Genomic DNA, 54,389 nt, shown 5'->3' on the forward strand with positions numbered 1-54,389 from the left:
TGGAAAGGGCTTTTAGTCTCTGAGTCTCCTGGGGAGAGGGTGTGCTGCTAGCACTCTCTGGTTGGAGACAGAGAATGGAATTAAGACCTTAATAGCCTCACTCATTATTAATAACTTGGATAGATAGTGGTTATATGATTAGATAGTGAGAGTAGGAGAGTAGACAAGGGCTTTGGCCTAGCAGAAGATACTGCCCTCTGAGGCAGATAGATATAGGGTTTTTTAGAGAAATTTATTTGGGATTGGGATCTGGGGTATAGTTACAAGCTATTGTAAGATTGCTTTCACTTTCCTCCTTCCTATTTCCTATCCATATTTTCCTAATAATAAACTATTTTGTGTTTAAGAAACTGCTCTCCTGACTTTTGTTCAAATTCCTATCCCCAAAATTTAAACCTTCACAATTGAAAAGACAACACAAAAACAGCTAGGTATAAACAAGATGTAATATAATATAGAGGATAAGTTAGGGATAGTCTCAAAGGGAAGACATTAAGATTAAGAAGGACTCAGAAAGGCTTCTTACAAAAAATTGGAATTTATCTGAGAAGTGAAGAAAGCCAGGGAATCTAGGAAGTAGAGATGAGGGAGAATATTCCAAGCATGATGGATAGTCAGTGAAAAATGCTTAGACTAATGAAATACAGCAAGGAAACCAATGTTGCTTGAATGTGGAGTAGAGGAGTAAATTGTTAGAAGGCTGGAAAAGCAGAAAAGATCTAGCTTGTAAAGGACTTCATAAAGCCAAATGGAGGACTTTGTATTTGTTCCCATAGGAAGAAGGAAGGAAATAAGCATTTACTGAGTGCCTGCTATTTCTTAGGCATTGTACTAAGTGCTTTAGAAATATCCCATTTGGTACTTAAAACAACCCTGTGTGTTGGTACTTTCATTATCCTCATTTTGTAGGTAAGGAAACTGAGACTCAGAATCATACTAGTAAACTAGAGTGTTTTTGAACTAGGTCTTCTGCAGACTCAGAGCTCTAACCACTACTACCTAGCTGCCTGTAATAAGGAGCTCTTGGAGTTTATTGAATATCACAGTAATGTGGTCAGATCTCAAGATGACAGCTGAGTGAAGAAGGATGACCTGCAATGTGGAGAAACTTGAGGCAGGAAGACAGCCAGTTGGCTACTTCAGTAGTCCAGGTCTGAAGTAATGATGACCTGGCAGTATCAGAAGACTGAAAGGGATATATTTGAGAAATGTTATGAAGGTAAACATGTCAGCACTTGACAACTGATTGGATATGGGGAAGGGGGTGTTGAGAGAGAGAGGAATAGAAGGTGGCACCTAGATATGAGCTTGTGTATCCTCCACAGTAAAAGAGAACTTAAAAAAGAAGATGTAGGTGGGGAAAGATAAATTACATTTTGGAAATATTTATTTTAAGATGTCTACCAGGTCAAAGTGTCCAATAGGATGTTGGAAATGGAAAACTGGAGTCTACTCAGCCTTTCAAAATGCATTTATTAAGCTTTAGTTTACTATTTGCCAGGCTAGGTATTAAGCCTTGGGAATATAAATAGCAGCAACATGTGGCATTTAAAAGAGTGGGAGCCATAAACTGTAATAATTAAAATGGTTGAGGGTCATAAATTGTGATAGATATAAGAGTGGGTGAGTAAATTGTGACCGCAGGAAATATGTTTTTCACCACAGTGTCTTGTTTAAAATCAATATATTTAAGGTGGTCTCCAGGGAAATATCCCAATTATGAATATACCCAAGTCAACTGGGTTTTATAGAGAATTTAATTAATAATACAATGAGGAATCAAAGAAAGAGAGAGAGAGAGAGAGAGAGAGAGAGAGAGAGAGAGAGAGAGAGAGAGAGAGAGAGAGAAAGGAAATAAATGAGAAAAGAATAGGTCAGCCCAGGCAGTCCTGGCCAATCCAGGCCTAAGCCCTAAAAGAAAAAGATCAGTCAGTCCTAATCACTCACCATAAGATCTGTTCAAGCGAGGATTCAGGGGGACAGAGTCTCCCCAGAGGGAGTTCCAGCCAGAGTCAGCCTCCCTTGAGAAACCTCCTTAGAGATTGTCCTTCTCTCAACAACCTCCTTAGAGACTGTCTTTTGAGAGCTCCAGAAATCCTGTTTTTCAGCTTTTCCTTTCCTTATAAAGGGAAATTTTCCTTTGTCACCTCCCCTAAATTCTTATATCTACCAATCACAGTAGACGTTTTCCAAAGGACAGCCCATTCTGAATTCACACCTGAGTAGATTAATCCTTTTAGTAATCCACACCAGAGTAGGTTAGAATCTCTGTGTAAATTTTTTTTTCCTTTTTGCTCCTTTTAAGTTCACAAGTTGCCTGACCTTTATAGGTACTTAGCACCCCTTTGTAATAATTCTAAAAATAGGCATGGCTTAAGTATGGGTTTAAGTACTTTTCATTGTTCTGCAAGGAGTTTTCTTCCCTAAAGCAGTCTTAAGTACAGTGGAGTAGAGGTCTTCCCATTTCTGATCTAAGTTGAGTTCTCACATTTTAGATCTAAGTAGCTTCATTGTTTAAAATGGGGAATGGTCTTAACCAAATGTTCTAAGGTAGAGTCTGAGAATCTTTTAACATTCACAAGTCTGAGAAATTTCAAGATTCACAAACGAAAGACTATTGCTGCCCTCAAAGAATGAAATGGGCTTCAGTAGAGAATAGTACATACAGCCTAGAGAAGAATGAGACCTGGCTTGCCTGAGTACCCTCCTTAAATGGGAGTTCTGGGAGGATCCAGCGAACTCAGAGGAAGAGAGGCTCAGAATACTTCTAGTGTGAGAATTCTAAGGCTGGATTGGGCTACCATGATGAAGAGATTTCTGAGACAAGGTAGAAGTCCAGAGTACAGCAATGATTTTACATCATGTACCAAGACAGAGGTTGTCTATTATTCACTTAATCAGAATTTCATTATGTACTCCTTACAATAAGGCTGAAATCTAGCAGTATGGTATTCAATCGCTTTGGATTTGGGATTAGGTTCTTTAAACACAAATCATCTGTCCTTCAGAGGGAAAAGTTCAGGGGAAAGGTTAGATCTGGACAAATAGTAGCATCATCTGCATGGAGATTGTAATTGAAATCCATTTCAGACAGCTAGGTGGCTCAGTTGAGAACCAGGCCTAGAGATGGGAGGTCCTAGATTCAAATATCACCTTACACACTTCCTGCCTGTGTGACCCTGGGCAAGTCACTTAACCCTCATTGCTGAGCCCTTACCACTCTTCTACATTGGAACCAATACACAGTATTCTTTCTAAGATGGAAGGTAAGAGTTTAAATAATAATAATAATAATAATAAATAATTGAAACCATGGAAACATATGAAATCACTAAGTGAAACAGTATTAGAGAAAAGAGAAAAGAACCCAGGACAGAGTCAGGGGAGACATCTATAGCTAGCATGTGTGCAATGGATGAAGATCCAGCAGCTGAGACTAAGGTGGAGTCAGGCTGGTAGGAGAAACCAGGGAGGAAGTATCATGAAAACCCAGAAAAAAGGGAATATCAAAAATGGAGTTTTTGACAGTATCAGAGGCTCCAGAAAGATCAAGAAACTTAAAACTGAAGCAAAAGAGTGTCTTTGGTCACTGTTTACTTCCTCCCAACACACATCAGTCAGTACTTCACCTTAATAGTTTTTCTTTCCCCTACCACTGGAACTTAAATATGAGTTTTGATATATCTCAAACTTAAGTCCTGGGAAGGGCGGGGGAGGAGGGGACAAAGCATATTTACCTGGTAGAAGTCACAAGCAGAACAGAAATATTGGCACTTTTTTGAGAAGACCTAAACATATAACAGATCACCTCTGGAATATTGTAGCATGTTTCAAGAAGGACACTGATAAACTGGGGAGCATCCAAAGGAGAGCAACCAAGATGAAGGCCTATGAAAATTGGCTGAATAAAAATGAAAACGTTTAATATAGAGAAGAAAAGACTTAGGGTGGGGGAAGGAAGAATTTAAGAATTTGAAAGCTGTGATGTGGAAGAGGGTTTAGATTCTTCTGTTTAGATGCAGAAGGTAGAGTTATAGTAATGAGTGGGCGCTGCAAAGTAGGGAATTTAGGCTAAAGATTAGGACAAATTTCCTAAAAATTAGAATTACCCCAAAATGGAGTGAGTAATGGCAGTCTTTAAATGATGAGTGAATGATTACTTGTCTGGTATGTTGTAGAGGCAATTCTTTTAAAGTTATACTTTTGGACAAGGTAATATTCCTTCCAACTCTGAAATCTACCATAATCACTCCTTTGAAGGAGTTAAAATGAAGAGATGGATTGTTTTCCAAAGTCTTAAAAGCTGGTCCAGGCAAGGGAAGAATACCTTTTGAAAGAAGGCTTATCCGGGATGTTTTATCTTATCCATAGCCTTTTATATATCATCCACTTTTATCTCTTTACATAGCTCCCCTCAAGTGGTGAAGAAAAGCACTGAGTGTCCAGTGAGTTTATTAAGGTTTGGCCAACACTATAAAACTCTGTGGAAGGGAGGAAATCATTTAGAGTTAACAAAGTAACCTGATTTCTGGGCTTTTAAGTAGGTAGAGAAAACCCAAACATGAACTATAGAAAAATTTCATGGAATTAAAATATTTTACAAATCCTTTCAAGAATACTGAACAAGTCATGGTTTTCTGGAGACGTATCTTGTTTTTTGGACTCTCTCTGGCCAGCAAAAAGTCTTTAGAATTCACAAAATGTGAAGTGAAGATGTCCCAATATATTTTACCCCACTTCCACCAGGGCACAAATGTCATATTCTTAAATTGTCTTGAATTTTCTATTAATGGAAAAAGGTAGATTTATGCCGAACCAATAACTTTGTATCTGAAGTGACAAATTCCCTGCAGCTAATCTCAAAAGCAAACTGTGGAAGTATCGATGATCCCAGAGTCCAAAGATTGTTTTGGAGTTCTTCATTTGACTGCCTAACAACCCACTCCCACCTCCATTTGCACACACTTTTAACAAGGAAGTAGTATAGTCTCTTTTCACTCCAGCAGGTCCTAAATTTCTTTGCCTTGAACCAAATGCCTCCACTTCCTCTCTGCTCAGTGGGTGATAGATGGGAAGCAAAGATATAGAAATGTAAACACACATCACTATCTGCCATAGAGGAAAAGAGCTCTGGATTTCAAATAGAACTTGCATTCAAATCCTGCCTCTGTCACTGCCTTGTGTACACTATCTTGGGTAAGTCACCGAATCTCTGTCTCCTGTTATTGCATTCATAAAATGAGGGCTTTGCAGCAGATGATATCTTTAGTCCCTTCCCAACTTTACATGTGGGATCCTGTGATCCTAGGGAAGGAATGACAACCTCAGGGAAGGAAAAACAAGATTGTTCTTCATAACAAGCAAGACAGTCTAGAGTATTAGAATATTTACTGATTTGGCTACTCTTCAACACTATCCATTCAAATGATCTGGCAGTTTCCCAATGTTAAAAATGATCACTCCTAAAAGAACAAGTCTCCATATTCAATATGAGCTGTCTCTCCCGAAATCCAAAATGTTGACTTAGTCTACCAGCTTAATGGATGATGGCACAGCATAGCATTTATTTTTATTTTTAAAATATGCACATAGCAAAAAGCACACTGTAAGAGATGGCTAGAGAGTTGGCCTTGGAGTCATGAATATTTAGAATTTGGGGCCCCCTCTGGCATAGACTCCTTGTGTGACCTGAGATGAATTTTTCAAGTCATCAATGCCTCACCCATCTCTCTAAGAATAGAAATTGCATAACAGCTGTTGAAATACTTGGGTAGAGGAAATATCTTCAAGGGGAGTTTCCTATACAGTGAAATCACAGGCTCTGTCCAAAAAAAAAAAAAGTGAATAAATTAGTAAACTATTCCCAGTAATGTCTTGGCAATTCTGACTCTGACTCACTGTACACTCCTTGACAACTCTGTTTCTCAGTTTCTTTGACTACAAGGGAATAAAAAGACACCTTTTTTCCATGACTTATGAACAGCCAATTTATAGATCATCATCATTATAGCATTTCTTTAGTGGTAACTATGTGCCAGGCACTGCATAAAGTGTTTATATTATATCATTTAATTCTTATAACAACTCTGGCATATAGGAGCTGCAATGACTCTATTTTATATTTGGGGAAACTAAAGCAAACAGAGATTAAGGGAACTTGCCCAAGGTCAAAATAGTAAGTATCTGAGGCAAGATTTGAAGTCACTGGCCCAGTGCTCTATTCACTGTGCCATCTGGCTCCCCCTCTTGTATAAAGGCATTACATCTTAGATAAATGTCTAGTTGGTATCATGCTGTGGTCTGTGATAGTCCTAGAGGATATCATACACATATGAAATAGGCATTAAAGTATCAATAGAGATGCATGATGGTATTGAGTGTTGGACACAGGACCCTATTATTTGTAATCACATGTTTGAGTTCAACTATCATTCCAGAAACTTATAACTGTTCGACCCCAAGCAAGTCACCATCTCTCAGCCTCCGTTTCCTCATCTATAAAATGAGGGACCTAGATTTAATTGCCTCTAATTGCTTCTAGTGCTGAATTTAAGGTCATGTGGTTTCTTTTAGGTTCTCAATCCAATTCACAAAATCATGATTATCTCATAGTTCATGATGATTAGAGTTGATTCATTTTGGCTTTTTTAAATAACATCTGCCCCTTCCCTCCTTACAACATCCATTGACAACAAAGAATGCAACTAATAGGAAAGTAAAAAACTGATCCTCTGTCCTGTACCCAATTGATGCATGCTTCCCTCATCAAGTCTTATTCCATGGTCAGAAATGTTCTGGACCTTCCTGAATGCAGGGCCCAGGTACTTCACAACCTCCCCTCCTCATGGTTTTATCTTATCCTTTTCCAGGTCTACATCTATGATGCAAGCTCTCATTGCAGTGCAAATCTTCCAAGATTCTAATGTCCTAGATTATCTTTATTTTTTTATTATATAATTAATTTCTACCATCAACATCAACAAAAAAAATTTTAACTAAACAAATGCATAAAAAGATTAAGTACAAAACCACAAACTCCACATTGTTTACAATTAACTTTAAAATATATAAATGATATATCAATGCTTAGGTAAATATCCTCTGAGTTCCCTTTAGATTTGTTTTACTTGAATACCTTTTTCTCTTGATTTTGCAGCTGTTATTTTTTAATGTAGTCATGGAATGCATTTTTTCTCTTTTCTTCTCTTCATGTTTTCTTTATTTTTTTTACATTTCAAATATTTTTTAATTTCAATGACATAATACAATCCATTACATTCAGATATCATAATCTATTCAGCCATTTCTCCTCTTCATTGCATTTGTGTTGTTTCCAGTGATTTAGTCATAGTAAACAAAGCTTCCATGGATGTTTTCATACATAAATAGCTTTTTATCTTCTCAATAATGTTCTTACAGCCTAACCCTAGAGGTGGGATCTCTAGGTCGAGGAGCATAAATACCTTTACAGCTCTTAATATATAATTCCATCTTCTTTTCTTAAAAAAAAAAAATCACAGCTGCTCTAGTAATGTATTATTAGACCTGTTTCTCCACCCTCCTATCAACATTTGATTTCATCACTTTAGCCTGTCTAGTTATCAGAACCATATTTTGCTAGATTGGTTCTTAGGCAGCAGATACAATCTGTTCCAGAACCATACTCTTTCCAAAACATGTCTTTCCAATTTAGTCATACGCAATGGAATTTTGGTTCCAGTGCCACAACCTTTCAGAAATGCAGGATTACTTACATAGGATAAGAGTATTAAGATAAAATGTTCACAGAATATTTTTATACTGTGTCTATTTGTGACTGCTCTCTAAGTCATTGTGGTCCCACCAGAAGCTATGTTTGAATTATGTGTGTGCTCAGGCTTAGACTACTGCTAACTTTATGCAAGTGTGTGGGAGCTCTCCAGATATCTATCTTGTTCTTTATCTTTCTTAATAAGCAGTAGATCCCCAGTGTCTCATAATTTGGGACAAATAAAAACTGCACTAGAAAACTTCTAGGTAAAGACCTAATCCCTATCTATATTACACTGGGTCCCATTTTTTTTTCTTGAAGTTGTGAATACTCAGAGATAGACTTATATATGGATACTTTCAGTTCCACTCTACTGTACAGGCCTAAGACCTGGCAAAATGGTGATTCTGAAGGAGGTCCAAAATCATAATATATAATCTACGAAGAAAACCTCAGTTTTTCACTGAAATCTACATACACTCACAAAAATCCCAAAATATTTCTTATTTCAGTGAAGGCTCTGTGGACTCTAGCTTTTAAAATGGAAATAGAGTAAAAAAGAAAAAAATAGTGCCTTAATTAACTTGTATGCCAACCATTCCTTTCATTCTGGAAGGATCAAAGAAAAATTCCACCCATATTGGTGATTAGAATAGTAATCACTTTTATATGTGACTGCAAGAGGGGAATTTATCAGATTGATCCTAATTTTATTTATCAAAAGTAATAGGGGGAAAAGATGGAAAATAGGAGAGAGAGATGCATAGGATACTTTCCTTATTGCTCCATTTAGCTTGCTATTCTGCAGCCGCCATTAGGGTCCCCGCCACGCTACACAAGGAAGTCCAGCCAGCAACTGAGGGAGATCTAGCCTCAGTGGGCAGGCACTCCCTCTGCCCCCCTAAGAAAAAAAGAAGTTGGAAATGAGGGAGATCAAAATTGAAAGTTGCCCTGAGAAATTCAGCCAGGGAAAATGCCAAGGCCCCACAGAAAGAGATAAGCTCCGGGCTTGTGCTGGGGCCATCCAAGGTCCCTGATAAACTCCAGCACTGAGACCCCAGGTGCAAAAAGCAACTTTCCAACAAAGGTTATTCATGAAAAAGTATTTAAACCCCAGCCTGTCAGAAGCAATTTGGGACTCTAGCGACAGAGTTCCCACTGATGCCATCAGTTTTTTTAATAAAGGGCCTGTTCCGTGTCTAGTTGCATTGCCCAAAACTCTTCCTTGGTGGGGGGTGAATTCCCGGACCCTAACACAACAAACACACAAGAGAAGAGAGCAAAATCCACTCTTGCCTCAGTTTGTCAAAACTCTTCTCTGCCCACTAACTCTCACACATCACATCTCAGGAACAAACTGTGGCTTTCTATTTTGCCTGCATCACCAGAGGGGGCGGTCCAAGGGGCAGTGCAGGGGATGTCGCCCTGCCCCCATCTCCTGATCTCTTGACTCCTTTGCTGCCTTTTTCAGGTTGCCAGTCTATCTAATTCCCTCAAACACAATCTTCGCTTCTGGGTCAGATAGTCAACAGGGGATGAGAATATCAGTGTGACCCCAAAAAAGGGGGGGGGGGCTAAATTCCCTTCCCATATAACTTCTTTGCAAAGATTTACTTTAATTTATTAGTGATAAATCAAACTCCTAATGACAATTGGTAATTGTCAATCTGTTACCCTAAAAACTACATTTTCCAGGAGCCCGCTGACTTCCTGACATTACATACTTCCTGTAGACAGAGGGATAAATTCAGTTGGGGTTCCTGGTCAAGCCCTCTTTGCTTCCTGTTGGCAACTGTGGTGGTAAGTGAGGCTTTTGAAAAGCTTGAATAGCCATGTGCACATGGTTTTCATTTTGTAACCTTTTTATTCTTTGTTTCTAATGATCATTAATAAAATCTCTTAAAATATAATATTTTTATTATTGCATATTAATTTTAATTTTTACACTATCCTCTCAGGGTTCTGATATATAACCAGAGGAGTCAATGATAATAATAATAGCTCACATTTTTAAGGATTGCGAAGCACTTGATGTACATGATTTCATTTGATCCTCATATACTATAAGTATTACATCTGTTTTAATAGAAAGATAATAAAGGGGGGCAGCTGGGGTAGCTCAGTGGATTGAGAGCCAGGCCTAGAGATGAGGGGTCCTGGTTAAAATCTGGCCTCAGACACTTCCCAACTGTGTGACCCTGGGCAAGTCACTTGACCCCCATTGCCTAGCCATTACCACTCTTCTGCCTTGGAGCCAATACACAGTATTGGTTCCAAGACAGAAGGTAAGGGTTTAAATTTAAAAAATAATAATAATTTAAAAATAAACATCAGAGAGATGATGTGCCTCTTCAGTGGTCAACTAGTATCCGAGTAGGATTTAAATCTAGGTCTTCCTTAATCCAAACCAAGCCTTTTGACCACTATACTATATTATTTCTCTGCTGACACCATGCTGTCTATGTCATATTTTTGCATCTGTTCACACTTACCTTTTAAAATTCTTTCCCTGTTCTATCAACAACACTATCTTATCTTTTCACTTCTCTCACTTATAATGCTCAGATTTCAGTAAGAATTGACAGTGCCATTCTGTAGTGTAGCAGTCCAGCCCATAGGTATTATAAAGAGGCAAGGTTTGTGAATGGGCACATGGCCATTCTGCGCATGGTACTCACCTGAGGATAAAAACCCCACCTTCACCTTGTCATAATTGGCAATTATCCAATGGCAATACACTATGTAACTCATCTATATGTATTGAGGCATTGTGTAACTTATCAATATGTATTGAGTTCATTTGCGTAGACAATAAATTGGAAAGCTGTGGCCAGCTCCTCCTCTTCCTGTCTCTCTCTCTTCCTCCTTCTTCTCTTTGGAGGACCTACAGGTTTGCTATCACCACCTTTCTCTCTTCTCTCTATCTTTACCTGAGGCCTGGCCTTCGGCCAAGTGTCTCTCTCTTTCTTTTCCAATGCTAATACCTAGCATTCTCTAATTCTATTAGTCTCTGTTCATTCTCCCAGCTGAGCTATATCATCCTTTGACCAGTGTAGTGTTAAACGGGATCTCTGGGCAGAAAATAGCCTTTCAGTGACGTCCATTGATTGGAGTATGGCTGCAGCTCCCAAATATTAATAATAATCGATTACTGACTCATTATTGACATCTCAAAAGCTTGGCTCCTTCACGCCCTTCGCAGGATCCAAAACTTCTATCCCTTTTCTATTTTCCTACCATAAAGCTTCTCGCTGGCGGGAGGCTTTATGTAGCAACTTGAGACAAACAAAAGTTCAACACATTTCACGATGTTACGCACCAAGGAAGTTTTAGAGTGGATACATTGCTGAAATGGCCTCAAGAGAGTCAAATAATATTTTTGCAGAGAAGACACGACTATTTGACTTTAGATCTATTTGCCTTTTACAAGTTTAAGAGGAATAGGAGGCTTGATTTCCCCCAAATCAGTTAATGTTCGTCAAAGGATATACCCATGGGTGATGAGGCTCTGATGTTCTGATAAGGTGTTAAAACCCTGCTATCCCATTTCAAAGTATGAATGAATACCTCTCCGAGTCCAAAAGCAGCAACGTTATTAAATGTGTAGGAAAATGAGCATTACTCCAATAGGACTATAGCTAGCTGGGCCCTAAAGTTCAAGAGTTCCATCAGCTGAAAGAGAATCAAAAAGAAAACCAGCTGTTGGAAAGAATGCTGCTCTTGATCTCCCCTTCCTCCTCCCCTCTCCCACCCTTGCATAAGCCATGGCATCTAAGAGCAGAGCTGTCCTCCCCAAGGGAGACACCCCATCCAGCAACTGGAGAGCCAGGTTGAGAGATTCCAAGGGTACAGCCGAGGAAACACATTCCCTTCAGGCCTGTTTCTCAAGGCCAGAAAGAGCTTCCAGAAGCATGTCTTCTGGAGCCAGAAGCCAGTTAGCAAGGGAGAACAAGCTCTGGCCATTGAGTTGGGCTGCAGAGAGTAATTCTTGGAAGTGAGGGAGCACAGCTTTCCAGGCCTGGACTCGAACCAGGGCAGGCTGTAGTGCTCAGGGAAAGGCAGATAGATCACTAGAGCCTGTAGAGGGAAGTGTGAGCCTGGATGACTAGGAAGGTATTGGAAAAAGACTTTAAATGCCAGAGGCTAAAAAAAGACTTTAGATGCGGTTTCCAAGAGGAACATCCTCCTTTTGGACTTGGCTCTTTTTCCCCCCAAGGCTAGGTGAAATTTTCTTCTTCTGATTTCTCTCTTTTTCATTAAGCAGACTGGAGGAGGAGAGGAGGGAATGCAAAAGAAAAATGTACTTCGAAGGGAGGAGCTCTTAACCTGGAGACTGTGAACTTACAGTATTTAATCATTGCATTTTTTTAAACTCTAACCTTCCATCTTTGAACATTCTTGATTCAAACTATTGATTCCAAGGCAGAAGAGTGATGAGGGCTAGACAATGGGGGGGGTTAAGTGACTTGCCCAGGCTCACACAGGTAAGAAGTGTCTGAGGTCAAATTTGAACCCAGGACCTCCCACTCTTAATGTCTTCTGTCTCTTAATTTAATTCTGTGGCTCTTAATCCACTGAGCCACCCAGCTGCCTCCCTGATAACTGCATTTTAATATAATTTGCTTCCTTTGTCATTCTATGCATTTTATTTTGTGCCTTTAAAGCCATCTGAGAAGTAGGCCATACAAAATAGATAAAGAAATCCTAAGATGATGACTTTGGAGAGGATGATACATTTCATAGAACCAGTCTATCCGAGTGGGAAGGAATCCTGCAGGTCAATATTGTCCAACTCCTTCATTTACAGATTTCTTTATTTCCTCAGATGAGGAAAGTGCGACCCAGAAAAGTCATAAATGAAAGCCCAGAAATATAAATACACAAAGTCACCCGATTAGTTCATGGCAAAGGTGAAACTAAAGCCTAGTTGTTAGTCTCATCCTCCTTTCTAGGAGTCTGGAGTAAACAATTCACTTTTTACTATCTGAAGAGTAGGGAAGGGTGAGTAACAATAAATTAAACTAATTCCTTCTCACTGGGATGTGAATAGAGGAATAATCTACTTTAGGAAATATATACCTCATATGTTTATTTAAAATTAACCTAATCACTCAATATAATTATAACTCAAAATGAAACTTGTATTCTACTGTTTTTCACCTTTCAAGTCTAAACCTTTTGTCTGCCAACATTGTGAAGTCATTAGCAAGGCATTTCCCCCAACTTACCTGATGAAATCCTACCTTTAGCAACATCCTATCTGAACGAGTGTCTCAAATTAGTGCCATTTTACATCAAGTTTACCTCCTCACTTGGTTTTTCTTGTTAATCTGTGTCATTTTGACGTTTTCATGTTTTCCTTCCAATCATCTGACATTCCTCTGTAATGGATTTTGCTTGGAGACTTTACAACCTGGTACCATCCCTCCCATGATTGCCTTTTATTGCTTCTCCTTATCTAATGTGGTGTCAGAGAAGTATGCTGCTTTCAGTCTTTCACATTCCAATTCCTGCAGTCCTGGGGATGAAGATACCCACAACCCAAAGCTTCATAAAAACTAAAAGGGAAGTTAGATTTAACTTTCTGGAGAAGAACGACAAATAGCCCTACTTGTCCCTAGTCTAGTATAGCAGAGCACTTTAGTCAGACAACCTGAATGAAGAAAGGTATAGAGAATATTCCCACAGTGCACAGGGTCATTCTCCTAATGGTATATTTTTGCCTTGTGGTCTATGTACGTTCTCCTCTTTGCTCTTTTTTTGAAAAAAAGAAAAAAGATAATCAACACCGTTGCTGACTGATCAACAAAATTTGTTAGGTTTGTTTCCTGATGCAATCAAGGAAAATGGAAAGAAAAGTATATGTTCAAAAATATTTATAGCAGCTTTTTTTTTGTGGTGGCAAAGAACTAGAAACTGAATGGATGTCCATCAATTAGGGAATGGCTGAACAAGTTGTGGTAGATGCTTGTAACGGAATACCATTTTATTTTATTTTAATTGTCATGTAAAACACAGTATCATATTGGCCATTGTTGTAAGAGCAAGCTCATACATAAACAAAAACCCAAAATAAAACCATAAACACGCCAATATGGAAGACAACTTTAACAGTTCTTTCTCTGGAGATTGGAATACCATTTTGCCATTTTAAAAAATGACAAAATGATAAAGACATACGAAGTGATGCAAAGTAAAGTGGGCAGAACTAGGAGAATGTTGTTATACAGTTAACAACAATAACATATGATGGTCAACTGTGAATGGCTTAACTATTATCAACAAGGCAAGGATACAAGACAATTCCAAGAGACATGATCAAAAAGGATATCCACTAATGCCAAAGGATCTGATGGAGTCTGAATGCAAATTGAATTATAATATTGTTCACTTTATGAATTTTTCTCTAGTGTAAGCAACATGTATCTTGTTTCACAACATGACAAATGCAGAAATAAGCATTGTATGATAATATATTTACAACTTCTATTACCTGCCTTCTTGGGGAAGGGAGAGTGGTGAGAGGGGAGGAGAGAACCTGTAATCTGGAAAATTTTAAAATAAAAAATAAAATAAATCAACAAAATATATTCCCATAATGACTATTCAAAATGTATATAGCTCAATTGATTGATTTCCTGAGTCCATTACTTCTCTGTCAGAAGGTCAGTAGAATGCTTCATCACTGCGTGCTTTCCTGAATCATGACTGGTCATTCCATGGATCAGTATTCTTTATTTTTTATTTTTATTTATTTATTTTTTTAAAACCCTTACCTTCCGTCTTGGAGTCAATACTGTGTATTGGCTCCAAGGCAGAAGAGTGGTAAGGGCTAGGCAATGGGGGTCAAGTGACTTGCCCAGGGTCACACAGCTAGAAAGTGTCTGAGGCCAGATTTGAACCTAGGACCTCCCGTCTCTAGGCCTGGTTCTCAATCCACTGAGCTACCCAGCTGCCCCCTCATGGATCAGTATTCTTAAGTCTTTCAAAATTGTTTGTTTTTATATTGCTGTCATTCCATATATCCTTGATTCTGTTCACTTCATTCTGTATCTTTTTTTTTTTGCAAGTTTTCCCAGGTTTCTTGGGAACCATCTCTGTTATTTCTTAAAGCAACATAGTATTCTCTTACATTAATATATTATAATTTGTTCATCTATTCCTTAATTAATAGGGGAAATTTTTTGCAACCAAGAACAAAGCTACTATAAGTAAGTCAATAAATCGTTTTCCTCTTTTTTTTTTAACCTTTTGGGCTACAAGATGAATAGTAATATTTCTGGGTCAAAAGGAATGCCCAGTTTAGTTATTTTGGGAGCAGTTTCAAATTGCTTTGCAAAATGGATGGTATAATTCATGTGAAGATTTATTTCTATTTTCCTGTAGCCCCTGCATCATTTGTTATTTCCTTTCTTGTTAACTACACCAATCTTTTTAGATGTGAAGTAGAACCTCAGTGATGCTTTAATTTGCATTTCTCTATTTATTCCTCTGATCAGTTGAGTAATGGCTCTTATTATACATTTGAATTGATTCCTTATATATCTGTGCAATAAGATCCTTATCAGAAAAGATTTACCCTTACCACAAAGATTTTTACTAATGAACCATTTCCCTTTAAGTTACAGTTGAATAGCTTTTGTTTGTGCAAAAACTTTTTTTATTGTATGTTATCAAAATCCCTCTTTGCTCTGTTCATAAGTTGTAAGAAGAGGTAGAGAAAGGAAATAACAGGGGTCTGGCACAGTGAACATGTCTGCTTTTGGAGCTGTCCCACATTGCTGAGAACAGGACTGAAGTGATTGGTCATTATGGCTACATTAGGGCAAAACAACTGATTTGTGGAGATAAAAACAGCCATTCTTTGGAATAGGATGGTTAACTTTTCTAGCTCCTTTTCACTGGCAACTGATAGACTATAACCCAGAAATGATACAAGTTCTCAGGCATAGTCCTAAGATGTAAATGCTAGTGGGGCAATTGTGACTAGATGAAAATGCACATAATGTGATTTTTTTTTTCTCATGGGCAACGGTTTTTACTAATACTTGACCTAAGGTAGTATTCAAAGTAACTTCTTCCAAGTAAAATAATGGAATTTCTTTACAAATAGTCAACTTTATAATTTTTTTTAAACCTTTGAACAATATATATCCTTATTTTGCTACAATCACTTGTTTTACATGATTTGGGATTGAGTTCTTGACACTTGAAGTCGTTATCATGATATCACTTTTTTTTAAACTCTTACCTTCCAGCTTAGAATCAATATTGTGTGTTGCTTTCAAGGCAGAAGAGTGGTAAGGGCTAGGCAATGGGGGTTAAGTGACTTGCCCAGGGTCACACATCTAGGAAGTGTCTGAGGTCAGTTTGAACCCAGGGCCTCTCATCTCTGGGCCTGGCTCTCAATCCACTGAGCCACCCAGCTGCCCTTATGATATCACATTTTTATGGGAAGCTAGGATCGAAGTTTTGGAGATTTAAAATCTCCAGGACACAGATTCTGATTCACACCGTAAGGTTGTTGGAGGCTTTGGAGAAGATGGCAGAAGAGTCACTGGCAAGCATCCATCTAGCTTTGCTAGAAAATCTCTATAGAAGGACACCTACCACTCACTGAAACAACATATCTACTTTAGGGTCTTTTGTTTTATTAGAAAGTGTTACCTTATATCAATACTATATTCTATTACATCTATGCTGTATTTATGTTTATAAGGCATCTTGAATGCATTATCTTGTGATGTTTTCCCAGTGATGTTATGAGATAAATACTAAATGTGCATGCATACAGACATATGTCCATATTTATATGCACATACATTGAACAGTATATTTATTTTACAGATTAAGAAAAGAAGATCCAAATCATCCAGAAATTACCAAACTAGCCTCACATGCTACTCTTCCGACACCACATCCATTGGTCTTTTCATTTCCCCACACCACCTCTTTCTTCTAAATCCGTATTTCCCCTGAGTTCCTAACTTTGACGCTCAGTGTGAGTCCTCATAATAGATTCTGTCTGATCCTAGCTTGTGCAATCAATGGCTGGTTCCTATTTCCCCTGTAAATCAGGGACTCCGGCTCTGGACTAGATTGCCTAGTAACTGCACCTATGCTTTGAACTGAAGGAGGCCTGTTACTTTAATTCATGGCTTTGTTGCCTGGACCCAGTTAATGGCAGAATCAGAATACCCCCAAATCAAATCCTTTTGACAGGTTGGAATATATCTTTGGGTTCACAAGAATAATTTTTTTTGGAGCTTGCATTTTGACTGAAAGTACATTTTTTAAATTTTAGAGTGAGGAAAAAGATTATACCCCTTTAAGATAAATGCTATGGCTTTCCTGGACAATCTGGTGTTTTTCAACACCACCTAGATAAGGAATGACAGGAAGAGAGATAAGTTTTGGTCTGATCTCAAAAATCTGTTGCAATCTTCTATGATTAACCCTTTCTCACCTTCTACCCCTAGACTCTCAAGTTCCAGTGAAATTGGAGAAAGAAAAAGTCTATCTGTTTGATTGAAGGGCTGAGGAAAAATGCCAGACTTTATTTTGCTTTACACTTGCAACTCTGAAGAAAGAGAATGAAGTATTCATAGAATAACAGAAATCAAAGCTAGAAGGGATGTTAGAGATTACCTAGTCCAACTCTTTCATTTTCAAGATGAGGAAACTAATAGGGTCCAGAGAAGTCAAGTAACTACTTTATGGTTATACAATTAGTAAGCAGAAAAACAAAAGATGAGTGAATTTACACACTAAGGTGGTTATAATTTTCTGTTTTAATAAAACTTTTAAAGAACTAATTAGATGATAAAATGTAATTGCTAACACATTACCATTTCTAATCAGTCTTTGGGTAGGATCCTTTTAAAAAAAGCAGCTGAATACACTAAGGGACCATTCAAAAGTGGAATGAAGTGCCTAGAGTTGTGTTGGGTTTCCCTTTCTTGGAAGTCATCAAAGCAGAGGTTGATCACCTGTCAGACATATCCCAAAGGGAACCTCTTATTTATGCATTGGATTATTTGGCAAGTGGAACTACTGATCTCCTTTCCATCCTTCAAATTCTATGATTCTAATCAAAGTAAAGAAAAAGAAAAGCAAGGGAACTGTATGATGATATTAAATTATCAAGAACTGACAGAGGTAATCACAAGAATTTGTCTCATATATCACAATATGATATAAATGGAAATACGTGACCTAATTATAAATCAAGCAATTAAAAAATCAAAAGATAAAGAAGAAAATATCTTTATCAGCTACAGAGAATCTACCAAATATACAGAGTCATAACCAAAAAAAGAATAGAAAAGATCATGGTATATGAGATAATTTTGGTCACACAAAATTTGAAGTTTTTGCACCAACAAATCAATGTAGTTAAAATTATAAGGGAAACAGTTAACTGGAGAAAAAATTTGCAGAAAATATCTCTGATAAGAGTTTCATTTCCAGAATATTTAAGGAACTAATTAAAATATACAGGAATGACAGGCTTTCCCTAATAGCTAAATGGTTAAAGGATATGAAAAGATAATTTTGAAAGGAATAGACCCAAGCAATGAACAGTCAGATAAAAAAAATGAATCAAATCACCAATTAGAGAAATGGGAATTAAGGAAAACTCTGATCTTCTGCCTCATGCTCATTAGGATGGCAAAGACTATAAAAATGGAAAATGACAGTTGTTGGAGAAGACAGGTAAGCTGGTATATTGCTGATGGAATTGTGAATTGATCTAGGTATTCTGGAAAAAAAACAATTTGGAATTATGCTTCAAAAGTCCTTAAATGATGTATATCTTTTGATCCGAAGACATCACTACAAAGATTATAACCCAAAAAGATTAAAGGAAAATATCCAATATGTATAAAAATATTTATATCAGCTCTCTTTGTTGTGGCAAAAAATGAAAATCTAAGAAAGCTCATTAATTGGGGGACAGTTGGACAAGTAGCAGTATATGAATACAACAGAATAGTTTAGCATTATAAGAAATAATGAAAGAGATTGCTTCCATCAAACCTGGAAAGTCTTGAACAGACTGATGTAGAATGATGTGAGTAGAACTAAGGTAATAATTAGTAATTGTAAGATAGATTTCTTTGGGCTTTAATTATCTACATTTTCCTCTGCATTTCCTTCCCCTCTTCTTATTAGAACTATTCAATTCTTCTAACAAAGATTTTTTAAAAGAGAAGGAAAAAAATCAATTAAAACCAATTAATATATCAGTATTATCTAATAAAATATATAATGCTTCTCTACCCATCAAACCTCAACCTCTTAGTTGTCTTTTCATATGTCTTCTGTGGGACAAAGATTTTTCTTGATAATTTTACTGATTTCTATTTCAAACATCCACTGGGCTACCCGGCTGCCCCCCATCAAAGCATTTTTTGAAAAAACACAGCCATGAACCAAAGAAAGTACAGAGAAAAAGACAGATGAGTAAGACAGTTTTGCATATTTGTTTTTATTTCTTATTAGTAAAGCATTTATTCATATTATTTAGTTATTAATTTTAATAAGAAATTTATTAGCTTATTTAGGGAACAGTGGGAAAGAGGGATAATACTTGCCAAAATAAGTTACATTGAATTCAGCAGACTTTTTTTCAAAGTAAGCTATATATAACAGAGATTTTCAGTTTCACACATAGTTCCCATTTTCTCTTCTTTTTACATGGAAGTATTATCTCTTTTTTTTTTGGTATTTGTCAAACAAATATTAAATTTTTTAAAAGTCTCACTTCCCTGGCACTTAGAGTATGCAAATGCCACTGTTAAACATCTCCCCTGTGATCTAGTCCAGTTTAAGTTCATGTGATTTTTGTGGGGGTAGGGTGGGGTGTTAGGTGGCAAGCATGATCCATTAGATTGTGACTCCTTGAAATCAGGGACTGTCTTTTTTATTTGTATCTCCAGTGCTTAGTACTTATGTACTATATACCAGTGTCTGGTGCATAGTAGAGGCTTAATAAATGTTTATTAACTATTAACTCTGAATTTAGGAATTCAGCAAATGAATTCTATTTCTTGTAGATTCATAATACAATAAAACACAAAGGAAATTTTAATTATCTAGAAGCAAATTTCCATCGCAAAATGAGAACGAAACATCTGAACACATATGCCAAAATCAGGACACAATTGGTTAATGCTCTTTCATTATCTCTACTTCTGAAAGAAACTAACTAAAAGCCTTTCTGAGCTTTTTTCCCTGCCTCCTTTTTCTTCCTCTCCCTTTGCTTTTAGCCAATTCAGTCAAAGGATTTTAGTTTTTAGTATTTTTATTATTTTAGTATTTAGTATTATTATACACCCAGTACTGACTCTGCAGAAGAAAGTTCTCAGGGACTCTCATTATCTTCTTGGAATCTGTTTCAGGCCTGCGCTGGGCACCAGACCACACTGAACACAAATGGTCAGTTCACTGGGAATTAACATCTGGCTGTTCTGCCTTGGATAAAAAGGGAGAAGATTTCTTCCCATCTTATCCAGCACACCATTTAATCTCCACTTCTCCCAGGGAAGTAGCAATCTGGCAATGGGGAAAGTCTAGATGGAGCAGACTCCTGAGAAATGATGATAAATTTGCTCTTGTTTGACCACGGGGTCCCATTAATGCTTGTTAACCCCAACCCTGAGAAAGCAGGGACCTTTCATATTTCACTCTCAGGGATTTCAGGCAATGTAAGAAGTAAAGGAGATTGGGGGTGGGGGGGAGTAGTGACAGACTCAGAAAGGAAGTGAGTATAGAGGAGGAGAGGGGGAAGGAGGGACCAGTGGGTAGGGGAGAAAGGAAATAATAAATGGAAAATTTCAGTGAAGGAGGAGGAAGAGGAGGAGGAAGAAAAGGAGAAGGAGGGGCTCAAGAGAACTAGAGTAAACTCTACCTCTAACCATGGTCAGAGGGGCCAAAAGGATGTAGATGGGGAGGAGTGCGGAAGAGCTGCCTCTGGGATTGTGAACCAAGCTGTTGACTGACTCACAAGTCCTTGGGATTTATTTATTTGTTTAAAAGAAGCAGAGAGGGACTTGAGGAAGACTAGAGGGCTACATACTTCAAAAGGTGCCTTCCTGGTGAGTATAATTTTTATATTGCACTTTCTTGCCACCCCTCTTGTTCCTCCAGCACCCCTCACCTTCCCCAGCCATTATCAAGACAAAGGATTCTCAGAATCATGGTTGTATTATCTAGTAAGTAGAAGGGACCTGAGAAATTATCCAGCCTAAGCTTCCTCATTTTATGGAGAAGAACGCTGAGCGCTAAAGGGTGGAACTGGCTTTCCTAGAGTCACAGCCTATAATTAAAAGTATGACCGACAGAGACGAGAGCCCAAATCTCTAGGCTACTAGTAAGAAACAGAAAGTGGTTGAGAGCACAATTGATGGCATTATTGTGAGCTAATATAGACACTAATAACAGGACTGAAAGAGTATCTTCCAGAGCCCATATGCTAGGCGTTTCTTTGTTCCTCCACCCTAATAATAACTGAAATTTATATAGCACACTACAATTTACAAAGCATTTTAGAGACACAGCCTCATTTGATGGACCCTGTGAGATCTATCCCCATTTAACAGAGGCTCAAAGAGATTAAGGGTTTTGCTATTGGCTATATATTTTACAAGTGCTAGGGCTAGAGCCTAGCATATAGTAGGTGCTTAATATTTACTTATTTATTTAGCTAGCGTTCCCCCCCCCCTTCTTTTTTTCAAATTTAAACTTATTTATTTGATACATTAAAATACCCAGGTAACTTTCTCCCTTCTGGCCATTAGACAAAGCATCATTTGACCAAAAGATAAGTGTTTATAAAACTATGTCTTGCAGATTTCTATTTGTCAATTCCTTTTCAGGAGGTACAAAAATCATTCTTCAAATATTTCTGTTTCTGTATATAATATTCTCTTGGTTCTGTTTGTTTCACATAATTTCATGTAGGTCTTTCCATATTTTTTAAATTAATCTGATTGACATTTCTTAAAGAGCAGTGGTATTCCATCACAATCATATGCCACAATTTGTTTAGCCATTCCCCACTGATGGGCATCCCTTCAGTTACCACTTTGTCACCAGAAAGAGAGCTGCTAGAAATATTTTAGAACATACAGGCTCCTTTCCTTTTGCCCTGATCACTTTAGGAAATAAACCTAACAGTAGATCAAAAGGTAAACGCAGTTCTATAATGATTTGGGCATAATTCCAGATTGCTCTCCATAATAAATATTTACTGGCAGATTGAAGTGTTGGAGGCAGGAATGAAACCTCTATCTTTCTGACTCCAAAGCCAATACTTCATCCATTATAGCTTATTGTCTGTGTAGCACTGGGAAAGTCAGTGTCTTTCCAAGTCTGTGTGTAATTAGGTGGCTAACTGGTGAAAGTCAAAAGTGCTAGCCTTGGAGTGAGGAAGACCTGAATTCAAATCTTGCTTTCCACATTAGTAGTGTGACTTTAGGTGCATCACAACCTTCCCGCCCCCCCCCCCATCTTTAAAATGAGGTTAATAGCACTGTTTCTGAGGATCAAATGAGGTAACATAGATAAAATCCTTTGCAAACCACAGTGTTCTGTACATGTTAATGCTGCTGCTATTTTAACTACTCATCATTGGTGTGCTGACTTCCTCTCCCAGAAGCTCTAAAGACATCTCTCAGAGACTGAGAGAGGGAAGTACAGGCTTTCCTTGGGGTGTACATTTTCTCTGGGACTGCCGGGTTCCATTGACTGTAGGATCCTTTCCCTCACCAAACAGAAGTGAAGCCTGACATGTACTGCAGGAAGGAACCTCTGTGTGGTTTATGTATTAAAATGTGATTCAAGGGGGCTTCATATGATATACTATAATAAAATATACTGAGTTCTACAAGGAAGGCCCTTTGGGGGAGCAGGGAGAAGCAGAGGAGAGGTAAAGAATAAAAAAGCCAGTGTAACACTGTAAAAAATCACCCAGGAGAGAGCAGAGGGACACTCCAGAGACAGACAAGCAGGGCAGAGGTGGGGCTACCTTGAATGTATGATACATCTTTAAAAATGACAGCAAGCTGTACGTAATGGAAACTTGCAATTTCATATTCAATCTTCTTTTTGGTTTTGCTTTGTAGATGGGTATGTTCATATTATGTTTGTTAAATTCATAATCTATAAGAATTTTTTTAAAAATAGACTGTGTTCTCAGATATCCTGGAATTTGGATTATGGTTTCTTCTTCTACCCTTCCACCCTTTGGGAAAGGATTTCAGCTGGAATTCATCAAATTCTCAGGCCCAGAAGTGCCAGCTTAATGTCTTAGCTGGATACAGAGGTTGGGGGGGGGGCTATTAAGAAATGGTCTGACTCCATCTAGAAAGCGAAAGTGTTGGCCTTGGGGGTCTTTTAAACCCGGAGTTCCATGCATCAAATTATTCTAGGTTTTTCTAAGGTTGAAGCAATGACTTACTTCCAGCTTCTAGCAGGGTTGGTTTTAATTCTAGTAAAAATCCTACTATAGCTCCTGTTCCTAGGTATGAAAGGAACAATTATAATATAATAAGTATAATTCCAGGTATAATAGGAAAACTATACCCACTTTTAACTTGGGAACTGCTCCTGGGCACTGAACCACAAATGTGTTTTCTTTGACTTATTGTGGTCTTTGTTCTCCTCTCCCCAAAAGGTCCATATTTGGAGGCCACCGAAACCAAAAAATGTTGTCCTTCTTACTGCTTTCCGTGATGGGTCTACACTGGGCGGCATCTGACAGCCCACCAGGTAGAGAAGGCATTGCCCTGCCAAAAGTAATAGAGACCCTCTTTCAAGTCACTCATCTTGGTCCCTGGGAGGAAAACCTCAAATTTTCTAGCGTGTCTTGTGAGGAGCTGAATAAGACAACAGAAACCACCTTGTTTCTAGTGAACAGAAGCCTTAAAAGCTTTCCTCACTGTCTGCCAAGGGCATTACAAAGCTTAGACCTAAGCAGCAACTGGCTTAAGGAACTGAGAGATCAGGACCTGAGGGATCTCCCCAATCTTCGGGTTCTTATCTTGAGGAACAACCTGATCCAAGAGCTTCACTGGGGAGGGACTCCTGTCTTAGAGAACCTTGAAACTCTGGATCTAAGCTACAACAAGCTCTCATCCATGCCCACCTGCCAAACGATGATGTTGCAGAACCTGACATGGCTATCACTTGCGGGCAACCCTATTCTGGAAATCCAGCCCTGGACATTTTCCTGCTTTCCATCCCTTCATTTTCTTAACTTGTCTGCTACCCTGTTGGGGAAAAATGACCGAGAAGGAATTAAAGAGTCAGCCTTTGCTCAAAGAATATTAAGTCAATCTGGAGAAAAGATGTATACCATGGAAGTATTGGATCTGAGTAGGACTTTTCTTCCAGAAAGTAAGTCTGAGGAATTTTCAGGGCACAGGAATGGGATTTAAACAATAATTATCCCAGTGGGGAATTTCTGGGTGTATAAAAACCCTTTTACTGATGCTATTCACCTGTAACTTAGGTAACTTTGGGGAGCACTGAGACCAGCTTCCAATGGTCAGATGGCCAGTATATATACAAAGCAGAATTTGAATTCAGGTCTTCCTGACTCCAAGGTTAACTCTCTCACCATGATGCCAGTCTGGCTCTCAAGCAAGGAAGAGGTGAATATAAAAATATACACAGATGCACACATGGCATGTATATATAAGAATATATTTATATGTATGATATCTTTGTCATATATATAACATATGTATATGGGTATCTATACTAATATGGCTATTATATATTTATATATATGCACGTGTGTGTGTATCTACTTTTGTTTTCACGTCTTCCTTTAGAGCCAGAGTGGCCAGAGCACATCATGGTGAGAGCACTGACCCTGGAGTCAGGAAAATTCCATATGTGTGTGTATGTGTATATAAACTCATGTACATACATGCATACATAGATATATGTGAAGACAAAAGTATGTCGTTATGTAACTACTATATTGTAGAGTCACAGGGGGGATAAAGAGGAAAGTAAAGTCCAAAATTGCTTCTTTGCTGAGTACTAGTATCCAATGCAGTTCTGAAAATATATGTGTTTATATATGTGTGTGTATATATATATATATATATATATTGAGAGAGAGGAGAGAAAGAGAAAGAGAGAGGAGAGAGGGAGGGAGAGAAAGAGAATAAGAGAGGGAGGAAGGAGGAGAGAGAGAGAGAGGAGAGGAGGAAGAGAGAGACAGGAGAGAGGGAGTGAGAGAAAAAGAGAGGGAGGGAGGCAGAGAGAGGGAGGAGGAGAGAGAGGAGAGGAGGAAGAGGGAAAGAGGAGAGAAGGGAGAGAGAGAGAGAGAGAGAGAGAGAGAGAGAGAGAGAGAGAGAGAGAGAGAGAGAGAGAGAGAGAGAGAGAGAGAGAGAGAGAGGAGAGAACGGAACGAGAGAGAGAGAGAATCATCAAATGAAATTTAGTAGGTGCTCAGGAAATAATCATTAACTGATGACCTTGAATAGACTCAGCACTAGGTTTAGATACTTTGGGTTCAGACCACTGTGTGTGTATGGGGTGCGGTTCTTTTCCATACTTCCTTGTTTAGTTGACCTAGTAAAGAGAGAGAAACTTGACCTAGGAGTCAGGAAGACCTGAGTTCAATCCAGCCTCAGACACTTACTATCTATATGACTCTGGGCAAATTGTTTAAGCCTGTTTGCCTCAGTTTTACCTTCTGTATAATGAGCTAGAGAAGGAAATGGCAAACCACTCCAGTATATTTGCCAAGGAAACCCCAAATGGGGTGACAAAGAGCCAGACACAAATGAATAATAATGGTTCTATTGAGGTTAAATGAAATAACATAAGTAAACTGCTTTGCCAACCTCAGAGAACTATAAATGCCAATTATTGTTGTTGTTATCATTATTAACACAAATTAATCTCAAGAAAAAAAAATTTTTCCAGCATAAATCCCACTTAGGAGTAATAAGAGAATTTAGGAAATGGAAATTAGAATTCAGAAGGTGATATTTTGGGTTTTGGAGGAGTCAGGAAATAAAATTGGTTGAAAATGGTAAGGAACTTGCTTAATCAGATTCCTTATTCTTCTCCTTTACCTTTACCTACACTTCCCACCCCTGTACCCCTCCACCCTGGCCCCTGCCATTGTACTTCATATCTGCACATTTTTGGCTACCTCAGAGAACTGTGATGGGTTTGATTTTTCTTTAGTTTTCTTTAGTTTTCCTATTAACGGTGTAAGGGTAAGAGGATGCTAGTCCTGACTTTACTTTAGAAGCTGAGTAATATTAAGTAGCCTTTTTGAGCCTCGTTTTTATGTCAGGAAAAATAGTGCTGGGTTTGGAATCGGAGGACAAGCCTTTGAATTATGACAATGCTGTCTACTGTCTGAGTGATTTTGGGCAAGTCACTTCACTTCAAGGTCCTCATCAGTTGAATGAAAGGGTCCAGACTTAATGACCACTGTGTCCCTTTCAGCTCTAGATCTATAATGAACTTATTATTTTGATGATGTTAAACTTGATTCCAATTCTATGAATTAATGAGATATGATAGTCTTTCTCATAAGCCATTTTCTCACTTGAAACTCTACTTATTAATGAATCTAAAATGTCATCTTTTGAGTTTCACCTTCAAGTTCTGATTAGCTCCCACATTCATGAATGTTGGGGTTTCTTTATGAAACTAATTCCTTTTAGTGCCCCTTCCCTTTTATACCCTTTTGTATGCTCAGTAAAAGGTTTCCCTCTGCGTTTCAGTTCAGCTAGGATGGATCAAGGACCTGCCAAACCTCAGGTCCCTCTACCTTAAGAAGATGGCAAGACTGAAAAGTCTCGATGGGCAAATATTCAAAGCTACATCTAATCTGAGAGTGCTGGATTGTCAAGATTCTCAAGCACTAAGTTCTGTGAATACACAAATATTTGAAGACACTCCGCATTTGCAATCTCTTCTGCTCCAAAAGTAAGTATTTCTTAGAGAGATCTCAGACTGCTATGCTTAGTGTTCGTGTGTCTGCGTTCATGAAATACTACATTCATGATTTAATACTCTCCACTTATGCCAAGTTGTATCTCCGGTTATCATGGCATCCACAAAAAGCAATGAGGAAATTAATTAATTAGCCTCTCCTCTCCCCTCTGAGACTTTTTCATTTTAAAAGGGGAAACTGTGCAGAGACACAACTCAAAGGATCATTAATAGGGGCATATCAGACACTGTGACACCTGAATTGGTGACATTTGTGGGCAGGAGAGCCCCATGGATTTTGCCACAGAGGCAGCCAACCATATCAGAAGAATAGTTCCCACACTGTGACAATACTTTATCTAGACAGGCCATACTGGAAAAATTCCATCAAAGCCAATCCAAGTTGTCTATCTTTGTTGTTGGGTCTAGAAAGGGAATTGTAGTGTGGTTAAAGGCAAAGATAGTGTGCAGCAAGCAGCTTGAATCTCCAACCTATGCCTCAGCCTTCATAAAGACTTATTTTGAGGTTTATTGTAGCTTCTGACACAGCATAGCCTTTGGGGTCATCATTGGGTTCTAACTCAGAAATAGCAGGGGAAGGCAAAATTTCCAGTTTTCCTAGATGGGAATTGCAGTTCTGGTTTAGCAGCCCCATGCTTTGGAATGTGTAGGAGTATCAGTATATCAGTGTAAAAGCCTGCAGTGCCTGGTACCACATTGCATCTATGATTGCTGAGAAAACTGAAAATTTGAGGAATTCAGAGGGCAGATGCTGAAAAAGTAGGTAGAGAGCCATCACATGTCAATGGAGAAAAATGGGAAGGGGCCATGACTCAGAGAAAGGGCAAGAAGCCCACTGACTCAAAATGAAGAAACAAAATTTACAAAGCAGCAAGCCAATTTATTTCTCTTCTGGAAGAGTGGAAAAGGGCTTCCACAACAGAGCTATAACTCAGTTGGGAAATGTGCACTGAATTTGAGGTATGGGTTTAAGTATCGTTTAGAGGAGGAGGTCCCCTTGTGCACAGGAGGGGCTCACAATGGAACAACCAATCCTGTCCTCCTCTGAGTGTTTGATCCATCACCTTCCTAAACCTAATCGTCACCCAATTCCATCCTCATGCACAGAGCAAAGTAAACTATCATGGTTTTGTTGCAGGGCAGATTTCAACATATAGTGAAGAAAAAAATAGAAAAGGGAGGCAGTACTGCAGTTGGGACTTTCTAGTCATTTCTAGCTGGCACATCCAGTATGTTTCCCCTTCAGAAGGAACAGCCAAGTTCAGGATCGGTGCTTCTTGTACATAGGAGACTAGCGAACCAAATTTCCCTTTCCCTTCAAAAAATCAAAAATAAAAAGTTCCCCTTCCTCCCATTGAAAATGCCCACTATTAAAGGAATTATAATAACTTATTCATTAAATTTGTTCTTCAGGAGGCTCATTAACTGTAAATACATGACCTATTATTAGCTTAAACTAAGACATTTGTTAATCAGCTAGTTCCACAGGAAGAGAGTCAGATCCTAAGGGAACAAAATGAAGAACAGGAACATTTTTATGGGATTTCTTCTACCTTTTTGGGCTAGCGATTTATTTCACTCCACAGGCAGTCCCTCCACAAATATAGGTCATGCTTTCTCATTCTGTGATTCTTGTTCATCTTGTGCCCCAGAGAGGATCTCCCCAGGGTGCTACAGGTTTTCCTTTGGTGCTTGTTCTACTTCAGGGGTGCCAGATCAAGAGGCAGCAGGAATAGACTCCTGCTCAGGATTATCCAAGTTCAAATCTGCCCTTTGACTCTTAGTTATAGGACCAGCGAGCCATTTGGCCTTCACATGCCTCAGACAACTTATTGGGACTGCTGCGTGAAATCCCAGACATGTGTTGTCGCCTATGCAGTAGTAATTCCCCAAATGCTGCCTTCTTCCAAACCTGTGCAACAATTGAGCTGTCCATTTCTTTTTGCATATTTTGGGACATTATTGATCCTATCGCTCATTTTCTGGTCATACATGCCTTTAATATCTTTTATAGCCGTTCTCAAACACATAATTCTAAGTAATTTGCTATAACCTACATATTTACACCAAACATTGCCACTGGTCTGTGGGCTATTTGAAATTTTCTTTCTCCTGAGTGATGTTCATTCCTGGGAGTCATCTCTCATTCCTAGGAGAATACTGGAGCAAAAAGGGCTTTTGTTGTACACAGTAGTTAGAAAACACTGAATGCACCATGCATTTTGTACAAATGTGATCTAGCCTGGTCCATTCCTACTAAATTCCAGGCCTCGTTCTCTATTTGTAGCCCCTCTCAAAGTTTTACATACAAACTACATGCATTATTTTAATTGGCTTCCTATCTCACTGTAGGTCAATATACATTTTTCATTTTAGTTTTTGATACTAAATTTGTTGTTCTTTATATCAGTTGTTTCCATATTAATATGGGGAAAGGATGGAACCAGTTCTATTTAGCCTAGGAAGAGCAAGGCTAGCTTGTCATCACTTCCCAGAGACTATTTAAGGAACTGAAAGGTAAAAATGTCCTGAAAAGGAGGTGCTCAAGAAAAACTACATAATTTTGCTGAAGTCTGGTCCTGGCCAGAGCTACCCTAAACCTTCCCATACACTACAAACTGTGAGACTGCTAGGAAAATCAATCTGAAATTGAGCCATGGATAGAGTGCTGGTCCTGGAGTTAGGAAGATCTGAGTTCAAATCCTACCTAGAATATTTACTAGCTCTGTGACTGGACAACTCACTTAGTATCTCTGCTTCAGTTTCCTCAACTCTAAAAGTGGAATAATAATCACATTTATTTTACAGGATTGTTAAAGATAAGGGGATGTATTTGTGCCTGGTGCATAGTGTGTGCTAGTAAATGCTTGTCCCCTTTCCTGACACCCCTTCCAAATATAGTAACAAGAAATTTGATAAACAGATTAGAGACCTTATTTTTTAAGTTTATTGAAAATGAGAAGGATTTTCAGTAGGAAGGGCTAGATTTGAGTCAAAGCAAATAGGTCATTCTTTTCCTTTAGAAAATTTGCATGTCAGGGGCAGCTAGGTATTTCAGTGGACTAAAAGCCAGGCACAGAAATGAGAGTTCCTGGGTTCAAATATGGCCTCAGATACTTCCTAGCTGTGTGACCCTGGGCAAGTCCCTTAACCCCCATTGCCTAGCCCTTACAGATCTTCTGCCTTAGAACCAATGCACAGTATAGATTCCAAGATGGAAAGTAAAGGTTTAAAAAAATATATGTATGTCTGAAAAATGTATAACCCAGATAAAATTGCTTACCATCTCCAGAAGAGGGAAGGGAAAGGAGGGAAACAATTTGGATCTTATAACTTCAGAAAACATAGGTGGAAAATTGTTATTACATATAACTGGGAAAATAAAATATCTTTTTTCTAATTAAAAAAAATTTTAAACCCTTCCCTTCCCTCCTTGGAATCAATACTGTGTATTGGTTCCAAAGCATAAGAGTGGTAAGGGCTAGGCAATGGGGATCAAGTGACTTGCCCAGGGTCACACAGCTGGGAAGTGTCTAGGTCAGATTTGAACCTAGGACTTCCCATCTCTAGGCCTGGCTCTCAGTTCACTGAGCTACCCAGCTGCCCCCTAAAATATCTTTTAAAAATTAAAAAAAGAAAAAGAAAAAAAATTTTAAAAAAAGAAAAAATACTAGCCAATAAAATGCACAGGATCTTTCACATAGTAGTTCATTAATAAATAAATAAAGATATATTTAAGTGAACTGAACTGAAATGGCTGGGCTGTCAGCAAAGTTCCTGTTCATCTACATTATTCCAAGCAACTCCTCCAATCCAGGAGAAAACTTGTTGGAGAGCTCTGAGTCTCTAAGCCAGTGATGGAGAACCTTTTAAGAGAAGGAGTGCCAGGACCCCTCGGAGACTGGGTATCAACCCCCTCCCCCCGCCTCCCTCCCTACCCCCCACTCTTCTCAGCCACCCCTTTATCCTAGAGAGGACAGGAGGAAGCATTCCCATTGGGCTGCGGGGCAAGGTGATGAGAGGCGGGTGTGGAGAGGGGGAGGAGAATGGCCCCAGCACTCACTCTCCTCCAGCTTTGTCATGCTGTGAGCTCTCTCCCCTCAAATCTAGCTCCTCTCCAACCTCGCCACAGGAATTACCTTTACCGCAGATTCAGCAGGCTGCCTTCGGCAACACGACCCCACATAGCACCCCGGGGCTCCCCCTCCCCCCCCCAGTGCCTTACCCCAGACGGGGGAGGGTGGGGGAGAGAAGAAGCACTCCCATTGGCTGCTGGGCAGAGGGGCGGGGGAAGTGAGGAATGACCTCAGGGGCATGGAGGGGGGAGGGGAACAGCTCCACCTAGTGCCTCTGCCAAGCGACTGTAGGCGTGTTCCACAGAAAGGGCTCTCTGGACCCTTTTTGGCACCCATGCCATAGTTCACCATCACCGCTATAAGCCGTCATCACTAGAAAACTAGCTCCTAGTGCCATGATTTTTGTAGAAAATGTATTGCTGAGCATAAATGTGGTGCTAAAAGGTACCTTCGAGGTCACCCAGCCCTCCTTATTTTAAAGATGAGAAAATAAAGCTCTCTGAGATCACACTCAGAGTAGTAGGTGGCAGTTGGGATTCGAACTGAGGTCTACTAAGCCAAATCCAGCACTCTACCCTATACCACGTCAACTCAAACAATGAATATTTATTTCTCATGAATGTCAGTATGAGGTTCTACTTCAGGACTTAGAGCTCAAAGGGACCCCAAAGCTTCCTGGGCTCATCCAACCCCTTTATTTTGCCACTGAGAAAACTGGGTCTGAGAACTTAAAAGATTTGACCGAGGTCATGGGTGACCTTGGCAAAGCTGAGATTTAAATTCAGATTCTCTGACTCCAAGTCCATTCACTTTTGAGAACATGACCCTGCTTTCAATCCTAACTGTAGCAGATAATGATGATAAAAACACCGCCCCCCCCCCAGGTTCATATAAAAACAATCCCATTAATGTCTAAGGAATAGAAAGTGAATTTTTCCATTTTCATATGCCCCCCCTCCCATAGCTGGAGGTTGCTCTTTTCTTTTTCAAATTTAAAATCCTTTACCATGATCTTAAAGCAATACTATATATCAGTTCTAAGGAAGAAGAGCAGTAAAGGCTAGGCAGTGGAAGATAAATTACTTGCCCAGGGTCACTTAGGTCACTAGGAAGCATGAAGCCACATTTGAACCCAGGACCTCCCACCTCTTTTTCTAATTCTTTACTTTTTGTATTTCAGCTGCAACTTGAGTTCCTTCCAGCCTTGGACTCTGAATTCCTCCCAAGTCATTCTCATCAGCTTGTATGGCAACCCTTTAAGTTGCAGCTGCAAATTGTCTTGGCTCCTCTCTAATCCAGGGAAAATGGTCCTGAGCAGGTAACTGGCTCCATGATTTCACAGGGATAAAAAGACTTTGTTGTAGAGGGGTCCCAGAAAAAGCTTACTCCCTTCATGGATAGCTCTTATATAAAGTTTCCCCATCACTATTTTCCAGAAATCGCTACCCACTTATGAAGAGAAAGTAGGACTAGCTCAGGCTTCTCAGATAGCATTCTTTTTTTTTTTTTAAACCCTTACCTTCCATCTTGGAGTTAATACTGTGTATTGGCTCCAAGGCAGAAGAGCGGTAAGGGCTAGGCAATGGGGATCAAGTGACTTGCCCAGGGTCACACAGCTAGGAAGTGTCTGAGGCCAGATTTGAACCTAGGACCTCCCATCTCTAGGCCTGGCTCTCAATCCACTGAGCTACCCAGCTGCCCCCTCAGATAGCATTCTTAATTTAAACATGGAGCCCATCTAACTCCTCAAGTCTATATAGGAAATGACTTTATTCTTTTTTTTTTAACCCTTACCTTCTGTCTTGGAGTCAATGCTGTGTGTTGGTTCCAAGGCAGAAGAGTGGTAAGGGCTAGGCAATGGGGGTTAAGTGACTTGCCCAGGGTCACACAGCTGGGAAGTGGCTGAGGCCACATTTGAACCTAAGACCTCCCCTCTCTAGGCCTGGCTCTCAATCCACTGAGCCACCCGGCTTCCCCATGAAATGACTTTATTCTGATGGCTATTCCACTGAGGAATTCTTTATTACTTTTATCGGCATGATTCCTCAATTGTCCCCAACTCCTGCTATTTCATCCTCAAAAATAACGCTAGGACCTACCGCCCCAGACTGAGATAAAGGATAACCGAGTCATCGTTCAAGTTTGTCCCGGGTGCTTCTTCAGCTCCCTTTGCGTACCTTCCTTCTCGTCCTCCTTAGCCCGTACTAAGGGCTGCGGCCTCCAAGCTAGCTCCCAGCAGCCCCTCCAAGGCCCTGGTTTCAGAAGCCATCCGCAGAAGAGCCTCACTCCGCACTTGCCTTGCAGTTTGTTGTTCCTCTAGTCTATTATTGCTCCAGGTGATTGGACACACAATTTCGGTTAAGGTGTTTATGGCCGGTACGGGTTCCCCAGCTGTACTAAAATCTGATTTCGGTCGGACCCTTCCTCCAAAGGAGTCACTGATGTAGGCATCTGAGACCTCTGGCGGAATCGGGCTCCTCAGACCATACCAAAGTCACGCGCTTGATCCATCATCTCGCTAACACGGGTCTCGAGGATTCTAACGGCTTTGTCTCCCCTTGCTAGGTCCGACGACACCGTGTGTACGCCAGCTGCGGACCCCGACGGTACATTTTCACCATCTCTTTCCCTCCCCCAGCTGTACAGTAAGTGTCATTCTGAAAGACACACAGCCTTCATCCCGTCTAGCCCCCTTTCCCTGGAAAGCAGCGCGGATGGCAGCGTCTCTACCAAACCATTAAGGGGATTAAATCCACCAGGGACACTGGCTTCTCTTGGTTTCCGCCAAGCAGAGCCCACACCACTCCCTGCTTTAGGGACTCCAGGCATTACCAAGGACAATTCTCTCCGACGCCAGGAAGCTACCTTGGATCGGCCGTCCCTCACTCTGCCCACCCAAGGGGTCGGCAGCACGGCCGTCATCCTCTCCACCATCCCTCCTGGAGGTGCTGGTGACACGGTCCGTCCACCCAGGGCTGGAAGCGCAGCTCACCCACAGCTAAGGGGAGAAAGTGCTACTGGGAAAACCGCGCCCAACAGGTCTACCCCCAGAGCCAGCACCTCCGGAGCCACGTCAGGTTCCACCCCGTTCCCAGGGCAGCCACCCCGGAGCCCCTCCCTTCCCTCGGCCAGCACTTCTCATCCGCGGAGTGCCTCGAGTCCCTCGGCAGTAGGGATTCCCGTCTTCATGCTGGATGACTACAGTAGTGAGGAGGAAGAAGAGGAGGAGACGGACAAGCTGCAGGCAGAGGGCCTCTGCGATTACCATCCTTGCAGGCACCTCCAAACTCCATGTGACGTGTTGCAGAAATCATCTCGTTGTCTATGCCCCGGCCTCAGCGGCGAGGACGCCATCCCCGACCCACCCAAGCTGCAGGAGGTGTCACAGACCACCGACACATCGGCCCTTGTCCATTGGTGCGCGCCCAATTCGGTGGTGCGCATGTACCAGCTTATCTACCACCCTGAAGCCAGGGCAGAGAAGCAGACGGTGGTGAGAGAGATCTACGCCCTCGCCAGGGAGCATCCTCTGCACGGGCTCTCCCCGAGTACAACGTATAATGTGTGTGTGCTGGCGTCCAACAAAGCCGGTCTGAGTCTAACAAGAACCAGCGAATGGAGGAAAGCGTGTGCCACATTCACGACCAAGCCGAGTTTCTTATTCATTTTTGCAGGTCTGTGTGGCACCAGTGGACTGCTTTTGCTCAGCACCTTTGTACTGTCTGTGTGTCTTTATAGAAAGTGCAAAACACGACAAGGGGAACAGTATGATACACATCTTGTTTCCTACAAAAACCCAGCATTTGACTATCCATTAAAACTTCAGACTTTAAGTCTTTAAAAGAAATACCAAGAAGGCCTTTGGCCTTTGCCCAAAAGCTCACTCTAGGAGACTGGCACCTCTGATCATGTCATATCCAGACAGAGATGGACGACGGTCTTGGGTTGGGGATAAATTTGTGATCTCATGACTTGTCAGCCGGCACTACTGACTTCTGCTTCCAGTGCTAAGGAATACTAGGCGTTCTAGGCTTCCTGTCTGGCTACTCCACTCCTGGGTATATATAGGTACACTATGGGGATGGGGAGGAAGAGTTTTATGTGCAGAACTCCCAAGTAATTGCAAGTCACTTTATACATGGTGTACAGGCATTTCTCTCAATGTCTAGATTACAGTAACTACCCATTATGTAGTGCCTAAAGCTTGTAAAGGTGTTTACAGGCATTCTCATCTCTGGGTCTCTCAGCAGTCATGTGCAGCAAGTACTCTAGCTTTTAGTAAAGCTCATTGAAACTTGCTTTAACAATTGGTAGTAGATCTTTCCAAACTCGGTTTATTCTCAGACAACCAACACATTCCTTCCATCTTGAGTCTTTCCTTTGGTAAATTCACTTCAATGTTTATTGACTGTGTCTGCAATATGCAATTTGGTGTATTTGATAAATCCCTTGAATTTTGCACAGGTTGGTGCACCTCAGTATTTAACATAAGGATCATGTAAAATGAAGTCCTAATGAGAACAAAGGATTCTCACATTGTAGCTTTACCTTCTCTAAGTGTCAGGTCCACCTAAGATATAAGTGATGACATGACAATGAGCAAGGAATTTGTCCAGGGGTTTTGGTATTCTTCCTCTGAAGGTTGGAATATAAGGAGATGAGTATATTTAGAACTTCTGGTTACATTAGCTGGGGGGTAAACAGGATTCTTGGCATATCAATTTCACTTCCATGGCTAAAATATACTACTCTCAAAAATAAAACAAAACACCAGGATCAACAACTTTCCAGTGACAAAAGGCATGGAGGTCTCTACTGTTAAGCTGTAACTGGGGAAAGCATTTTCAATATGAACTTCAGCCTAGAAGATTCTAAAAGATCTTATCTCCTTGTGAAAAGTAGGAAATATGAACATATGGGTTTAGTGTATGAAACATGACCAAATAAATTCTTCCAAGTATAGTTGTAGGCAAAAACAATTCTTTTTCTAATTTTACAAACCATATAAGCTTGATTTACTCCTAATGTTTCTCATTTTTGCAAAAATATGGGAACAAAGAAAGCCTTTAATTGGTGGTTATATTTCCTGAGTTTGGTTTAGGATTTGCATAGAAAAAACTTTATTCAAATAGCTCTAATCACATTTGTAAAATGATGTAACCCACTCTTAAAACAAATATCTGAATTATATGGTTTTATAGATATAAAATCTGAGGAATGGGACTCATACAAGTTACACAAAGTAGTAAATAATCTTAAGTTACTTTACCAGTGGTCCCTTTTCTCCCCAACATATAATTAAAAATAAAAACATATAAGCATCTGTGCTTATATCATAGTCCTTTCACAAATCCCACCTATTTGTGAATGATAATTAAAAAAAAAAATCCTAGGCAGCATACATTGTATATGAGCAGAGAATGAAAACGAGGAAGGTATGTCATTCAGAACTAACCCTAACCCATTGCTACCTCACAGTTCAGCTCTGTTTTTCTATAACTGAATTAGATTTGAATTTGGCCGTAGAGCAAGAAATAATGCCAATTCTTATGGTCTAAGAGTCAAGTCAAATTGGCTAGAAGTCAATAGCTCTGAGCTCTGGGTATGAAAGGCCATTAGTATCAGAAGTGAACATCATTTTATTACTCAAAAAGTTGACAACTCACTATCTACAGCAAGCAATAAAATAGCATATTGAATATGTAAAATATTTTTTGCACTACATATAATTTGTTCTAGGTTTCTGCTTCCTAATATTTTCCATCTAAAGTCAACTTATTGCAATGTTTTTAAACTGTTCTTCTTTCTGGCTAACCACACCTTTTTCAAGACCTCATTATGTAAACCCAATTAGAAAAACCTCATTACAAAGCTAGAATGGTGAGATACCATCTATATATAACACCATTGTCAAGAGTCCAACTAGTTCATGTTCCTCTTCTTTGGAGGTCTGGATTTGGTTTTTTGCTGGTCACCACTTAACCCAGCAATACCGAGACTGAAACAATGCCTTGGTGTATCACTTTCTATAATAAGTGCCTTACAAATACTATTTTATTTTTAGTGCTATTATAACTATTTTATGCATGAAAGAAAATGATTTGAGTGTCTGAGGCCAGATTTTTTAAATTCATGTCTTCATGCTTCCAGGTTCCAGTATTCTATGCCTTATACCACCTTATGCCTCTTGAAATGAAAGCAGTAACTAAGATAAATTTTGCCTAACTCCACTTTTCCAGTCCATTTTTAGGAAGATTTCAATTTTGGTTCACCAGTGATCCATCAGAACTTTAGTGGTGTTTGAAATAGTTTACTGGTTAGTTGGCAATTTAGCATCAAGTTAGTAGACTTTTGAGGAAACAGTATTTTCTACTATTTTATTCCTTTATTATCTTCATGAAAACAAGATTTTCTTAAGTTAAAAAAAAAAACCTTGGAAAAATAAACATCTTTATATTGTTATTCATATATCACAGGAATACAAGTTCTAATATTATGAAAACTTGTCTATTTTATGAACATAGTGCAAAGTCAAAAAGTAATCATTGATCCTTAGGTAGCAAAGAGTAATAGATAAATCTTCCCATATGTTAAGCCATAACTATTATGTGACTCATTATCCTGACGTAAATAACAAACTATGAGGCATCAGAGATTTTGGAAGACTTAACTGAACATAAACCTTGGTATTCTAGTATATGTTTTGACTTTATTTTCAAAACACATTTTAAGCCTTTCTCTTTATAACTTAACTTTGTCATACATATTACCAGTCTAAACTAATAAAAAAAATTTCTATATCAACTGTGATAGGCCAGAGATTTAAAAAACAAAACTATTTACCTAAGTTGTACATAAGATCACATTTGATCTAATTGCCTTCCCTTTCACTGACCTAGTAATATATAATGCTTTCTTAACAATGAAAATTCTATTTAATATAGAAGGGAACCTGGATATAGAATACATTTTCAGCAAATAATTCTTCAAAAAAATTCAAAATTAACTAACAATAATTGGTGAATTGCAAATTACTTTAAGAAATTTAAGATAAAAAATTCCATATTATATTTTTATTTAAAAATACATTGGAAAATTCCACATATGTACAGTACATGATTTAAGCTTAATTTCAATGCACTTGACTTCAATTGGGATGACACTGACATGGTTTATGTTTTGATAAGTCTTTTCCAAATTAACAAAAAAAAGGGAAGACTCCTGTAGATTACCAGCTGGTTCTGATGTAGATGTCTTAGTGCTTCCCAGCTAATAATGATGGATGACATTCATTTGCCTTTTATCACCTGGACTGTTTTCCGGCCATAATGATAATAACTGTAGGCTGATGCAGTTGTGGTGAAAGCTGTTAAACACCTTTTGTGGTAAGGGAAATAGGAAAGAAAAAAATACAAGTTACATCAATTTTAAAAAAATATAGTTGCATTATTCTAAGCTTCTGTTTTTGTATGAGACATGAGATAATAAAATGTTACATTTGTCATCAGTTCCAGAAAGTTTGCTAACTAAAGTTTAGTAGGCAAATTTTTTAAAAGACAATGAAATCAAGTGCTCTTTTAAGAATTTAAAAACATCTGTGCTAAATTCATCGAACACTATTAATCAAATATTCAAAAGAGGGAATGGGGGGCTTTAAGAATTCAATGGCAGTCATTAATAACTTATTGTTTAATCATTATCAGCCATGTCTGACTCTTCATAACCTCTCTTTTTGGGATTTTCTTGACAAAGATACTGCAGTGGTTTGCCATTTCCTTCTCCAGGTCATTTTATAGATGAGGTAACTGAAGCAAACAAGTTAAATGACTTGTCCAGGAGCTAGTCAGTGTCTGAATCCATAGTTGAACTCAAACCTTCCCAACTCCAGGCCTGACACTATCTACTGCGCCACCTAGCTGTCCCAATAACAATTTCCAATTTGAATGAATGATGCAGAGTAAAGCAGAACCAAAAATATTTTCATAACAATGCAAATGAAGAAGACAACAGAAATGAAATTGAAGGTGAATAAAATATATAGTGTTGGTTTCAAATGATCAAGGTTCGAGCACACAAATCATTCCTTTCTCTTAACATATAGCAGGAAACAAAATAAAAAAGGAAAGAATAATGTCCAATCATTTTACAGGAAGTTTTGCTTAAGTTTTATTTTTCAAGGAAAGTAGTATGAGAGCTTGTTTTCTGGGAAGTGACTGATCTGTTGAAATAAGCTGTATTCATTAAAAAAATTTCACACGATTGCAGAGTCTACATAAATAGCACAATCTGTTATAACATTTAAGGACTTGGAAAATTGGTGCATTTTTAATGCTCTAGATTATCAATACTGTTGATGCTGCTGAAAGAAAAAGCTGCACCACAGATGAAATAAAATTTAAAATTACACAGAAAGTTATGTTAAAATTCTTTCAAAGTGATAAAACCTTACCAAAGTGTCTGAAGATAAATGCTCTCAGTATAATTGAAAACTGGAGCCGCCAAAGAAGCTGCCACTAATATTAACTGAACTGCTGTGTTCACCTACAGAAAAACAAATGTTTAGGAAAAAAATAAGTCAAGGTCAACTAGATCTATTCTCAACTATGTAGCACAGGGACAAGTAGAGAATTAAACTAGCTGTTTTAAATGCCAAATATTAGATGCAGAACTGAAATATTCCTGATATGGAAATTTCAATATTAAAATGATAGCACATACACACAACTTTTCTTTTAAAGTAACTCTAGTTTAATTTTATAGAGGATTTACAAATGAATGCCTATCTGTAAGTTACTTCTATATAGATGTAAGGAGAATGGCATTAGTTTCATAATACCAACATTTTCATTTGCATATTGCTTAAATAATTTTTCAGAGTGATCTTACATGATATGCTAATTTATTTGCACAACCCTAGCCACAAGTTTTATTAAGCTACCTAATACACACCATGTATTAGGTTAGGTCCTACAGATAAAAAAACAAAAGTGAAAAGTGTCTTCTAAAGTGAACTGACCAAACATTTTTATCTCCACTGTTTAAACAGGAGTAATGTAAACATGAAATAATTTATTTAAAATCACACATCAAGTTAGCTGCAGAATCAAAACTAGAATTTAGGATTTCTGAATTCAGTGATCTTTTCAATACACCACTTATCCCCTGCCCAAAAGTGTTAATCATTCATTTCAATGCATACTCTCATTGAGTATCCTACTTTCTAGGATTACAAACATGTCCTTAATATGTGGGTTTGGAAAAGGGAACAAAGAATATAATAACTATTCCATATACTTTGGTTATACAATGATTTCTATGAATGGAGTATAGAGAAAAGACAATGGTGAAGAGAAAAAACAGGGAAGTGGTATAGACAAGAGAAAAAGACAAATAAAAGACCTGCCATCTTATTGTTTGTGTTATGTTGCTACTCTTCCAACAGGGTGACAATTAAAAAGAAGGACCATTTTAAAAAGATGTTTCAGGCCCAGAGATGGGAGGTCCTGGGTTCAAATCTGGCCTCAGACACTTCCCAGCTGTGTGACCCTGGGCAAGTCACTTGACCCCCATTGCCTAGCCCTTACCACTCTTCTGCCTTGGAATCCAATACACAGTATTGATTACAAGACAGAAGGTAAGGGTTAAATTAAAAGAGGTTTTTACTAGTAAGAGCAAACATATATTAAACACTCACATTGAACAAGGCACTATACTAAGTGATGGGAATAAGGATGAGTGAGTGAGGAAGAAGAAATCAAGTTTGGAAAATCCATGGTCCCTGTGCTCAGGAAGTTTACAGGTTGTGGTGGTCATGAAAGAGGCATATAATAAATACTATGAGCTTTTTAATTATTATTATTAATATCATTACCTGGAGGCCTACCTACATCCTTAGCCCTCTTTGTACCTGCCATTTAGTATTATTCCCTTCCAATAGGTACTGAATATAAAGCACTTAGAAACAAAAAAAAATTAAATTAAAATCCCATTAGATTAGATTACCTAAATTGGTTATAACATGGTATTTATGAAAATAAAGATATTGCTTCCATTTCCATGCAGATCAATTAGTTGTTCCCAAGCCAACTAAAGATGGGGAGACCGTGTATCGATAGATCAAAGCAAATTGTTACTTGTATTTGAATACGTGCATACCTTTACGGAAATATCTTCATGTGCAAAAAACATATTGCTACTAAAAGTAGAAGATCCTGTGTAATAACATGATTTTCATACCTTAGCGTTCAGCAGAGCAGATTGAGCTATATATAATTGTAGTATTTTGATAGTGTCCTAGAAAATAATGCTTTTTTTTCTATTCCCTTGCATATAATAGCAAAAAATAAAAATAGATACGTGATGCTTACATTGCAGGAAGGGAACAGAAATGATTATTTGTCCAAGCAGCAATTATCCTCCAACTTTTCACCTTCCCCAATTCAAACATTTCAATCAACTTACTTTCTAATCACCCAATAAAACTAACCACAAGACTGATAAAGATTTAGGAACCAGAGAAAGAAAGGGTGAGCTGGAAGTATGTAGGAGACACCACTTTCTTCTACTGTCACAGGCATTTATCATTTGCTAGCTAATTCATTAAAAGAGAAACAAAGTTTTTTCTGTAGTTCTGGAAGATCCAAGGACCTACACTTAAGATAGCAAAAAAAATGACAAGTTTTTATTTCTTCAATTAAAAAAAGTGTATTTTTTATCAGTGGGAATGAACAATATAATAATAAAGGAGACAAAAAAGTTGTAAAATAAAAAACTGAAAGGTTATTTAAATCATCCTTACCTTACTGATGAATGTTGGCTTTAACCTAGCAGTGGCATAGCAAGGATTGAAATATCTAGCAAGTGTTCGCTGTGAAAGTGGTAGTAAAAGTTTTAAATTTTAGTAAACAATAAATACAGTGAATGAGATGTCATTTTTAAAATTCTATAACAAAAATATTTCAAAAATTGTACATTTTAAATACCAGCACTTTATTATCAGATTTTATATATAATCTATAAAACAAAATATGAGTAGTTAATATCTGTAAGAGAAATCATTATACACCAAGGTCTTGCTTTAAGCAATCAATAAGTTTAATTTCATTAAATAAATCAAACTGAATGCATAATAAAACATTGTATAACACTGTACTTTATTTCTGATCATCACTACTTTTAATTTGGAGAATTAAAAATAGTTAAAGTCAATGATTTAATTAATGAGAATCCAGCTGGTGATTTAGAAAACAGGAAAATGCTTTAGAACAGTCCTACTCAGAAATTAACACCATGCTGGCTCTTGCCCTTAAAAGATAATTTTCAATAAGTTTTTTGGTATTCAATTAAACAGATGATTCAATTAATTGAAAAGAAAATTGAACTTATAAAATTAGTTCCTGTGTCTTTTAAATTTAGTGATATTTTCATGTTTTCATGAAGCAAGGTGATTCATATGCTTTAAAAAAATACAACTACTAGAATTGGGTGGTTAAGAGATTAAAAATAGTCACTCAAAGATATTTCAATAAATAGACCTCAGTGTATGTCAGACTAATACTGCAAGATCTTTATAGAATTTTTTCTTTTTATAAGTCTTATAATAATTTGACTTTTAAAAAAAGTACACTTTTTACTTACTGGTGATGGGAGAGTTCTGTATCTGACGTAAAAAACGGCAGCAATTAACACTATATCTCTTGAAATAATCATGTAAGTAAGTGAAACTGAAAAGTGAAAATGCAATCATTTTAACATATGCATTAATAAGTGCATCTATGTATAACACTCCCATTACTCAATATTGCCAGGGAAAATGTTCTATAAGTTAATTTTCAAATTAACTGCAGTTTACTCTTGAATGCATAGATATTTAAATTCTAATCATTGTGCATGGAATGGAGTATTTCTCCATCTTTAAAAAAAAATTAGTATTTTATTTTTTTCCAATTACATGTAAAAACAAATTTTAACCATTAAAAAAAACTGAGTTCCAATTTTTTTCTTTCCTTCCTCTCCCCCCTTGAGATGGCAAACAATCTGATGAGTTTTACACATGCAGTCATGCAAAACATATTTCCATATCAGTCATGTCAAGAGAGGAAATAACAGATCAAAAACAAAGGAAAAAAACCTACAGCGGGAAAAAAAAAGTATGCTTTGATCTGTATTCAGACTCCCTCAGTTCTTTCTCTAGAAGTGGACAGCATTTTTCATCCTTTGAAATTGTCTTGGATCTTTGCATCACTGAGAACAGCTATTATTTACAGTTGATCATTATGTATTACTGTTACTATGTAAAATGCTTTCCTGATTCTGTTCATTTCACTTTGTATCAGTTTATATAAGCCTAGTTTCTAGATTTTTCTGAATGCATCCTGTTAATCATTTCTCATAGCACAATAGTATTCCATAAATATCATGTACCACAACTTATTCAGACAATCCCCAACTGATGGCATCCCCTCAATTTCTAATTATTTCCCACCACAAAATGTCGTTATATTTTTTTACATTTAGTCCTTTCCCCTTTTATTGGTCTTTTTAGGATACAGACCTAGTAGTAGTATTGTTGGATCAAAAGATATGAAGAGTTTTATAGTCCTTTGCACACAGTTCCAAATTGTTCTCCAGAATAGTTGGTTATCCACCAATAGTATATAAATGTCCCAGTTTTCCCAAATCCTATCCATCATGTCATTTTCCTTTCCAATCATTTTAGTCAATCTAATAGGTGTGAGGTGGTACTCTTAAATTTGCATTTCTTCATCAAGAGTGATTTGAAGCATTTCTTCATCTGAAAATGGCCTGTTCAAATCTTTTGACGATCTATTGTTGGGGAATGACTGTATTCTTTTAAATTTGACTCAGTCCTATATTTAAGAAATGAGGCCTTTTAGAGAAACTTGATATAAAAATTCTCCCACTCCCCTCCAGGTTCTTGCTTTCCTTCTAATTTTGGCTACAATTGGTTTTAAAATCTGTGCAAAACCTTTTTAATTTAATGTAAACAAAATTATCCATTTTACATTCCATAATGCTCTCTCTTTTTTGGTCATAAACTTTTCCCTTATCCATAGATCTGATAAGTAAACTTTTCCATACTTCCCTAATTTGCTTATGGTATCATCCTATGTCTAAACCATGTACCCATTTCTCATAGAAACCATAAACCTTTTCTTGATGACCTTCAATGTGAACCCCAATTATTATACTCTGTTGTAATATTATGATGCCCTCTGTAGCAGTCCAAGCATGTATGAACCTTGGTTATATTTTGCAGGTACTCAAAAACCACTCTTATGAGCTATGTACTCATTTTTACCAAGCTAAGTTCTATGCCCTTGGTTCAGTACTTAACCTAGTCTAATTTCGACCCAATTCTGAGGCTACACTCCAGAAGAATCAATTAACATATGTTATCAAACAAGCTTTGATGCCCAAGGCCATATGAACACAGGATTTGGGCATTAGCTATATTTACAGTAGTAAGATATGGCAGTTTGCATCACGTGATAATTACCTAATTTGTCAGACCACCTTTGTCCCTTCCCCCCTTCATTTTTGTAACCTCAGTTAAAATGAGTATGTCCGAATAAGAGGAAGCTCTTTACCAAAGCTCTTCTCTCCATTAAGCTCTTGACCACTGAAGCTCTTCACCAGAGCTCAGTTCTACCCAGAGCCCACTCACTGTAAGGACTACTCTTTTGCTTCAATTATACAGTCTTCCTTCTTTAGTGTTCCTCTATCTTATCATCACCAGAGGAGCCAGAATGCTGGAGGCTTAGGTTGTTGAATCCTTTAGCTGAGTCTTTCTTCCTTTATGGTTTCCCTTCTCCTTTTCCCTCATCACCCATTCTCCCTCAATCTTCAGCCTCCCTTCTGAGTATTCACCCACAAATATATTAATTTGTGGCTGCTGGCAGTCACACCCTCAAAGGCTAGTGATTTGTGCAGTTAAAAGGACCCAGAGGCTATAATTAACGTTTTTAAAAATATGTCCTTGTTCCCCATCACTTTTCAGGTCTTCCACAGTTCTTACTGCTCACAGTTATCCTTAACTGATTTCCTGGGTTAGGAAAACTGATAACTGAGCCTCCAAGAACCTTGAGGAAGGCTCTATCTAAAGAAGCTGAATGCTAGACAGGGTTTCTCTGAATACCAACCTTACTTAAATTTAATGAAGTATTCTACAGATAATAGCCCCTAGGGTAGGTTGATCAAACTATTATTGCCCTTTTAAAGTGTGAGGAAAGGGAAGCTCTGAGGAGTTTGGTAGCTCGTCCTGCTTTCTATCTCCAAAACTTAGCACAGTGGCATAGAAATGCTTATTGATTCTAAGTTAAGAGATGTTTTGGCTGTTCAGAAGCCTTTGCCTATCTGTCTGTTTACTTCAAGGTTCCCCATTTTATTGCTGGTAGTTAAAGCCCCCCCCTCCCCTCACTGCCTGGATCCTCCCACCACACCTGACCTCACCTCTCCCCCTTCTTACCCTTTTTATGTGCTGTCCTTCTCCATTACCTCTTAGTTCCTCGAGGGCAGTAATTTGTCTTCTTGGCTTATATCCACCACCTAATACAGGGTATCTAGCAAGCAGGAAGTACCTACCATTTCACTCTCTCTAAATGTCCAACAGTATTCCTATATTTATGAAATCATCTCCCTTTATGAATCTTAGAACACTTTGATCTCCAGCTGAAAAAGTAATCTCTCTTCAAATTTTCTTAGAGAACTTTTCTGTCTCTTCTTCTTTGCTTTATTATACTTTATCTTGGCTCAAACTTATTTGCATTATGCTATATCTCCTAATTAGACTGAAAGTTCTTCAAGTAGCTAATAGATAACATGGTCCTTTAGGGTTTGCAAAATGCTTTAAATTACCTTATTTAATCTTCACAATGATCCTGGGAGGAAGGAGCTATCTTAATCCCAATTTTACAGAAGAAGAAACTGAGTCAGAGAAAATAAGTAATTTCCCTAGGGTCCCACAGCTACTCAGTTTTTGAGATAGGATTTGAGCTCAAATATTCTTGTTTAATAATCCAATTCTATCCACTGAAATATCTAGGATTTTGACTTTTTATGTTGTTAGTGTCTTGAAAACAATAAATTCAATAGAATTTTGTATAATACAGATGTAGAATATAGCAGTAATATTCAAAATTCTAATGCTCTCATTTTTCTGACTTTAGTCTTTTATTAGAAAAAATATATTATTTTTATTTTCAAAAAGTGTAATTTAATAAAATACAAATGCAGATGTTATTCAAAATAATTTGTTAAAGGATAGCTCTACTGCAGATATTAATAACATGGAAGTAAGTTTTGAACAGAGATACATGTATAACCCAGTGGAACTACTTGTCAGATTGGGGAAGGGAAGAGGAGGAATCATGAATAAACATAGAAAAATATTCTAAATTAAAAAAAATTTGTCATATTTCTTAGAGAATGGTCTATCTTATTTGCAAAAAAAAGATTTATCTGGGATAAATATTTAAGTTTTGAGCATTCAACCTCCTAGAGAAATAAACATTGACCGAAGGAAGAAATTTTAAGGAATAACAAATATGGTTCTACAATCAAACTATATTATTTTTTGTTGGTAAAACAAATTAAGATAAGTTTTGTACCAAATTCCTTATTAGGATTTATCCAAAATTATTATTTTTATTTTATTTTTCTTAACCTTTACCTTCCATCTTAGAATCAATATTGTCTAATGGTTCTAAGGCAGAAGAGCAGTAAGTTCTAGATGATTGGGGTTAAGTGACTTACCCAGGGTCATAGCTAGGAAGTGTTCTAGGTAAAATTTGAATCTAGAACCTCCCATCTTTAGGCCTGGCTCTCTATCCACTGAGCCTCTAGCTGCACCTGTGAATGTTAGTTTTACTCCACCCTGCTTAGTCTTTAGAATTCTAGCAACCAGGAATGTATACACCCCTACATAAGGATTGGGTGTGGGGGAAGAAGGCCTGTGACTGGCATGTGCTAGCAAGTGACAAATCATAAACAACTGACTAATCCCCTGGGTTGTCCTAAACCAAGCTTAAGCCACCATTAGTAAATGTGAGACACAAGAAGTGATGTAAAGGACCTTTGGCAGACTTGGTCATGGAGTTTGAGCCTGGAGGAGCTCAGCATGAGAACTTAAGATTGCTTTCCTTTTAGATGGTCACATGGTGAGTGATAAGGCTGACTTGGCTGAGGCCTCTGAACTCCTACCTGGCTCAACCCAGACCAGAAAAATTCAATTCCCTTTTCCCTCTCTCTCATTCTTGATTTCTTCCTTCTCTTGTAAATAAACCACCATAAAATTCCATTCTGACTTGAGTATTTCATTGGGATTTAGAATTTTAAATCCCTGGCAACCAACTAAAATATATTTATTCAGTCTCAACCCTAAATTTACCCCTTACACACCTGACAATGTAATTTTGTAAGAAATTCGCCAAAATAATGAATCTTGTTTTTGTACTTACCTGGAATAAGATTTGCATATGTCAAGCTAATATACAGGACACTGATGAGTATTTTATCAGCAAGTGGATCAAGAGCACTTCCCAATGCTGATTTCTGGTTGGCCCAGTTTCTAGCAATAAATCCATCCAACTGAAAATAGAAAAGAGAAGAAGAAAACACTGGAGAAATTTCAGAGCTAAAAGATCCAGCATACATACCAGAAAAAACACTACCATCAAGCTCTCAATTTTATAGATCACTTTAAAATAAAGCAGTGTTCCTGAAGTTCTTAATAGAAATCAATATATAAATGTTATTTACAAAACATACAAAATCAATGGAAGTGTCATCAAAATTTGATATTAGGCAAAGTAAATTTGGAGCATAAACCTGATTGGTAGTATAAATTTACATTAAGAAAAAGAGTATCTTAATTAATATGTTTTGAAGAATACAGGAAAAGATTACTATGAGGTTTTAAACCTTTAGAATCTTTATTCTAGGAGTCTTAATTTTTTGCAATTTTGTTGAACATATAAATTGTTGAACTGTTAGCAATCACCATCGATTAATGAAAAGCTATACTTTATAGATATATATTAGTAATGGTATAGCCACTAAGAAATAAATCCACTAAACTACAAAGTTATAACAAGACTACTCAAGTATATTTATAAGTAAGAAAAGGTTTAGTTTAATCAATAATTATTTAGTGGCAAGAATGTTATATAAGGTAAAGTAAGTAGAAAGATTAAAATTAATTCAAGCTAGGAAAATTTCTTCATAAAAAACAACCCCCCAACCCAAACTCTTATCAATTTAACCAATTATCAGAGCTTCATAGTCTCATAGAAAGAATATTGGGAGGAGTGTCAGAAGACCTGAGTTCTAGTTCAAGCTATGTTACTAACTGGTTTTGTAATCTTAAGCAATTTACTTAACTTCTCTGTGCCTCAATTTCCTAATCTGTAAAATATAACATTTTGTAAGGATAAAATGGCTAATTAGACATGAAAATGCCAAAAAAATCCAAAAAGCTATACAAATGTAAAGTACTATATTACTAAAATAATAGTTAAAAGTATAGGAATATATGAGAATTGTTACCACCTGAGAACAGAAGCATCTAAGTCATCATCAATAGAACCATCATCAAATATTGTCTACTTTTCTGATGATTACTCTATGGCCGTGATGGTGAACCTATGGAATGTATGCCAAATATGGCCAAGACCTCTCAGTGAGCACATGCACCATCACCTGCCAAAGTTAATTACTAGAAAGGCAGAGGGCCTTGGGCAGAGCTGTTCCCTCCCCCCTCCCCAACACCTCTCCTCAGCAGCCCAATTGAAGCGCTTCCTCCATCCCTTAAGCAGCACCCCAGGGCCATTCCTCTCCCTCCCTTTCTCCCGCCCTGTCTGGGGTAAGGGGTAGGGTGGGGTGGCACTCAGTCTCTGGGGGGGATGGGGCATGGCACAGGATGTCTAAAAGATTCTAAAAGGTTCACCATAGCACTACTCCATTGCAACATTCACTGGCCCTTTTAATAAATAACTATGGTGGGTCAATCTTATACTCATATTACAACTTACCAAATCAGTTAGTCCAGCTAAAGCAAAAACTCCTAGTGCAACATTAAAATCTTCTTCAATAATCAAATAACCCAAAACTGGGGCCAAGGCAATTCTTGTCATTGACAATAAATTTGGGATTGTCCATGGGTTTTCATACTGGAACAGAAAACCAAGAAAGTTAAGGGTCACACAGACTATGTGCTCCAAAATATATTTGCTACTGCTAAGGATTGAGTGTTAAATGTTAACATAAAATATAAACAAGATAGCATCTGGATGATTCTGAAAGAAGCCTCCAAAGTAGAGGTGGGCCAGTTAGAGAGGGGCAGAGAAAGAAAAAGATGAATTATTAAAACACAAAATAGAAAAGTTTTCTCCTTTCAGAGAAGGTTTCAGAAGGAAGTTTGACATTAGCTGAAAGATGAATCTCAAAAGGTAGAGATTCAAACACTGGGTGTCCCTATTATTTCACCATGAGTTCCCTGAGCAGATCTTTATGCAATATATTGGTATTTTGGCTTCATTTTGAAACTGATTTGAATGTAACAGTGACAAAATAGCTCATTTGTGGTTTCCTTTCAAGAAGTTCCAAGGTTTTTTAGCAAAAAATTTTCCTAATTATAATATTTCATTTTTAAAAAGTTTTAGCTATAAATGGAGAAGAAATATTATCTCCTTCAATAATGTAATTTTCCTGAAAACCTGGCTCTGAATTGGTATTCCTAACTCCCTAAATGGGTTTTTCTTCTCATCTACCCAGGGACCCATTATTGCATTATTATTTGGTGTCTCATAAAAACTTCAAAATACATGTGCAAAATCAAATCTCAACTAAAGAACCTATGAAAAAGGCTATTTCGGAAGTACTACATTTTTCTAATAAAATCTGGCAACACAATAAAAAGTACACTACAATGAAAGTCACAATTTATAAGACTGTATTCAATATTATTATCACTACTGCTGTATTCAGTAATCCAAACAGAATACAAATCTCCAGACAGACTTATTTAGGCCACATTATGGTTCTCTCCTTATTCTGCTCTCCCTCAGCTACCTACCTTACAATACTAGCATAATACACGTTGCAGGGTAGACACTCAATAAATAACTGGAATGGATTTTGTTGAATGGCTCTCTTTACATAATTTACTGAATCCTACTAGGAGTGTGTTCAAATTCAAGTTAAAAAGTCACACGCTTTTCCACTGCCACAGTCCAAAGAGGAAAGACATACATTTCTAGCCATAGCCTGGCATTGAGCAAATTAATCATATCCAAAGAAGAAAAATGTGATAAATCACTTAATGGCTGAGGGTAAGGAAATAAAAAGAAAACAGCAAAAGAATGAACACATTAAGAATTACTTTTGGGGGAAGCAATATGAGATAAAATAAGGATAAACAGTCTTTACATCCAGGTAAATTAATTTGATAATTATGATTGAAGAAGCTAGACTGGATCCCAAATTAACGTTGAGAGGGGTTAGCTTGTTTCTGCCATATAATTTAGGTCAGTTAGAATACATTATCAAATTAATTCACAATCATTAAGCTAAATTTGTAAAACTCTCAAAAAGTTAAAGAAGCTAATCTCAGATTACCCAACCAGATGACACTCAACCTGTGTCATGCTCGAGAAACTATTGAAGTTTATGAAGGAACTTCTGCTAGGATATGGCAACCTCAAACCATACAGCACTCAAATGCCAACATGCTTTAGCTATTAAGGCAGCTTATACTTCTGCCTTGATGTGGTTACCTCAACTCATGCTGCACAACTGATGGAACAGCCTAATAGAGGGTCATTGAAGACATAACAATTGAAGATGTAATAATTGTTGTGAGACTTGCTATCATGACGACAAAAGTTCTCCTACACTTAAAACCTGGTTGACTGACTTTATGTTTGGTCAATGTTTAATAGATACTAGGTAGCAGGAGGAAAAAAAAGTTGGAAAATATTCCTAACTCGACAAGGGAGTCATTTTTACTTTGAAAATCAAGGATTTGACAAAAAAAATAAGGATATAAACACTTTAATTAGAACTAAAAGCAATAAGTTTTTTGAGAATATAGCTGATAACCAGTCACGCTTAAAATTAAATCAGGTCAGCTTTGTCTTCCCCCTTAAAAACTTAGTTTATTTTATTGAATCCTAAACAAAAAGATTCACGTAAAAATATTTTTCATCTAATGACAAAGATTAAAACCACTTCCCATATTTGCTCTAGCAGTTCCAAAAAAGCGCAGGACTCCACAATAACCGCAGAGTGGAAGCGCTGACTGTTGGCTTATCCTATCATTGACACTAAATGACCAGACTTAGTGGATATCCAGCACGCTTGTCACCTGCGACATTTAAGTCTGTGGAAGAAACGAGTACATTTCTTGTCAGCGCAGCAGGAGTTCGGCGACTGAAACGGATTTGCATAGGGACAGTGGGGAGCACTTCACAATCTTCGCGCTCTCTCTTCCCACTGACCGACCTAGCCAGGGGGCAGTTTAAATGTAGTTCAGGTGTCAGTGTGGGGTAGATGAGACCCTAGCCCACTAGTTGAGAGAGGGGTGTAGATGGCGCGCGGGCGCCTCTCCCAGTTACCTACCAGATTGGAGGGACGCACGTCCCACTCTGAGTTCAAGCCTTCTTTCGCACCTGCAGCTCCTGGCGTTTGTTCCGGGACCCCCTTCCCTCCTCCTCCGGAGCTGTGTCCCCTTCGGCCGGACCCTACCAATCGCAGGCAGGCAGCGGCTCCAGTCCGGGGACGAGGGCTGCCAGGAGCGGGCGGGAACAGCCCCCAGTGGGTGGGCAGGACGCCCCATCCACCGCAGGAGGCGGCAGCGATGGGGCCCGGGCTCAGGGAGGGCCGGGGCCGCCTTCCCGCACCCGCTAGGAATTCTTCTAGCCCTCCCGCCCTCGACCACCGCCGGCCAGCCGCCGCAGACTCTTCAGAGGGTTCTAGCCCGAGCTTTATCCCCACCCCCATTACGGTTTCCCGCTCCAGGGACAGGGGGCTGCAGGCCCGGGGGGAGAGCGACAGGCTGCGGCCAGCACCCTGGAGCACCCCCCGGGACCCCCGGCTCAGCCAAGCTGGTAGCATGGCCCGGATGGGGAGAAAGCGTGGAAGACGCTTCAGCAGTCTGAGAAGTAGGAGCAGGAATAAACGCAGGAGAGCCGCTTCTCCATGAAGTCGATTAGTGGATCTCGCTCAAGATCTCCTAGCCCCAAGGCAAGGCCGCGACCCTGAGAGCAGACCCTTCCATGTCCGTCTTCCAACTACCAGCTGCCTCCGCCCCCATCCAGGTGGCCTAGAGGGTGGCCAGGGGCGGGCACTTTCACGACACTTTTACGACATCCCGGTGCCTTCCTAGCCACTTACCCCTACCGGGTCCGTTAGCTGGGGTCGCCGGAGCTGTTACAGAGCCACCAACCGCCTCTGCGCGCGGATTCCAAAGCGGAGGGAGGGGGCGGGGCGAGGAGCGGCCCCGAGGCCACTGACGCTGGTAGCTGGAGCGCGGGTATAGAAGTGCTCAGGAGACGAGAAAGAGGGAACGGAGGTTTTGGTAGGGGGCGCATACTAGGAAGCGGGGCGGGGGTCGAGACACAATATGGGCCCCCGGGTTTGAGAACGAAGGGAGGCAACGGAGATTACTCCTCCCCACCCCCACCTCCCCCGAGCAGCCTCGGCCACCCTCTCTTCGGAACCGAATGTCCGGCATGGGCACCACGGGAGCAGCGCCGAGGGCCGAGCACACCCCCTTATTTCGCTGCCATCCGAGGGAGTGTCTAGGGCCCCCCGGGACCAGAAAGGAGCTAAAGTTCCGAGTCCCCTTCTGCGCCCCGTCTCTGGCCCGTTTTGTCCACTTCCTGCCGGCTTCCCACCGGCTCTTACCTGTCGAGGACAGGTGGAGGTCACCAGTACCCCGTGATGGGCTGGATCTGACTACACCCTCCACCTCTTCCCAAGATCTTGGGCCAGAGAAGCCTGGGGCGCGTGTCTAGGGTTTGGAACATGTAGTTTAGAGCCAGGTCTGTGAGGTGGGGCTCAGGAAAGGGAAGGATGAAAAGGTGGGCTTTTTTCTAATGGGGTAAAGAGGTACGGTGGTGTGCTTGGTACTTAGGTTGCCACTTAGTAAACGCTTATTAAATGTTTGTTGATTTAGGATTCCAGTGGATTACACTGGCAACAGAAACTTGGACTGGAAGGCACTGTAGGCAGCACTGGATTAATAATGAGGAGGGATTTGTCTTGTTTATGCCAGAATTACAGATAAATGGAGAGCATAATGAAACAGTTAACAGTGAAGTAGGCAATGAATATGGTTGGCTCTAGTTCTGAATTGTTTTGCTGCTCATGTTACCTTGAGCGGTCAATTAAGAGATATGGTCTGCTTCAAATTGAATTAACTATCTGAAAGTTTATCCTATGGTGCATTAGTTTCTTAGATGAAAAATTATTCAACCTTAAATTCTTCAATTGAAAATGGATCAATATAAGGTTGAGAAAGTAACAGTCATTTGGCATATAGCCGTTGTTAACTTGGAGAAAACACAGAACTATTAAAGTAGTCAGAAAAAAACAAGTCTTTAATCAGGAAGGGGATAGTTTTCAACATTCAGCCCCTACACAGAGTCAAGCACCTAAAGCCACACAGAGCAGAAGGCCCTGGCACTTTGGCAACAGTATCTCTGAGAGGATAACCCTGCTAGATCATCCTCCCACAAACCATAGAACTTGGAGAATTTATATACCTCCTGGGGACTGGGAAGTATCATTGATTGACTTTATAATGGTTACAGGGAAATGAGAAGTCCCAGACAGGATTATCAGGAAGAAGCAGATGCTTTAAAATGGATACAAATGAAAGGGTCCAGCCAAAAGCTGGGCTTCTGCAGAGAGGACTTTGATACAATGGGAGAAAATACCAGGACAAAAGGGTATTAGATTTAGGTCTACTAATTCCACCCAGTACCATAAGGTCTATTATTCAATCTGAAATGGCTAAATCTGAAACCTCCCTTGGAGAGAATTCTCCTGGGACAAGGGCAAACTTGGCATCTCCAGATTTCAAGTTGACACCTTATTCTAATTAAGGCTGCTGCTTTCTCTCATATAACAATAGATAATACCTAAAACAAAAGTCAAAAGAGTCAAATATTCAAGAACATTGAAGTGTGTAATTCAGAATTTAGAGGCATTCACTTAGACGTCACATACCTTCACTGAGCTTGGCACATCAGAATAACATTTTCTGCACATCATTATTCTCTGCTTAAGCATATCACTTGACTCTACTTCCTTAATCCACAATCTTCTGTACTGTATTTTACTACAACAATTTTCTCTAGAAGTCATGAATTGTCCTCTAATTGCCAAATCCATCTGCCCCTTGTCAGTGCACCCCTTTAGATCTTTCATTGCAAACCACCCCTTTAACACTTTTTTTATCCTTTCACTTTTGTGAGTTTTGTTTTTCTGTCTACTGGTTACTTTTCCTACTTGCCACCTTAATATAGGTATGCACCAAAGCTTTG

The 54,389-nt window shown here is 38.7% G+C and overlaps 2 protein-coding genes across 3 annotated transcripts; one reads left to right on the forward strand and one right to left on the reverse strand.

The window, feature by feature from the left end:
• Window positions 1-20,516: 20,516 nt before the first annotated feature.
• On the forward strand, window positions 20,517-35,784 carry LRRN4 (leucine rich repeat neuronal 4). Its single transcript, XM_003339726.4, has 5 exons — window positions 20,517-20,850; window positions 23,430-24,151; window positions 26,515-26,719; window positions 32,003-32,140; window positions 33,388-35,784. The coding sequence occupies exons 2-5, from the start codon at window positions 23,461-23,463 to the stop codon at window positions 34,661-34,663; spliced, it is 2,310 nt and encodes a 769-aa protein (XP_003339774.3). The 5' UTR covers window positions 20,517-20,850; window positions 23,430-23,460; the 3' UTR covers window positions 34,664-35,784.
• A 1,403-nt stretch (window positions 35,785-37,187) lies between these two features.
• Window positions 37,188-52,766, reverse strand: CRLS1 (cardiolipin synthase 1). 2 transcript variants are annotated; one of them, XM_001382095.4, is made up of 7 exons: window positions 51,460-52,766; window positions 48,873-49,010; window positions 47,301-47,430; window positions 42,460-42,545; window positions 41,621-41,689; window positions 39,272-39,363; window positions 37,188-38,199 (listed from the first exon to the last, which is right to left on the reverse strand). In XM_001382095.4, exons 1-7 carry the CDS (start codon window positions 51,952-51,954, stop codon window positions 38,112-38,114), a joined length of 1,098 nt encoding a protein of 365 aa, XP_001382132.3. In that variant the 5' UTR covers window positions 51,955-52,766; the 3' UTR covers window positions 37,188-38,111. The 2 variants fall into 2 exon arrangements, with proteins under 2 accessions (XP_001382132.3, XP_007476774.1); XM_007476712.2 differs by lacking the exon at window positions 51,460-52,766 and adding an exon at window positions 50,478-50,615.
• Window positions 52,767-54,389: the final 1,623 nt, after the last annotated feature.

Source organism: Monodelphis domestica, chromosome 1, assembly GCF_027887165.1.
Source record: "Monodelphis domestica isolate mMonDom1 chromosome 1, mMonDom1.pri, whole genome shotgun sequence".
Classification (NCBI taxonomy): domain Eukaryota; kingdom Metazoa; phylum Chordata; class Mammalia; order Didelphimorphia; family Didelphidae; genus Monodelphis; species Monodelphis domestica.

What these genes read in the sequence shown, in the direction of transcription:
- LRRN4 (XM_003339726.4), top strand. Translation starts at nt 23,461, where the DNA reads ATGTTGTCCTTCTTACTGCTTTCCGTGATGGGTCTACACTGGGCGGCA. An exon ending in TAGGACTTTTCTTCCAGAAA is followed by an intron (nt 24,152 to 26,514) that starts GTAAGTCTGAGG and finishes TCTGCGTTTCAG; the next exon opens with TTCAGCTAGGATGGATCAAG. An exon ending in CAATCTCTTCTGCTCCAAAA is followed by an intron (nt 26,720 to 32,002) that starts GTAAGTATTTCT and finishes TTTGTATTTCAG; the next exon opens with CTGCAACTTGAGTTCCTTCC.
- CRLS1 (XM_001382095.4), bottom strand. Translation starts at nt 51,954, where the DNA reads ATGCTACCAGCTTGGCTGAGCCGGGGGTCCCGGGGGGTGCTCCAGGGT. An exon ending in ACGTGCGTCCCTCCAATCTG is followed by an intron (nt 49,011 to 51,459) that starts GTAGGTAACTGG and finishes TTTCTGTTCCAG; the next exon opens with TATGAAAACCCATGGACAAT. An exon ending in TAGCTGGACTAACTGATTTG is followed by an intron (nt 47,431 to 48,872) that starts GTAAGTTGTAAT and finishes TTCTATTTTCAG; the next exon opens with TTGGATGGATTTATTGCTAG.